Source organism: Schistocerca cancellata, chromosome 7 (assembly GCF_023864275.1).
Source record: "Schistocerca cancellata isolate TAMUIC-IGC-003103 chromosome 7, iqSchCanc2.1, whole genome shotgun sequence".
In the NCBI taxonomy this organism is placed as follows: Eukaryota; Metazoa; Arthropoda; class Insecta; order Orthoptera; family Acrididae; genus Schistocerca; species Schistocerca cancellata.
Window position 1 is genome coordinate 498,520,050 of NC_064632.1, and position 72,089 is coordinate 498,592,138.

At 43.2% G+C, this 72,089-nt stretch overlaps 1 protein-coding gene across 1 annotated transcript; it reads left to right on the plus strand.

The window, feature by feature from the left end:
- Positions 1 to 18,792: 18,792 nt before the first annotated feature.
- LOC126092845 (facilitated trehalose transporter Tret1-like) lies at positions 18,793 to 29,971 on the plus strand. The gene is made up of 3 exons (XM_049908574.1): positions 18,793 to 19,079; positions 19,122 to 19,205; positions 29,131 to 29,971. Exons 1-3 carry the CDS (start codon positions 18,793 to 18,795, stop codon positions 29,969 to 29,971), a joined length of 1,212 nt encoding a protein of 403 aa, XP_049764531.1.
- The last annotated feature ends 42,118 nt before the right edge of the window (positions 29,972 to 72,089 follow it).

The following is a 72,089-nucleotide window of genomic DNA, read 5'->3' on the forward strand; positions in this document are numbered from 1 at the left end:
TCCGGGATGATGAAGGCATTGAAACAGAGGATGACACGCCTAAAGCTGAAATACTAAACACCTTTTTCCAAAGCTGTTTCACAGAGGAAGACCGCACTGCAGTTCCGTCTCTAAATCCTCGCACAAACGAAAAAATGGCTGACATCGAAATAAGTGTCCAAGGAATAGAAAAGCAACTGGAATCACTCAACAGAGGAAACTCCACTGGACCTGACGGGATACCAATTAGATTCTACACAGACTACGTGAAAGAACTTGCCCCCTTCTAACAGCCGTGTACCGCAAGTCTATAGACGAATGGAAGGTTCCAAATGATTGGAAAAGAGCACAGGTAGTCCCAGTCTTCAAGAAGGGTCGTCGAGCGGATGCGCAAAACTATAGACCTATATCTCTGACGTCGATCTGTTGTAGAATTCTAGAACATGTTTTTTGCTCGAGTATCATGTCGTTTTTGGAAACCCAGTATCTACTCTGTAGGAATCAACATGGATTCCGGAAACAGCGATCGTGTGTGACCCAACTCGCTCTATTTGTTCATGAGACCCAGAAAATATTAGATACAGGCTCCCAGGCAGATGCTGTTTTCCTTGACTTCCGGAAGGCGTTCGATACAGTTCCGCGCTGTCGCCTGGTAAACAAAGTAAGAGCCTACGGAATATCAGACCAGCTGTGTGGCTGGATTGAAGAGTTTTTAGCAAACAGAACGCAGCATGTTGTTATCAATGGAGAGACGTCTACAGACGTTAAAGTAACCTCTGGTGTGCCACAAGGGAGTGTTATGGGACCATTGATTTTCACAATATATATAAATGACCTAGTAGATAGTGTCGGAAGTTCCATGCGGCTTTTCGCGGATGATGCTGTAGTATACAGAGAAGTTGCAGCATTAGAAAATTGTAGCGAAATGCAGGAATATCTCCAGCGGATAGGCACTTGGTGCAGGGAGTGGCAACTGACCCTTAACATAGACAAATGTAATGTATTGCGAATACATAGAAAGAAGGATCCTTTATTGTATGATTATATGATAGCGGCACAAACACTGGTAGCAGTTACTTCTGTAAAATATCTGGGAGTATGCGTGCGGAACGATTTGAAGTGGAATGATCATATAAAATTAATTGTTGGTAAGGCGGGTACCAGGTTGAGATTCATTGGGAGAGTCCTTAGAAAATGTAGTCCATCAACAAAGGAGGTAGCTTACAAAACACTCGTTCGACCTATACTTGAGTATTGCTCATCAGTGTGGGATCCGTACCAGATCGGGTTGATGGAGGAGATAGAGAAGATCCAAAGAAGAGCGGCGCGTTTCATCACAGGGTTATTTGGTAACCGTGATAGCGTTACGGAGATGTTTAGCAAACTCAAGTGGCAGACTCTGCAAGAGAGGCGCTCTGCTTCGCGGTGTAGCTTGCTCGCCAGGTTTCGAGAGGGTGCGTTTCTGGATGACGTATCGAATATATTGCTTCCCCCTACTTATACCTCCCGAGGAGATCACGAATGTAAAATTAGAGAGATTCGAGCGGGCACGGAGGCTTTATGAAACGTCCCCTTAGAAAAATTATACAAGACTATGCTTAAACTGACATACAATATTTTTAGCGCAACGCAATCTGACTTTCAAAAATCCCTACAAAAGAATGGTCCTGACTAACATTAACCTATACCTTTCACAAATGACTTATCTCACCAAAAATCTTCGATACTCGTGCTACTGCAATACAGCGAGCGCCACTACTGCCAGCTAAATAAAAGATTCAAACTACTGAAGGCACTAACTACTGATAGGCATAGTTAGCAAATGAAAGATTTTAATAGAGAACAAACAATGTATTTACCTTAATAGTGGTGAAAACTCATAATATATATAGCAGTTCATGCCATCCAGTCTTACAAATTTCAAATCTCCGCCATATCTCTCCCCACATCCACCACTGCTGGCGGCTCACCTCCAACTGCGCAACGCTACGCGCTTTTCACATCCAGCTGCCGCTGCCCAACACTACAATGGCAGACAACAATGCAAACTAGCCACAGACTGCACACAGCACAGCCAGTGATTTTCATACAGAGCGCTACGTAACGTTGCCAATAAGAAAACCTAAACAGCCTACTTACAGCTTTCAGACAGTCGTTCTTCCCGCGAACCATACGCGACTGGAACAGAAAAGGAAGGTAATGACAGTGGCACGTAAAGTGCTCTCCGCCACACACCGTTGGGTGACTTGCGGAGTATAAATGTAGATGTAGTGCGCACGTTTGGACAGCTTGGAAAAACAATTACATATATGTAATGAGAAATTCCAGACGAGAAAAGCGGAAACAGTAGTAAAAAAGCAAGTTAATTTTGAACGATTGGCACGTCATATTCAACGATAAAAGTATATAAACTGCTCCGTGAAATCAGCAGAAAGAGAGCGGGCCGTTCATTCTCTAACCTGGATTTGTATCTTGGTACAGCATGTCGCAAGCGGTCATGGGAAGTTAAGATGCCTGAACAGCTGATTTGTGTAGCAACTAATGTAACGATGTTTCTGTTCCGACTGCGCTAGAAATTGTGTATTTAATGTAACAACGACGTTAACGTACTAGATCAAAGACTGCGATCATACTTTCGGAGAAAAACAGTTCCGTTACAGCGGCAAATATGAGCAAACATGTAATGAATAATTTGATTCCATGATTTCATGTTCTACTTCTCACATCTTGTAGTTTCCGTTATTATAAACAACGCGTTACGAATTCTGTACATCAAACGTCTATGGGCGATAAATCACGTCATGTAGCTTCCCGGAAAAGCTGGACATAGTTTTGCATGGGTTATGCAGCTGTGAGGCAGTAGCACGTACGCACTCTGCGTCTTGATTATGTCGTGCGGGTTGCCTACAAAGCAGTCATCTGCTCTGCATGAAAGGGATAAGTCCGTCAAAATTAAAGTACATGATCCGTTTCTAAAGTAACTTTCTCTGCTTAGATACCCTCAGTCCTAGGATTTTCTCGTTGAAAATCACTCTATCAATTTAGTAGGGTAGATAGTATGCATTGCAAATTGTTTGTAGACTCTACTCGTCATCCAAGGGCCAGCGAATATTAACGTCGCCTGGAAATGTCAAAGAGTACTGCAGGATTCTTGTCGCAAGAAAGCAGTACTATTAGCTTACAAGCTAACGTGGACTTTGGGCTACACTATGACATGTTGCCAATATACACTGTGAGATATTAACATGGTTAGCGAGTGACGGCCGTTTGTAAAGTACAGCCGATTGCCGTCATTAAACGAACTGTAGGTCACACAAGCATAAAAGGTACTGTAACTAAAGAAGTAAGGATCGCGAAAAGAGGCTGAAGACGAATAAAACCAGTGTCTCTCCGTTGCGAGGACACGACGTCTCGTTTCAGACCGCAGGACGGAAGAACGTCCCTACCACCAATCTACAGGCGGCGAGCAGACATCGGGGAAACAACAGGGTATTATGACGATGCGCTGCAAAATACAGGGTTGCTATGATTAAACTTTCACTACTGCGCCACCACGGAAAACTCGTGATCGTAGTACAATGGAACTTTCTGGAAACGTTTTGAAGGACACGCGGAAGAGAAATAACGAATAAAACATTGAAAGAAACACATTTTGATTTCCACGTGAGGGGCAATGTTTGTTAATTGCATACCATGTTTACGTTCCAGGATACAAATGTTGCGGTCTAAGGCGCTGCAGTCATGGACTGCGCGGCTGGTCCCGGCGGAGGTTCGAGTCCTCCCTCGGGCATGGGTGTGTGTGTTTATCCTTAGGTTGGTTGGTTGGTTGGTTTGGGGAAGGAGACCAGACAGCGTGGTCATCGGTCTCATCGGATTAGGGAAGGATTGGGAAGGAAGTCGGCCGTGCCCTTTTAGAGGAACCATCCCGGCATTTGCCTGGAGTGATTTAGGGAAATCACGGAAAACCTAAATCAGGATGGCCGGGTGCGGGATTGAACCGTCGTCCTCCCGAATGCGAGTCCAGTGTTTAACCACTGCGCCACCCCGCTCGGTGTTCATCCTTAGGATAATTTAGGTTAAGTAGTGTGTAAGCTTAGGGACTGATGACCTTAGCAGTTAAGTTCCATAAGATTTCACACACATTTGAACATACAAATGTTGCTCAGTGTGATGACTATCATTATCCACGACAGCTTGAAAATTTGTACGTTCACCATTCTACAACGGTTTGCAGCACTTTTCGAACGGTGGACCATGGAATATTCAGCTGTCGTGACACAGCTTGTTCACGGGTTGAAGATCGCATAGTGCGTCTAGCTTTCTCTTCCATAACAACAGTAACTTCTTCAACGATTTGTGGCACAACTGGCCGTCGGCCACTCCCAAGAGCAGTTCTCAAATCGACAGATAATTCGAAGTTCCTAATTATACCCTTCAACCCCAGTGCTGAAAGAGGACCTCTCCGTAGCCCTTTAATGCATCGATACCCGTGAAGAGCAGAAGCATTATTGCTGTTTTATGTAAGCAGGCTTTCGTGGCTGTTATCACTGAAGTTAAAATCTTCTGGGTTATTAGGCCGCGTCATGTTTCTTCTAAAATGTTCTAGCAGTAGTGGACACCAAAAGATCCTGAGTAAGATCCCAGCAGAGGGGTCGAAACGTCGAACATTTTAGAAGAAACATGACGCGGCCTAATAACCCAGAAGATTTTAACTTCATTATTGCTATTGTTTCGATGAAACCGCGTTACGAGTAGAGCTATGCTCACCTTGTTCTGCCAGACCATGCTGACTATCTACGATTTTAATTCATATTGATGCTTGTGTTTCAACCCTTCATCACCGGATCAGTGCCGGCGCCTAACGGAATGTAATGACACTAACAGTACTAACAACACAGATCCTGCAGCGCGCAGTCTGAATATCATTCCTGCAAAATTTGGCTACCCATACGATAAATAGTTTTTCCCTCTACACTGGCTCATGTAGTGGAAGTTTTATTATAACCAAATGGCTCTGAGCACTATGGGACTTAACATCTATGGTCATCAGTCCCTACTTAAATCTAACTAACCTAAGAACATCACACAACACCCAGTCATCACGAGGCAGAGAAAATCCCTGACCCCGCCGGGAATCGAACCCGGGAACCCGGGCGTGGAAAGCGAGAACGCTACCGCACGACCACGAGCTGAGGACTTATTATAACCGTCCAGTACTTAAGGTCGCATGAATCTATGTAGTGTGGGTCGCAGGTGTGGATGGCAGGAGGCAGCGATGGTGGGGCTATTGCGAAAGTAGTTGTACACTGTCGTCCTGTTAATGGGTATGTAGCAAGGTTACACGATCAACTCATCGAAAACTTTGAAATAGGAATTAACGCGAAATTCAGACACTTCATTTCAGATGTGCTGCAGAAATCTTTTTCTATTACTATTTACACTATGTGGTCAAAAGTATTCGGACACCTGGCTCAAAATGACTTACGAGTTCGTGGCCTTCTCCATCGGTAATGCTGGAATTCAATATGGTGTTGGCCCACCCTTATCCTTGATGACAGCTTCCACTCTCGCAGGTATACGATCGATCAGGTGCTGGAATGTTGCTCGGGGAATGGCAGCCTAATCTTCAAGGAGTGCTGCACTGAGGAGAGGTATCGATGTCAGTCGCTCAGCCTTGCTCGAAGTCGGCATTCAGAAACATCTCAAAGGTATTCTATAGGATTCAAATCAGGACTCTACGCAGGCCGGTCCACTACAGGGATGTTATTGTCTTGTAACCACTCCCTCACAAGCCGTGCATTATGATGCTCGATCGTGTTCACAGATGCAATCGCCATCGCTGAGTTGCTCTTCAACAGTTGGAAGGAAGAAGGTGCTTAAAACATCAATGTAGGCCTGTGCTGTGATACTGCCATGCAAAACAAGGGGTGCAAGCCACTCCACGAAAAACACGACCACACCATAACACCACCGCCTCCGATTTCTACTGTTGGCACTACACACGCTGGCAGATGACGTTCTCCGGGTATTCGCCATATCCACACCCTGCCATCGGAAAGCCACGTTATGTACCATGATTCGTCACTCCACACAACGTTTTTCCCCTGTTCAGTCGTCAAATGTTTGCGCTCCTCACACCAAGCGACGCGTCGTTTGGCATTTACCGGCGTGATGTGTGGCTTGTGAGCAGCCGCTCGACCATGAAATCCAAGTGTTCTCACCTCCCGCCTAACTGTCATAGTACTTGCAGTGGATCCTGATGCAGGTCTGTATAGATGTCTGCCTATTACACATTACGACCGTTTTCAGCTGTCGACGGTCTCTGTCAGTCAACAGACGAGGTCGGCCTTTTAGTGCGCAAGTGCTTCAATTTCCGTGCACAACTACCTGATCGATTAATGTCAATGCTAATTAAATCATAAACGGCGCCATGTATTGAATTTTTTTCTTAATTACTATTTGTCAGCATAAACTATCCTCACTAGATTTTCAGACTGTTTCTGACACCTTGTATAAGAGAAATATACAAAGAAACAAACCATTATTAAAACGTCCAACACCGAGCGAGGTGGCGCAGTGGTTAGACACTGGACTCGCATTCGGAAGGACGACGGTTCAATCCCGCGTCCGGCCATCCTGATTTAGGATTTCCGTGATTTCCCTAAATCACTCCAGGCAAATGCCGGGATGGTTCCTCTGAAAGGGCACGGCCGACTTCCTTACCCATCCTTCCCTAATCCGATGAGACCGATGACCACGCTGTCTGGTCTCCTTCCCAAAAACCAACCAACCAAACGTCCAACGTTAGTAGACAACACTTTGCATACATCGTCGTTACAGTAGTAACTTGTCAATCATATTAATACTTTGAGTAAGTACACACGCAAGTCCATTATTAAATGGACCATTTAAAGTTGCAGGCAAACTGACAGCTGCGAGTGCTCGGGTAGGTCCACAAGGCAAGGTTTACAAGCCGTGAGAAAACACGTTTACAAGAATAGCAGTGAGCAACAGAGAAGTATAAATCACGAAATATAAAATACAAACAGAATTACAAAGAGATAAAATAATTAACATCTGACAACCAACTGTTAATAGTTGCACGAAAAAGAACATGCAATATATAATCGCATATAATAAGTGACATGTAGGTACTGGCAAATTGTAAGTAGGATAGTACACATTTACAGTCAAGTACAAAGAATAAATGTGTGAGCAGTAAAACAGATAAAAAAACAGAGAAATCGGCAAAATTGGTGAGACACCATCTCTCGACATATAACCACAAACAAGCACCTCGCTGTCCGACGTCTATGTGCATGAGGGAAAAATAACAGTGAACAACAAAGTATAAATCACTACGTATACATAAAAAAAATTAAAGAAAAGAAGCAAGAAGGTAATTAAAACCTAACTTAAAATTCTCAGTAGTTTCACCAATAAGTGCATGCAGTATATAGTTGCATATAATAAGTGACACGTAGGTACCGACAATTTGCAAATGGTATAATACACATTTGAATTCAAGTACAAAGTAAAAGAATAAATGTGTGAACTATAAAATAGACAAGAAGTAGGCAAATCTGCAAAACTGGTAAGACGTCATCTCTCGACGGGCAGGCACATCAGTGTCCAAGGCCTACACGCATGAGTGGGCCGAAGCGATAAACGTCCAGCCGAGACACAAGACAGCCACAACTCTAAAATGTAACAACGACGGCAATCGCAGAATATCATGGAAAATACTGACAAAGTATCTCCCACGAAAATCACGCTGTTCTTATCGTTAAGTAAAAGGTCTGGAACTTTTGCGAGTTTAAATTTCTACTTCTTCAAATAAATCTGTTTTTCTACCTTTTGGGATATCTAAAAATCAATCATCAACACCGGTAATAAAAAAGCATCTCTAGCTATAATTTCAAAGACATTCGTAAGTTTTTGTCACGTATTATGATTTTCCATTACAGGAAACATTATTTCTGCAAGTTTTCTTATGTGTTGCATCGTCTCAACATTTAGTTAGTTTTTAGAATCCACTAACCATCCATTCATCTGGTTCCATTTCCTGGCCATTTACATTTCATTTCCATTACCGTCGTCATTATGATTTGTATCCAATTTCTTCCCTGACCTATTTGTCTGTTTTCCTGTCTCTTAAATCTTAATAAAGTGTGTGATCAGCGCGGACAGGGCTATGCACGCTCTCCAATGTTCTCCCACGTTAGCCACAAGGTTAGTAAGGAGTTCCTGTATTAGGGTGTTTCATTCCTCCTCCAGGAGGGTTCACAATTGACTGAAATGACATACATGTGGAAGCAGTACGATTTCACAACGACGTTGACCGATAAGCGTACAATGTTGAAAGATTCGAATGTCAGTGTGCCCACGCAACATTATGTTTCCCCACATCTTAACACCTGGAAGAACAAACCGACCACGTTACACGATTTTCCTGGGTGCATTACATGCCCACACCTCTCGCCCAATGAGGTTATGTCCAGAATCACAACTCAGACTCAATCTGCTCTCATCCGAGAAGAGCATGCGATCCCATTCCTTGTTGGTCCTGTCCCTATGTTCTTGGCACGATCGAAAAAGATCTGTGCAGTGCGGATTTAGTGGTATACCTTATCACTACATCACTTATCGAAGCACATGTTCTGAAAATTCTCTCTCGTATATCGTGCAAATAGTAAATATTCAGTGAGAGCTAGAGACTCATACGCCCCTTATAAACTGTTGTTAATATTTTATGATACCTGATGATACCAATTGTTGGCGGTGAATCATGAAGTTTTCAAAATATTTACGAGCTTTGAGAGGCACCACGTTCTTAAAATGTATATACATCTCTTCATATATCGATGAATAAGCTTCAGGTTTGCTATTTATTTTGCCAAAAGAAGTGCCAAGTCGAGTCAATGTCTTCGATTGCTTCTATGACTTCATTCTTAATTTTTAGTAATTCTATTCGATATATAATGAAAGACCTTTCTTTGTACACCATCAGCTGCTGAGCAATCTCAGAATAAAGTTTATACACTAGCTACAAGTTTATACAAACATGTCTTTCACTAAACATCCGAATACTGTAAAACACGACCCTATAAAAATATTTCACCCGATATGTCAGTCTTTCAGTGTTGTTGTAACTGATTTTCCGACCTACTTGCTCTGTTAACTTTTTCGTTCGTTTTTGAGGAAAACAGTAAATATCACAGAGAAGACGTGTGCGATGAGAGACACCAAACTAAATTGATGTACGGTTAGAGCCAAGAAGAGTTCTTTCGCTGATGGCACCCTGTTTCGTTTTCTATTTGTGACACTGTCAAATGTATTTTCTTGGTGAAAGAGTTGGAAGAATTGCACTAAGCCTTGTGACATTAAGTGGCTAACTACTGAACGAGAAGCAGACGTTCCTCTCGTCTGGAGAAGCCGTCACTGAAGAGCGCGCGAAGCGTGTGAGAATCACATGGTGCTCCACATTGACTCCGAATGGCGTTTCCGGAGCAGACCGCTGAAGCGGTCGGGGCTGAGGTTAGTTTAGAAGTTTTGGAGATGCAGTGTTCATAGATGTGTAGCGTATGATCCGTTCACAGCCACCATCTGTCGTCATGCCAAAACAGACCGAAACCGGTAGCTTATAGATAAAAAATTATTGCAGTTCTTAGTGTTCATATTCATTTTTAGTTTAGAAAATCTTCGGACACCGTAAGTAGCGGCTCATATTTGTCAGTTCGCTTATGCTCTAAGATAAATGACCAAGTTAATTTGGCTCAAAAACCCCCCGTTTTTGAATAAGTTGCCCCTGAAATTCGTAACGCGCAGTCAACTCAGAACTGACAGACTCGATAGATGACTGAAAACTGAACAGTTTTTATAGACTTATATGAGGTCCGCAAACGCGAATTCTCTTAGAAATCGAGGAAAGGAACTTTTTTGACTACTCTTTTGTACCCATAAGGTAAGTGCTGTTACTCGTAAGCGCCACTGGCTCAGGAACGAAGGCATCTGGCTGCAGAACGGAGAACTTGTGTTCGGTTTCCCGTTGCATTCTGCACGTTTTTATTTATTTATATTTTTGCCGTTATTGGTAGGCATAGAAGGGTTGTATTGTATTGTATGTTAACCAGGCGCCTAGAAACGACGGAGAGGCTCCGTCCCCGCTGCAGCCGCAGTGGTCCACAACCCCACGACGACTACCGCAGTCCACCCCTCCGCCGCCCCACACCAAACCCAGGGTTATTGTGTGGTTCGGCCCCGGTGGACCCCCCCAGAGAAATCTCACACCAGACGAGTGTAACCCCTATGTTGAGTAATGTTGGTGTACGCGTACGTGAAGAACTTGTTTGCGCAGCAATCGCCGACATAGTGTAACTGAGGCCGAGTAAGGGGAACCAGCCTGCATTCGCCGAGGCAGATGGAAAACCGCCTAAAAACCATCCACAGACCTTCAGGTACCGGGGACCAGGCGCTCCTTCCCGCCCGGACAGCCGTGTATCAGACCGCACGGCCAACCGGGCGGGCCAAGCATAGAAGCGTTAGTAATATAGGTAAAGCAATAGGAAATAATAATATGATAGGTAAACGAATATCTCAAGCAGCTTGATTAGTAAAGAATTAAAAATTTAATTCGGGGCGCTTTACAATGCCTCTTTCACTTTCATAGTTTCATGCCCTTAATTTCGTTCGAATAGCTAGATGGATGGTGAGCCCTGCGTGGCTCATGTTCGGGCCATCTATTATTTAACATCTTGTTTTTACTAAACGGCCGCCTCGTCATTTTAATTTCTATTATTGGTGACACTGAATTGCTGTCTTGCCTGTCCGTGAGCAGCAGCGCGTATCGATATTAGCCCTGCCGTATTATCTTTGCTGGACGGCTAATATTTAGGTCCGGCCGACGTCTGTCGTGGCGGGAGTTCGGACCTGGCGGTCGTTGAGTTGGAACGAGGCAGAAGTGCAGTCGGGACGCAGCAGCAGTCGGGGACGGAGCGCTATGGAGGCCCGGACAGCCGGTACTCGCCGACCGCTTGCGACACAGCATGAACTGTCCGACGGATGGAGATGGCAACGGGATCGACCGTTGACGGTCGTTCAGCTGGTGGCCTCTTTGGCGACGTGTGTTTGGTCTTTGACTGTTTCTGTGCCTCGTCACTCGGTCATATTGCAGGATGTGGTTCGGTTCCTTCTTGTGCGGAGACGTCGTCGCCAATGGGCAAGAGTTACCTCAGCATGATTGGGTCCGACTCAAGCCAGTGTGCTCGGACCGCCGTGTCTCCCACTTCAGTACGGATATCGGGTTAGGTCGGGTTGGAGCTGCAGTGAGCTCCGAATAGTCTAGACTCGATCGACCGTTGCTGACACACATGGTTTGACTGGCAACGACCTTGGTTGGTTGTTGGTCAATCGTCTGGTCAGATGACATGTGTTTCGTCACCAACCGTGTTTCGGTTTGGTGTGCGTTCGCCTGTGATTTGTTCGAGTTGTTCTTCAGTGATTAGTTTCACGAGTGTTCGAGTTTCTTGTGCCAGTGTTTTGTGGAACACTGTGTACCCTGTGTCAGTTCGACTGAGCAATGCTTTAAGTGCTGTAGTGCTGTCTTCGTACTGCAGTAGCCAGTTGGTCGGTTGCGACAGAGCAGCGAGTGAGTGTTTCCTTACCGTGTCGGTGCTGTCCGCCACGGTGTGTAGTTCCACAGCCATTGCGATGTTCATGTATGTCAGTGGTTATTGTGCCTTGGCTTATTAACAAACCAATATTGGAGTTCGAGTGTTACTGGTGTTTACGCCTCGCTGGCATTTTGGTTGAACTGTTTTTGGTCTGGTGACCGAGATCAGGTAGTTGGTTGGTTCGTCGGCTGTCTGTCGGTTGGGTCGCCTTCCGATTTGGAGATTGTTGGTCAGGCTGTCTGTCTCGTCTAACGGTCGTTAGTGTTACAATTCCAGGCCGACTCTTGGAAACTTCTGAGCGGCGTTCCGTGTCTGTTACATAGTAACTTGTTATTCCTTTTATGGGGCTTTCAGCCGATTTTTACATCAAATCTTTTAAGTCCTTAAGCCGTTAAATTATTGTGTTGGTGTGCGGCCTTAAGCCGAGTATTAATGTCTCTTAAATTAATGTCCTTGTCTTGCGCCTAAGGCATGAGATTGTTATTCTTCATTTTATATGAAATATTTTAAGATAAGGCCTTCTGCCTTTTGATTGAAACTCCTCTCATTGCTTAATATGCGACCTCCAGCCTAGTTCCATTAAAATTAAATTGCTAAGGCCTTCACCCATTAGATTGAAGATTTAGAAAATATTCTTGGGCGAAACCTCCGGAAGAACGTTATATTTAAAATTTTTTTGCTTAGGCCTTGCATCTTGCATTTTGAGTGTGGCCTTCAGCCGGTCTAAAGTTAGCTAAAGGAGGTTGATTAAAGTTTTGAGTGTTGTGCATTCTTGTGTAATGTGGGGTGTGGACAAATAAAGTTTGTATGTTGAGTGCAACTGACAGCAACCTATTTTGGCCCCTTTCCACAACCTAACCCGCTCTGTCCTGCTAGCCCAGGCATTTCAAATGGTACTTATCGTATAAACATTTGAAGCAAGTATATTCGCAGCACCATGAACATCTAAAGAATGCAGTCCTCACGCAACTACTGTACATTGTCGCGTTCCAAGATTCGAAGGGAAAAAAAACTTGATGTATATTTAAAAATGTAACTTTCTCGGAACTTAGTTTTAATCCATAACATGCATACGATAACGTTGGCTGAAAAAGCGGTGATGGAAGCTGATCGTGAATTATGGCGTGATCTATTGCTGCATCCGCTCTCTTGTGGAATTCCGATGGGTTCAAGGTATCAAACTGTAATTTTTGAACCTCGAAATAAGGTTTTTAACATAGCGATAAATCACATGGCTAGCACACAGATACGCAGTTTGGTAGTATTGCGAGTACTTCTACCGTGCAACTCGGCTGACTGTAATCATTTATAAACATGCTACCATACAATACGGTGTTAGTTTACCTATCCCATAATGCAATATGAGACAAAAATTATTATCAGCAACGTATGGTTTTAAAATTTTCTCAAGATATGTCTTGTAAATTGAATCCTTCTATTTTCCCTGATTTGGATCAAGTGAAGTAAACATTTTTTAACGAATCGGTTAAATCATTGACGTCTTCTATACCCCGAGGACCAAATTAATCACTAGTTTCTTATGAGCGTGGGTAAAATTTAGGTAACAACTTTTCAGAGGCTGTGATGGAATATTTGCGCCGTTTACGAATGCGTTAATTTAAGTATACTAAAGGCAGCGACACAGGTTGGTTTTTATCCCTTATGCAATAACTTACGCCGTTGTTCGTCTTCACACAAATTTTAATTTCATTGCAAAAGTCGTTGGAGATATCTATTTGCCTACTTCGTTATTATATACTACTGGTCTTTCAACCATAGAAATTTTACCTGGAATTGTTTTCGTACAACGAGGCCTAAAATTTCATTTCATTACAAAAGTCGTTTGAGAAATTTATTTGCCTATTTCGTTATTATCTATAACTGATTTTTCAACCATAAAACCTTTCAATTACTACCATATTTGTAACACCCCACCCGTCACTTAGCTGGTTTTGGCGTGTGCTCACCCCAACTAATTGACTAACAGATCAATAGAGAATGCAAAACTGCCGCAATATCGGATAACGCAAGAAAGTAATATGGCCCTGTGACTCCTGATTAAACTGCGGTGGCAGTGTTGACATTAATTTATTCAGAATTGATCACTTTTAATTAAAAAGGGGTGCACATTGATGTTACATTCAGCTATTGAACACCAGATGCAAATGTTGAACATAAAATTAAGAAAGTGACTTGGGGTTTCAACTACTTGATTGAAAACAGATGCAGTTGATTAGCACAAATTTATTTTAACTCACGACCTTCAATCATCACATTACAAGACTCTCCTATCAGGCAGTGGTAATAAATTGCGTTTGCATGGAGTAAAGCGCGACAACTCAAAAGTAATTCCTATCGACTGACCCAGGCGTAATGCGAAGTGCGAGAAGAAAAAAGCTGCATGATGTTTTCTGTATGTAGGACTTGTGAAGTGTGCCTCTACTGGATCAGAAAACAGTAGACTCGGTGTATCACGTGGTTTTGTTGACGTGTCTTCATAGCGGAAGTGAGTTACAAAGAATGTTCTGAAAATAATAGGTCAGGAAGTAGTTAACAAGTCAGGAGCAATAAATGTAATTTTATAGGAGAGCTCGCAGCTATAGATACTGTCACCACTCGACGGAGAACATCAGAGCTGGAAATAAAGCTAAGACAGTTTCACTGAACTAGGGAAATAATTTGCTACGTATAACATATCATTTTGTTTCGAGCCATTTTTTTCCTGAAGTTCCAGAGACGCTTGTGCGCGTAGTTCAAACATCGCTGTAGTCATTTTCGTTCTGCTCGGTATTAGAAAATATAAAAGACACAACTGCCATGTTAAGACCATCACTTCTGCGATTTTTATTAAGCGCTACTTCGTGATTAGAGCGTATTGAGCCGATTACTTAAAATATGCCTTGAAACACATTTCAAGCAAAAGTTGAATTTATCACTATAAATGTAGCTATGCTGTATGCATGCTAAGGTAGTGTGAGTTTCTAGTGAATGAAAGAAATAGATATTGTGATATTAACCAATACGTGTCAATCATTTACGTATCTTAATCACTGAATTATTTAAGAACATTATTATAATCTAAAACAGTGATTAAAATATAAAGTTCAGGTTTTCGTAATCTTATCTGAGTGGCTAGAATTTCAGAGAGGATATTCAGACTATTTTATTTCGTTGTTCAATGAGATTGCCACACGTGTAAACTTTAAAGGTTCAGATTATCTAGTTGAAAGCTTAGAATAAATGTAAACGTTATGTATTGCCGAACACCACCAGGTAAGGTGGGCGTCGTTATCGTACTGAACATTAGCACTCGAAACCGAGGTACAACTACCGCTAGTGTCTTACGAGTCTTATCTTTATAGTAGTGCCCGGTAAGTGCTGTTATGCCGGCCACTGTGACCGAGCGGTTCTAGGCGCTTCAGTCGAAGCGGGCGATCGCTATGGTCGCAGGTTCGAATCCTGTCTGGGGCATGGATGTATGTGACGTTTAAGTAGTTGTAAGTTTTAAGGGACTGGTGACCTCAGATATTAAGCCCCATAGTGCTCAGAGCCATTTGAACAATTTTAAGTGATGTTATAACATCACTGGTTACGGACGCTACTGACAAATTTGTGTCGGGCTGAGCCAAGGATGCACCTTGGCGTGGGATTGGGACACCAGAAGAGACTCCACATGACGTAAATCTCTTCATGAGGTACTGTTTGAGTGTCCGTTGTAAGCTGCCTCTGTACAGAAACAATTGTAAAATAGCAAAGTAAAAGACTTGAAAAACAGGACTTTAATGAACTATACTGTTGGGCTGTAGTTATTTGTTACCGATAGGGACAACCACTAGTAAATCTAGCAATATTTTTAATCAGTGACAAAAACGGTTTTTCATCACGTAATTATAATTACTGCACTAATACAGTTCTGAAAGCGTGTTTCAGTCTCTTCGTTAGGGGCATATTTTGCACTCTTTCTTTGATTAGGTTTCAGGCGGGGAGCAAGTTCATTACTCCGTGGGTGCGATGCCGGGATGGATTGTCTGTTGCAATAAGCCTACGCGCAATAACGGGATCCAAAACGCACTGTATTATAATTTTCAACACTTCCGTCACCCGCAATTTCATTATCAATTCATTTGCAACGGATTTCGCGATACACTTCGTCATCATCAGGTCCTAAGAGTAATATAAGATCAACTACATTATCAATAGCATGACATGAAAGGCAAAACTGACATAGAATTAAAATATGTAATATATATTTATTCCGTAGTTTAAAAAGATCTATACATTAGCTTAATAAGTGTATTGTAAGGTTGCCATTGAAATGGTAGCCGCGCGGGGTAGTCGCGCGGTCTAGCCGCGACACTTCCTCACAGCTTCATTCTGCCAGTACCTCGTCTCCTACCTTCCAAACTTCACAGAATCTCTTCTGCGAACCTTGCAGAACTAGCACTCCTGTAAGAAAGGATACTGCGGAGACATGGCTTAGCCACAGCCTGGTGGATGTTTCCAGAATGAGATTTTCACTCTGCAGCGCAGTTGGGCGCTGATATGAAACTTTCTGGCAGATTAGAACTGTGTGCAAGGTTCGCAGAAGAGCTTCTGTGAAGTTTGGAAGGTAGGAGACGAGGTACTGGCAGAATTGACGCTGTTAGGACGGGTTGTGAGTGGTGCTTATGTAGCTCAGACGGTAGAGCACGTGCTCGAGAAGGGCATAGGTCCCGAGTTCGAGTCTGGTCCGGCACACAGTTTTAATCTGCCAGGAAGTTTCATATCAGGCCATACTCCGCTGCAGAGGGAAAATCTCATTCTGGATATGGACGTAATATCTGTCTCCTATCGATATGTCGAGCCTTGTTAAGTAGGATGAAAGGACCACAGCCGAAAGGAATATTACAATTTTCAACACTACCTTCAGCTGTAATTTCGTTACCATTTTATTGGAAATAGGAAATTTGGGATACGTTTTTATGGGACCAAACCGCTTACACACTACTTAATGTGACTTAGACTAACTTACGCTAAGGACAACACAAACGCCCATGCCCGAGGGAGGACTCGTAACTCCGACGGGGGGAGCCGCGCGGAACGTGACAAGACGCCTCGGATCGCGCCGCTACTGTACCTGATATTAATACAGGGCTATTACAAATGATTGAAGCGATTTCATAAATTCACTGTAGCTCCATTCATTGACATATGGTCACGACACACTACAGATACGTAGAAAAACTCATAAAGTTTTGTTCGGCTCAAGCCGCACTTCAGGTTTCTGCTGCCAGAGCGCTCGAGAGCGCAGTGAGACAAAATGACGACAGGAGCCGAGAAAGCGTATGTCGTGCTTGAAATGCACTCACATCAGTCAGTCATAACAGTGCAACGACACTTCAGGACGAAGTTCAACAAAGATCCACCAACTGCTAACTCCATTCGGCGATGGTATGCGCAGTTTAAAGCTTCTGGATGCCTCTGTAAGGGGAAATCAACGGGTCGGCCTGCAGTGAGCGAAGAAACGGTTGAACGCGTGCGGGCAAGTTTCACGCGCAGCCCGCGGAAGTCGACGAATAAAGCAAGCAGGGAGCTAAACGTACCACTGCCGACGGTTTGGAAAATCTTACGGAAAAGGGTAAGCAGAAGCCTTACCGTTTACAATTGCTACAAGCCCTGACACCCGATGACAAAGTCAAACGCTTTGAATTTTCGGCGCGGTTGCAACAGCTCATGGAAGAGGATGCGTTCAGTGCGAAACTTGTTTTCAGTGATGAAGCAACATTTTTTCTTAATGGTGAAGTGAACAGACACAATGTGCGAATCTGGGCGGTAGAGAATCCTCGCGCATTCGTGCAGCAAATTCGCAATTCACCAAAAGTTAACGTGTTTTGTGCAATCTCACGGTTTAAAGTTTACGGCCCCTTTTTCTTCTGCGAAAAAAACGTTACAGGTCACGTGTATCTGGACATGCTGCAAAATTGGCTCATGCCACAACTGGAGACCGACAGCGCCGAGCCCGCATCTCATGGTCGTGCGGTAGCGTTCTCGCTTCCGATGCCCGGGTTCCCGGGTTCGATTCCCGGCGGGGTCAGGGATTTTCTCTGCCTCGTGATGGCTGGGTGTTGTGTGCTGCCCTTAGGTTAGTTAGGTTTAAGTAGTTCTAAGGTCTAGGGGACTGATGACCATAGATGTTAAGTCTCAAAGTGCTCAGAGCCATTTGAACCATTTTTGAGCAGCGCCGACTTCATCTTTCAACAGGTTGGTGCTCCACCGCACTTCCATCATGATGTTCGGCATTTCTTAACCAGGAGATTGGAAAACCGATGGATCGGTCGTGGTGGAGATCATGATCACCAATTCATGTCATGGCCTCCACGCTCTCCCGACTTAACCCCATGCGATTTCTTTCTGTGGGGTTATGTGAAAGTTTCAGTGTTTATACCTCCTCTACCAAGAAACGTGCCAGAACTGCGAGCTCACATCAACGATCCTTTCGAACTCATTGATGCGGACATGCTGCGCCTAGTGTGGGAGGAACTTGATTATCGGCTTGATGTCTGCCGAATCACTAAAGGGGCACATATCGAACATTTGTAAATGCCTAAGAAAACTTTTTGAGTTTTTGTATGTGTGTGCAAAGCATTGTGAAAATATCTCAAATAATAAAGTTATTGTAGAGCTGTGAAATCGCTTCAATCATTTGTAATAGCCCTGTATTTCATGCAGTAATCCCAGTATGTCAAGAGTTGCAGCTGGGGTTACGTAACAGTTCGTATATTCCTTAAGTCTTGTACTTATATTTCTCTTTTTTGTTGCAGTTTCTAGTTTCTGTTATATACGGAAGCTTTCTGCATGTTTAAGTTAATTTGTTTATGTGTATCTAATGGAAGATTCATCAAGTCACATTTTTCGCTAGTGATAAAGTAAAATCTTCCCATAATGTGGACAATATTTAAAATTTATTTATTGAAAGATGCAGATTCAGATGGTGTATCATCCTCTTATTTCAGCAAATATTATTTCGCTACACATCGGATTCACTGTGGGATGGACAGCAGTGGCCATACCAGTGCTAGAGAGCAACAGCACGATCGATGGCACGAATCCACTCGACAAGCCCCTGACGAAGTATGACGCTTCATGGCTCGCGTCCCTGTCGATGGCGTTATCGATTTTCGGGCCTACGGCGTGCAGCCTGTCGATCCATCGTTGGGGCTTCAAAGCGACCGGGTACATCGTGGGTATCTTCTCCGCCCTGTCGGGCGTTATCGTGCTGGTGGCGCGTTCTTTCGCCGTGCTGTTGGCAGGTCGCATCCTGATTGGTCTAGCCACCGGTGGTGGCGCCGTCGTCTCCACCAATTACGTGGCGGGGGCCGCGCAGGCGCACGTGCGCGGCGCGCTGGGCACCTTCTTCGCGCTCATGTTCAACGGCGGCGTCCTCCTGGCGTACCTCGTCGGCGCCGCGTCTTCCTACTTCACCGTCTGCGTCGTCGGCGTCGCCGTCCCGACGGTGTACACCGTCTGCTTCTTCTTCCTTCCGGAGTCGCCACTGCACTTGCTGTCCAAGGGCAGGTCAGTTAGTTACTTTCATGTCGCGTTGATCATTTGAACGATACTGTAACTAACCTGTTTCAACGGGTTATTACGTTAAGATTAGGGTCGCCACCGACTCTAACCATACAACTAATCAAAGGTTTGGCCGAGTCGGAAAATAAATTAGTTTGATCACAGACCAAAAACTCATAAAAATGAATACGTTGTGATATCGCTCATAGGGGATGCGATGTAATTAATAGTATTGCCCGGGCACTGTTCACGAGAATCAAACATTTAAAATAAAATAGAAAATGCATGAACACTGCGTATAAGATCAGCTCCCAGCAACACACTTTAATGAAATTAAATTAAATTAAAAAAATTAAATAGTTACCTTTTTTAAATGTTTTTTTAATTGTTATTATTTTTTCCTTCTTTCTTTCTTTCAGTACGAACTTTGTTGTAGAACCCCTTATTTACGTGTGGTAATAAAAATTCATTTAGACAGAATTAAGTTCAAAAATTCAAATGGCTCTGAGCACTATGGGACTCAACTGCTGTGGTCATAAGTCCCCTAGAACTTAGAACTACTTAAACCTAACTAACCTAAGGACAGCACACAACACCCAGCCATCACGAGGCAGAGAAAATCCCTGACCCCGCCGGGAATCGAACCCGGGAACCCGGGCGTGGGAAGCGAGAACGCTACCGCACGACCACGAGATAAGTACATTTAAAATTACGTGAACTTAGTCAACTCTCTCATGCTGATAAATTCATATTAACTGATTAAGAATATTTAGTTGAGAATTAAATCCTTTACATAATTCGGCCTTGGCACACATTTTCTAAATGCTGTGGTTTTTTTTTTTTTTTTTAAATATTTACTGAATTCTTTCCTGGCGTTAGCTATGGAACACAAGACTGTCTCCATTAGCAGAAAATTGTTAAATATTGCCAAGTCAACGTTTAATTATCATTGATAAAACACACTTCACTATACACTTAAGTTATTTGAAAGAACCAACAAATTGTTAAATTTCAACGTTAACTATCCGCCTATGAATGCACAAATGTGAAACCAGTAATAAATTCCGTCAGTCTCAGGATCGCTGTAAAAGAAAAACATTTTCTTAATTCACTGCTAATTGTGGTTAATTTTTCTTAGCGGAACAATTTTTTAAATGTGCCGCCGCTGCAAATCGTTCGGTCGCGGCACAGCCCAGCAACTCCAGCGATAATTACTAAAAATGCTGAAAATTCTTTAAAGAAATGTTATAGACGACATGGGCAAGCTAATTTACATTAGTAATACAAACTTTTGATAAATTATAATGTATTTAGACCACAACAATAATTCAACTTACATTAGTTTGTAATTTCTCCTCTAATGGCGGCTAAATCTAGATACAGACAAATGAAGTCTACCCATTCATAAAATGCTACGTCACAGGTTCCTCTCTCTCTCAGCTCTCGAGGAAGACGACAAAGAACGCACACCATGCAGTGTTATTTATATTATTGCTGACCATTAACATCTCTTTGTAATCTTACAACATTATTTTCCTCTGTGGCTGAATTTTACATTTTTGTTATCGCAGATATTGACACATTTCGCAATTACATTATGAGTATAGAAATATTACAATCATAAATACATCGAGAATATTATTACAGAAAATATTACAATAATAACGATACAAAATTAAATAATATTTTTTGTTAAATAATTACAGTATATACAAATTGCTTCATAGCGGCGTATATAGTACAATTAAATTTTAGTTTATTAATAGTGTGAGTGTTGCCAGGGAACGTTACAACACCTGAAAATAAGACTTAATCTAAAACATTTGTTTCAAAATAAAAGGGGAAACTAATCACTGGACCTATGCGTAAGGAAACGCGTGGGATGTGCTAACGGGAAAGCTACGAGGTGTGTTGCTTGGGTGCATAAACGTAACCTCGGAATACAAGAGTAAACTGTGGATAAAATCATTTCTTCCTAAGATATGGATGTAAGGCATGTACATAATTCCTGATAACATTAATTCCTAAAACATTAAAGAAAAGCATCGATACATTCACCGTTATAATCTACACGTAAAATCATTGGTGTGAATCATTCATACAACTGCTGTTGCCTGATAGCTGATTGCAATAACTTGTGAAATGGTACACGTTTCGCAGTACACCCGCGTGCCCACGTGGTTTGTGGAGACGCAGTTTCTAGGTATCGTGGTCAAGTTGCAATAATATCACATCACACAATCATGAACAGTTAACATTCTTTAAAACAAACATAAGATGGGACAGTTAGTGATAACGGTAGCCGAACAAACTCTAATGTTCAACCACGTGGTTGGCTCCCCACGGACGAAAGATACATAAAACAAGGAAAATTTACGTGAGGGCTAAGCTATTAATATTTAGAAAAATGAGAACTTATACAGGCACAGCTGAAGGCAAACAGACATTCATACAGAAGCGAGTGCTCTCTTCTTATCGACCCACGCCCGGGTTCCCGGGTTCGATTCCCGGCGGGGTCAGGGATTTTCTCTGCCTCGTGATGGCTGGGTGTTGTGTGTTGTCCTTAGGTTAGTTAGGTTTAAGTAGTTCTAAGTTCTAGGGGACTGATGACCATAGATGTTAAGTCCCATAGTGCTCAGAGCCATTTGAGCCATTTGAACTTCTTATCGACACCTTTGTGTGGTGCTCTTCAGGCCGATCCAAGTCTGCTATAGAAATTTACTAAAAGAAAATTCTGACAAAGTTTGCATTCCTTGCTGCGACAAGGCAAAGAAATCTGTCAAAGTAGAAAAGCGAGGCCTAAAACTAACAGCTCTCCTCTCGCCAAGTAACAACGCGCCACGCGGTCAGCCTAACTCACCGTTCTTCGACTGGAGCACAGCTGTGGACGCTTCCCGTACCGGCGGCAGACTGCCTCCTTTTTTCTTCTCCAGCCTCTTCCACGCTCCGTGTTGCCCGGAAAACCCAAAGATGCTATTTCCGCCACCAACCTAACGCAGGTGTATTTCTCACAAGTAGCACAAACCTCTTTGCCTACTTGACCACTACGAGAGTTGGCTATTCTATACAACTGCTGCTGAATCTGTATGACTATCGCAGACTTTCTGCAGCAGACTACGCCACCGTCTAGCAACGTGACACACAACCACATTCATTCAATCACACCACTATGAGAGTTATGAGAAAAGAAAAACGAGGAAAAGAAAGAGAAATGCTAGTGAAAATGGGCTACCGGACTAATGAAAGATGGCTACAGCACCCTTTCAATACTTTCGTCGAAATGGTGTGGAACAGGTAAGTTTACTGAATATGTTCGAGGGCCGTACCGAAAGTAAGCTTTGTCATTGTTTCTCACACGGAAACTCTATTGCGAAAACAAATACACCATGACATCACGAACTATGTACCTTGCAGTATTTTCCACTATAGTTGTCACTGACACTAAGACATTTGACGTAGAGTGCAAGCAGTTTGAAGCAACCACTCTGCTAAAGTCGGCACCCTGCAATGTAAGGAGTTGTCACACAGTCTGCTCCACCTCGTCATAGGTTTGGAAGTGGCGTCCCGAGAGTAGAAGGACGCACAGATTGACCTTCATCCTCCATACTCTGCCTTCCTTCCCTGAACATGCAACACCAGCGACCAACCGTTTGACGAGATATAACGTCGTCAACATACATGGGCTGCAGGTGTTCATGGATGACGGACAATCTAGTCTCACGTGCCCATTCATCTGGATAAATGCAAGCACATACATTGGCGACCACGTTGACAGCACACGTCAGTCTGTCATCGTGACGTGTGCTCGAATAACCTCCGGCACATCGGTCTGCTGCTACTCTACTCTCCGGCGCTCTGCGCAGGCGTCATTCCTTCTTCACTGACGCCCCTTCCTTCGTTGAACCAGCAGCGGGAGGGGCTTCGTATAGTTTTGGTTTTGTCACCTGATGCACCATCTTCACTTTCAAAAACAGTGACGAAACATGCTTTCGGAAAGTCCCTCGCGAAAGTCATTACTGTTATCATTAATAAACGTATTATACTTTAGTCCCACCCATGCAAAAATACTTAAAAACTAGGTGGTATTTTTTACAGGCTGCCAGTATTTGAACAATAATTAGTCCATGGAACGGAAGGAGTTGCCCAGGAGAAATCATTTTAGTTTCGATTCAAATTTTGTTTTGTCTGTCAGAAGTTTTGTGTTACTGGTCAAACGCTCAAAGACTTGTGTTGCCCCATATTGAACTTCGTTCTGAGCCACTGACAACTCCAGTACTGGGAAATAGAGGTCTTTTTCTCTTGTAGTGTTTCAGATATGGAGATCACTTGTTCTTCTGAAATTCCGATCGATTATTAGCGACAAATTTCGTTAGTCAATATATGTACTGTGGCGGTGCATCTGAAGTCCCTAACTAGTTGGAGAGGTACCTGCATGACGATTATTCTTACTGCACGGTTTTGTGCGATCAGTACTGTCTTTCTAAGCAATGAGTTACCCCAAACAGTCATTCCATAAGACATTACTGAGTGGAAATATGCAGTATGTCAGGAGACTAGTTCCTTTTTAAGACATGCAATTCCACGAAGAGCAAAAGTAACTGAACTTAATGGTTTGTGGAGCTCCATAGTTAGCTCCTTCCAGTTCAAGTTTTAGTCAGCATGTACACCCAAAAATTTGGAGCATTCTGCCCTGTATACTTCCTCCATTTGCTGTTGATATGACCATTTGTTGTATAGAACTGAATATAGTGTGTTTCCTTAAAAATTGGGGGTGTGCATTTTCAGAGAACCACTTAATAATTCTTTCAGAAACATCATTCACAGTCACTTCTGTTTCTTTTTCTCTAATGTGATTTATTATAACGCTACTATCATTTGCCGAATGTGTCCATTCGAGTTGACAGATGTTAAGTTGTGCAAGATTCACACACACAGGATGAACCAGAGCTCCATCTACAAACTTCCAAAGGTCGTTCAGGTATACCTTCTGAGTATATTGGTATCAGGACCCACGGCCTCCAAATGCTCGTTACATAGTTCCTGCATGCTTTGGTTTCTTAGAAAATTGTACTTGTTTCTATACTTCACTGAAAATTGCTCACAACAGTGCCAGTGGGTATGGTATGCTCTTTGTGTCTTTTTTGGAAACAAAATTTTTCCATTCACTTAGGGCACTTGCTGTCTACAACAGTAGTGTCCAAGTTCACATTCATTACTGCTCGGTTCTGTCTCGGATTGGTTTTCCCAGCAGTGTTAGTTGTACATTATCATTTATTCACGACCGTGCAGGTACATTTGTGATGAAAAGTGGGTCAGTAATGAATGGAATCACTGCATGGAAGGGAAGAACGTAACCGTGATGCTATACCAAGTTCTACCGCAGCGCCACACTTTTCAGTAGGCACTTTTACACCTGCGGGTTATTACAGTACTGTATGTTTTGTGTCGTACGTTTTGATGATTACACATCACACGCTTTTTTACATTAGGAAGGCATTTTCACAGAGAAAAGTAATTGCAGTAACAAAACGAATCAGTTATGATCACATTATTACTCTGAACCAAGCCACCAGAAACGGTGGGTTCCCTATACGAAAATACAAAGTATCCCTGAAAAACCTCTGACAGTTTGTCGCTGGAGCTATGGTTCACCCTATGCTGGGTGTCCCAGGAGAAAAGCTCAATATCAGGATCACTCGAAGCAAAAAAGTCTAGTAAACATACAACATAAAACGCGTACCTTAGGGCTATGAGCACTTCATCATCTTCGATGCAGTGAGGAAAATCTCTTCTTCTTCAAACTCTCTGCTTTTGAAACCAAAACAAGAAAAAATGTCCACTGAACGTGGCTTGTAACATACCTCTTCTTTTAAACCAGTGCTTATAGTTCTTATAGTATGCATTTTGGAGCCTACGTTTCTTTCTTTTTTTTTTGAGTCATCAGCCTTCTGACTGGTTTACGTTCGTTCCGCCACGAATTCCTCTCCTGCACTAACCTCTTCATCTCAGAGTAGAACTTGCTCCTTACGGCTTCAATTATTTGTTTTATGTATTCCAATCTCTGTATTCGTCTACTGCTCCCTATAGTACCACAAATGTTACTCCCTGATTTCTTAACACATGTAATATCATCCTGTACTTTCTTCTTGTCAGCGTTTCCCAACTGTTCCTGTCTTCTCTGATTCTGTGGAGAAATTCATTATCTTATCAGATCGCCTAATTTTCAACATTCTTCTGTAGCATTACATTACAACTGCTTCGATTCCCTTTGGTTCCGGTTTCACCACTGTCGTTTTCTCATTGTCAGTGATTCACTACTATACAATGCTGTTCTCCAAGGGTACATTCTCGGAAGTTTCTTCCTCAAATTAAGGTCTGTGTTTGAAACCAGCAGAGTTCTTCGTCTGTGCTAGTCTGCTTCTTATGTCCTTCTTGTGCTCCGTCTGTCACTGGTTATTTTGTTCCCAAGGAAGGAGAATTCCTTATCTTGGTCCACTTCCCAACCACCAATACCGATGGCAAGTTTCTTGTTGTTCTCACTTATTCCCACTTAAACTGCATCTCATTAGCCTCGTGTGTTTCCTGTTTACTTTCAATCCACATTCTGTGCTGATTAGATTGTTGATTCTTTCCAACAGATCCTGTGCTTCTTTTTGTCACTTTCAGTGAGGATAGCAATTCTGTAAGCGAATCTTATCATTCCTGTTCTTTCATCCTGAATTTTAATCCCACTTTTGACCCTTCCTTTTATTCCTTCGCTGTATAGATTGAGCGATAGAGGCGAAAGAGTGCATCCTTGTGTTATACCCTTTGTAATCCAAGCACTTCCTTTTTCATATTCTTCTCTTATAGTTCTCTCTTGATAGTCCCATATCTTGTATACACTATGTGATCAAAAGTATCCGGACGTGTGGCTGATAATGACTTACAAGTTCGTCACGCCCTCCATCAGTAATGCTGGAATTCAGCATGGTGGTGGCCCACCCTTAGGCTTGATGACAACTTCCACTCTCTCAGGCATACGTTCAATCAGGTACTGGAAGGTTTCTTGGGGAATTGTAGTCCATTCTTCACGGAGTGCTGCACTGACGAGAGATATTGATGTCGGTCTGTGAAGGCTGCCACAAGTCTGCTTCACATTCTGTGCAGGCCAGTCCATTACAGGGATGTTACCGTCGAGTAACCACTCCGCCACAGGCCGTGCATTATGAACAGGTGCTCGATCGTGTTGAAAGATGCAGTCGCCATCCCTGAGTTGCTCTTCAACAGTGGAAAGGAAGAAGGTGCTTAAAACATAAATGTACGCATCCGAATTCTACTTTTGGTACTACACACGCTGGCAGATTGACGTTCACCGGCCATTCGCCATGCCCACACCCTGACATCGGATCGCCACGTTGTGTACCGTGATTCGTCGCTCCACACAACGTTTTTCCACTGTTCAGTCGTGCAATGTTTCGCTCCTTACACCAAGCGAGGCGTCGTTTGGCCTTTATCGGCGTGACGTGTGGCTATGAGCAGCCGCTCGACCATGAAATCAAAGTTTTTCACCTCCCGCCTAACTATCATAGTAGTTGCAGCGGATCCTGCTGTTAGGAATTCCTGTGTGATGGTCTAGATAGACGTCTGCCTATTACACATTACGACCCTCTGCAACTTTCGACGGTCTTTGTCAGTCAACAGACAAGGTCTGCGTGTACGCTTTTGTGCTGTACGTGTCCCTTCACGTTTCCACTTCACTATCACATCGGACTTAGTGGACCAAGGGATGTTTAGGAGTGTGGAAATCTCGCTTACATACGTATGACACAAGTGACACCCACTCACCTGACCACGTTCAAAGTCCGTGAGTTCCGCAGACGCCCCATTCTGCTCTCTCACAATGTCTAATGACTTCTGAGGTCGCTGATATGGAGTACCTGGCAGTAGGTGGCAGCACAATGCATCTAATACGAAAAACGTATGTTTTGGGGGTGTCCGGATACTTTTGATCACATAGTGTATTACCCGTCTTTCCCTGTAATTTACTCCCATTCATCTGAGATTTTCGAACATCTTGCACATCTTAGATTAAACATTTTACACATTACATGCCTTTCCTAGTTCGGTCAATCCTATGAGCGTGTATTGATATTTATTCAGTCTTGCTTCCACTATCAAGCGCAGCGCGAGAATTGATTATTTGGTGCCTGTACCTTTTATAAATCCAACTTAATCGTCATCTAACAAATCCATTATTTCCTTTTCCATTCTACTGCGTATTACACTACTGGCCATTACAACTTGTACACCACGAAGATTACGTGCTATAGACGCGAAATTTAACCGGCAGGAAGAAGATGCTGTGATATGCAAATGATTAGCTTTTCAGAGCATTTACACAAGGTTGGCGTCCGGTGGCGACTCCTACTACGTGCTGACATGAGGAAAGTTTCCAACCGATTTCTCATACACAAACAGCAGTTGACCGGCGTTGCCTGGTGAAACGTTGTTGTGATGTGTCGTGTAAGGAGGAGAAATGCGTACCATCACGTTTCCGATTTTGATAAAGGTCGGATTGTAGTCTGTCGCGATTACGGTTTATCGTATCGCGACATTGCTGCTCGCGTTGGTCGAGATCCAGTGACTATTAGCAAAATATGGAATCGGTGGGTTCAGGAGGGTAATACGGTACGCCGGGCTGCATCCCAACGGCCTCGTATCACTAGCGGTCGAGATTACAGGTATCTTATACGCATGGCTGTAACGGATCGTGCAACCACGTCTCGATCCCTGAGTCAACACATGGGGACGTTTGCAAGACAACAACCATCTGCTCGACAGTTCGACGACGTTTGCAGCAGCACGTACTATCAGCTCGGAGACCATGACTGGGGTTACCCTTGACGCTGCATCACAGACAGGAGCGCCTGCGATGGTGTACTCAACGACGAACCTAGATGCACGAATGGCAAAAGGTCATTTTTTTCGGATGAATCCAGGTTCAGTTTACAGCATCATGATAGTCACATCAGTGTTTGGCGACATCGCGGTGAACGCACATTGGAAGCGTATATTCGTCATCGCCATACTCGCGTATAACCCGGCGTGATGATATGGGATGCCACTGGTTACACGTCTCGGTCACCTTGCAGTGATGGCACTTTGAACAGTGGCCGTTACATTTCAGAAGTGTTACGACCCGTGGCTCTAACCTTCATTCGATCCCTGCGAAACCCTACATTTCAGCAGGATAATGCACGACAGCATGTTGCAGGTCCTGTACGGGCCTTTCTGGATACAGAAAATGTTCGACTGCTGCCCTGGCCAGCACATTCTCCAGATCTCTCACCAATTGAAAACGTCTGGTCAATGGTGGCCGAGCAACTGGCTTGTCACAATACGCCAGTTACTACTCTTGATGAATTGTGGTAACGTGTTGAAGCTGCATGGGCAGCTGTACCTGTAGACGCCATCCAAGCTCTGTTTGACTCAATGCCAAGGCGTATCCAGGCCATTATTACGGCCAGAGGTGGTTGTTCTGGGTACTAATTTCTCAGGATCTATGCACCCAATTTACGTGAAAATGTAATCACATGTTAGTTCTAGTATAATATATTTGTCTAATGAATACCCGTTTATCATCTGCATTTCTTCTTCGTGTAGCAATTTTAATGGGCAGTAGTGTATTTTTGTCAGAAGCTTGTATGCATCAGTATTGCTCTTAGTGTGATATGTTTCGTACTTCTCTGTCCTCGCTATCCTCAGAATTCTGTGGATGGCTTAGCCTTATGGTACGTCGGCAGTGTCATAAATTACACACACCAACTTGAATAACTATTTGGTTGCCACGTCCCTCAATGATTTTGGAAATTACGACGTTGCATCGGAAATTCTAGCGAATAGAAGTGGACCCAAAACTGAACCTTGCGGAAATCTCGTGATTTCTCAGGGAAGAGGAAGCAGCCAGGTCGCTGCGCTGGTTCCGCGCCACCGGCCACGACGTCGCCGGGGAGCTGAAAGAGATGCGGCTGACCATCGAGGCCGGGCAAGGCGGCGACCGGAAGCGGATGACGGTGGCGCAGTTCTTCAAGGAGCGCGCGTCGCGGTACGCGTTCGCAGCCATCGTGGTGCTGATCCTGAACCAGCAGCTGAACGGCAGCCTGGTCGCGCTCAACTACGTGGTCGAGATGCTGGCCGCCGCCGGAGACAGCGTGTCGGCCGGGTGGTCGGCGGTGGCGGTGGCGGCGCTGCAGTTCGCCGCGACCTTCCTGTCTTCGGCGCTGGTGGACCGCGCCGGGCGCCGCCCCCTGCTGCTCGGTTCCAACGCGGGCATCGCCGCCTGCCACGCCGCCCTCGGCGGCTACTTCTACGCGCAGGCCGCGGGTCTCGACGTGGCGGCCGCCTGGTGGCTGCCCGTGTGCGCCACCTCGCTCTTCCTCGTGCTCAACGCCGTCGGCGTCGGCGCACTGCTCATGGTCGTCGTCAACGAGTTCTTCTCGCCTGAGGCCATGCCTATAGCCATGTCGATCAGCATCGGCGTGCAGACCGTTACCGCTGCGGCCGTCATCAAGATGTACGTCGTCCTGCTCGGCTGGCTGCAGATGCACGGCTGCTACTGGTTCTTCGCCGCGTGTTGCATCCTCAGCAACGTTTACATCTTCTTCTTCCTACCGGAGTCCAAAAATAGGCCCATTAATGATATTCTAGCTGAACTGAGGGGGGAGTCGAAGAAACAAAAGAAGCTTAACACTCATTACGACCCAGTTGACGTAACAGAGAGCCAAAAATAAATTCGACTAAACATTCTTCCTCACAGTTCGAAACGAAGCATGTAATATTAAACCTAGCTTACACGACGACAATGGGCACCCTCACCTACCTTGGCCTCACCATTGACCGTCACTTCACCTGGATCCCTCATCTCCGCTCCATCCAATCCAAAGCCCACAACTGCCACCGACTCCTCAAACTCCTCTCTGGCCGGATGTGGGTGTTGCACCCCTCTACCATCTTCCACACTTACAAATCCTTCATCTGTCCCCATCCTCTGTTACGCCAGTCCCGCCTGGATATCTGCCCCCCGCCCCACCATAAATTCTATACGTCCCTCCAGATCCTCGAGCATCATGCACTCTGCCTCGCCTTCCATATACGCCTCCCGTCTCCCACGCGGATCCTCTATGATCTCATTCCTTTCCCCCATCTGCTCCTATTCCTCGAACATATCTGCATACTCTACATCTCCCGCCGCCTTGATCCCCCTCACCCCCTGGTTGCTCCTCTCCTCTCCCATCCCCACCCTCTGCCACGTCTTCACTGTTGTGTCCCCCCTACCCTCCATCTCTGCACCATCTCCTTTCCCAAGGTGGCTTCCATCAACTCCCCCTCCCAGATGATGCCCTCTCTCCCTCCATTTATCCCTCCAATCAACTCTGATCCTCAGCCCCCCTCCTTTCCTCCATCCTTTTCCTGGGCTCCCTCTCCCCCCCTTCCATCCTCTTTTTTCCCCACCTACCCTATCTCTCCCCTGAGTCCTTTTGCATTTCTCCCCTCTGCCTTTTCCCATTCCCTCTCGCGTCTGCCCCTCCCCTCCCCCCCCTAATGAGTCCTCTCCCTCCTTTGGTTCCCCTCCTTTCGTTTCTCCTCTCCTCCCTCCTTGTTTCCCCCCTCATCTGTCCAGGTCACCCCCCCCCCCCCCATCTGCCCTTGGCTATGGTGTGTCATCTTTGTGCCAACATTTTAGTGCAGTGTTTACAGTGAGCGTTCAGTGTTGTGTGTCTTTTCCGAAGTGTTGCAAACGGACATCATCGTGTCGCCTGGTGTGATTTTTATATCTCTTGCTAACAGAAACCAGACTGCTGCCAGGTTTTTTTTTAATTGTCTGTCTACTATGTTACCTGTCTGCTTCCTGTGTATTTTATTAGCATTGCGAACCCTTTGCTTTATGTTTTAACTTTCCACAATTTTCCGCCGTTTTACAATTTAAGTCGCCGTTTTATCGCCAGCTTTCATTGTTTCTTATCTTCTTCCTTACGTTTTAAAAAGTCTGTAGGCTGCAGAGCAGCGTAATAAGCTGCTGCCAGCCCGCCCGCTTCGGGGGGGAATCGAAATTTAATAAAGGAAAAAAAAGATGACATTGGGTTGCGCCACTCGTTGCGTGGAGTTAGTTGCACGCAAGTGGTTACATATATCACTGTAGAAACGGCAAAACCAGTATACACTTCAGTTTCGTCGTTTTGTGGGTCCCTGAGTCGCGTCTGAAATGAAAGTTTTGGCAGCTGCACGTCGCACGAGTTGTGATTGAGTTAAAGCTTCAAATGTTTTTTATTTCAGTCTTTGATCACAGTATGAATTCTTTAGACGATGACCGATTTCAGTCCGTAATGACCATCCTCAGATCTTTTTTACACCATGTCCTAAAGTGATAAGGCCATAATAGCTTCGTCAAAACATATAAATATAATCAGCATAACCAGCGTCATATAGATCTAAAATAAGGTGTAGAATAAATCTATATGACGATGCTGTGCTGATTATATTATATATGTTTTGATGATGCTATTTTTTGTGTTAGCAGACGACCCAACACCGTGTTACGAGTGGAGGCCGAAATGCACGCGTTTTAGCTCACGCAGGCTGGCGTGAGGAGGGAAGAACTATACTGACGTGAGGTCTGGAACATGACAAGGAATGAGAATTCAGAAAGCGGACGTAATTAGTTTGATACTTAACTTTAATTCATTAATGATGAACGTCGCTCTTGACGGTACATGAGTCACAATATTATCTGTTCAGAAGACATTCTTGAAGATAGTAATTATAGTAACTGAATATGGCGCCTTGCTAGGTCGTAGCAAATGACGTAGCTGAAGGCTATGCTAAACTGTAAACTGTCGTCTCTGCAAATGAGAGCGTATGTAGACAGTGAACCATCGCTAGCAAAGTTGGCTGTACAACTGGGGCGAGTGCTAGGGAGTCTCTCTATACTAGACCTGCCGTGTGGCGGCGCTCGGTCTGCAATCACTAATAGTGGTGACACGCGGGTCCGACGTATACTAACGGACCTCGGCCGATTTAAAGGCTACCACCTAGCAAGTGTGGTGTCTGGCGGTGACACCACACTATTATAGCCTAATCACTTTAGAACATGGTGTAAAAAAGATCTGAGGATGGTCATTACTACCTGAAACTGGTCATCGTCTAAAGAATTCATATTGTGATCAAAGACTGAAATAAAAAACATTTGACAGTATTGGATCACTGTTTGTATACGCGACCGTGTCGAAGTTGGTGAGTTAAAGACTGCTGCGTGGAGTCGCTGCATAAGAAAAAAATAAGAAACGTGTTTTGATTCGTGACTGGATGAAGAAAAGACGTCAGCTCGATTGCTCAGTATTTTTGCTGAAATAATTTGTAACGGAAGATCCAAGAAGTTCTTTTAATTATCTTAGAATGTCACGAGAACAGTTCACGTTTCTTCTAAATAGAGTTAATTATGCGATAAGGCATAAAGGTACTGTAACGCATGAAGCACTGTCGCCTGAACTGATATTACATATCGTATTTCGTGCATTATAATCGAGAACACACGGCATGCTATAAGATACGGTTTTAGTTGGTGATGACGCTGTTTCATTAACACCAATAATTATTAACATTATCAGTAATAATTATTAACATTACCAACAATAATTACTCGAAGCAGGCCGCTTTAAGAAGAGAATGGTATGCAAACTACTCTCTTGAAGATAGATCTTTACAGTGGCAATATTTCAAAATTCTAACATATGCGATTGGGGAGCACTGCAACGACATTTTAAATAGTTGAATATTGAATAAAGAGTGCAGCTTCTTGAATTAGTATAGCCTTCCCTCATGTCAACAATACTTCTTTACGAAAAGTTGGCCAACCACAACGATGTGATTTTAGTCTCGTAGACGAGAGCATTCATCTACATCTACATCCACACTCCGCAAGCCAACCAACGGTGTGTGGCGGAGGGCCCTTTACGTGCCACTGTCGTCACCTCCCTTTCCTGTTCCAGTCGCGTATGGTTCGCGGGCAGAACGACTGCCGGAAAGCCTCCTTGCGCGCTCGAATCTCTCTAATTTTACATTCGTGATCTCCTCGGGAGGTATAAGTAGAGGGAAGCAATATATTTGATACCTCATCCAAAAACGCACCCTCTCGAATCCTGGACAGCAAGCTACACCGCGATGCAGAGCGCCTCTCTTGCAGAATCTGCCACTCGAGTTTGCTAAGCATCTCCGTAACGCTATCACGCTTACCAAATAACCCTGTGACGAAACGCGCCGCTCTTCTTTGGATCTTCTCTATCTCCTCTGTCAACCCGACCTGATACGGATCCCACAGTGATTAGCAATACTCAAGTATAGGTCGAACTAGTGTTCTGTAAGCCACCTCCTTTGTTGATGGACTGCATTTTCTAGGGACTCTTCCAATGAATCTTAACCTGGCACCCGCCTTACCAACAATTAATTTTACATGATCATTCCACTTCAAATCGTTCCGTACGCATACTCCCAGATATGTTACAGAAGTAACTGCTACCAGTGTTTGTTCCGCTATCATATAATCATACAATAAAGGATGCTTCTTTCTATGTATTCGCAGTACATTACATTTGTCTACGTTAAGGGTCAGTTGCCACTCCCTACACCAAGTGCCTATCAGCTGCAGATCTTCCTGCATTTAGCTGCAATTTTCTAATGCTGCAACTTCTCTGTATACTACAGCATCATCCGCGAAAAGCCGCATGGAACTTCCGACACTATCTACTAGGTCATTTATATATGTGTCCCGTTTGCTAAAAACTCTTCAATCCAGCCACACAACTGCTCTGATATTCCTTAGGCTCTTACTTTGTTTATCAGACGACAGTGCGGGACTGTATCGAACGTCTTCCGGAAGACAAGGAAAATGACATCTACCTTGGAGCCACAGCTAGAATTACACTTGCTTGTATGTCTCTTAATTGTGTTGTGTATGTGGTGTTAACTCAATAAATTTTGCCCTGCAGCTCAGATACTGTCAAACCATGTATGTTATGGTCGCACAAGACGGTCTCAGCGGCAGCAATATATTGCGTATTTTTGTAATCAGCATCACTGAAATCCCTATGCAAAGCATAGATATCCGAAAAGCGAACATTATTCTCCGTTCCCAACGTCATATTTCAGTTTGTCTACACTCTACGAACACACATAACCTCAAAATTCATGCAACTAGTGTCGCTTAAGTTGGAACACGCCGAAAGTGTTTAGTTTCACCAACGAGTTGCGCAAACGAGCATCGTGCATGCGCAGTGGCCGGTAGCGCAGTTGCTTGCAATCTAGTGTCGTCGTGTAAACTAGGCTTTAATGTCATTTGAAGCATGCAGACTCACTGCTGTTGGCTGCGGCACGACTATGCCTCCTTTAATAAGAGTTATGACTTCGTTGTGTTAAAATGACAAACTGCTGCTTACTGTAAGCCATCTAATACTCAAAGTTTTCTGATTAGAAGATAGAAGCTGGTCTATATCATCAGTGCAGTAGAAATATCTCCTGTATCACACTGAAAAAAATCTTTCTCCGTCGGACTGAAACGAATTCAGTGCTGGTATGTCATGTTATTTAATATTAAAGAGAAAATGCTGTTTCTGGTGTTCTGCAGAGTATCATTTATTTGGTCACGAACTAGCTTTCTGTGTCTTAGGTCACTAGTATGGTGGCCTGCATTTACCTGGATATCACAGATACAGAAGAAACATAAAATCGTGAGACAGTGTTCGCAAACGGAAGTATTACTTTTTTGAGGTACTCGTAAATCGTTACATTTAACAACAGATGGTATATAAAATTGAATTTAATATTGTAATGCCGCATTTGCACAACTGAAACTCAACTTGACAGAGGAGAGGAAAGAAATTGTGTTTAATTTGTTAAAACTTAACCAACGTATACTGATTTGCAACATTTTACAGACGACGATGTTGGTAATACCAGAAACCATTGGTTGGTTGGTTGGTTCGTGGGAGGGGACCAAACAGCGAGGTCGTCAGTCTCATCGGATTAGGTCAGGATGTGGAAGGGAGTCGGACGTGCCCTTTCAAAAGGAACAACCTCGGCATTTGGCTGACGCGATTTAGGAAAATCACGGAAAACCTAAACGCCGGACGCGGGTTTGAACTATCGTCCTCCTGAATGCGAGTCCAGTGTGGTAACAACTACGCCACCTCGCTTGGTACGAGAAATCGATCAATATCAAATAGGGAGTACAACATTACTTCCAAAAGACAACAAATACTACACCCCTTTCTTCCTAAATGAATTTTGGTTTATGCAAATGTTAAACTCCAATAGTAAATTCTTTTTTTACTTTTCAGCTATTGAATGAAATGTCTTACTCACAAAACTTTACCATTCACTTACGTTAAACGTAACAATTTCTTCTTAGCGTAAGAAACAATTACTTTCCTTTGTAAGCACTCTGTACCTTATCATTTTATGTATCATCTACAACTGTAATATCTTCGAAAGTCGGTTGTCACTTGATCTGTAATTGAGACGTCCTACTGTTGCCTGAGAATGTCCTCAGAAGTAGAAAATCTGTTCGTGACCATATAAATAGTATTTTGCAGAACATTAGGAAACTGCAGTCTGTTGTTAACACTTTTGTCATAGAAAATTCCCTCTCTCCAATAGCAGGCACATGAATAGCCAGATGCTGTCTGCAGGAATATGTAAACCTGTATTCATTCGAATACCATTTAAACAATGTCACTGAATTTGTAATTAAATGAAACACAAAATATTCGTCGGTGGGAGTGGAAAGTGTGCTATGTAGCATTCAGTTTCTTGTGATTTTGTTACATAATTGTTTTGGCTGTGTTTTTTGTATATGTAAGAAAAAGATATTTTTTACTGTACTTGTGCTTTTTTAATATAAACTATGCAGTAAATTTATAACTACAAGTTTTTTCCACCAAATGTTGCAAAAAACATAGATTTCAGAGCACTGTGACACTGATAGTTTCTGTGCTGTTAAACTTGATATGTTGACATACTGTATGTTCTGCCAATTTTTTTGTCTGTTGTCACTAGGATACACTAATTACTTAATGGAAATCGACAACCGAGAAACAAAGTCTATTGGTTTCACCATCGCTACTTAACACCAACATCACATGACAGAAACGCACTAGCTTGCAACTACTTTATACAAATTATCACACAAATTAAATGAAAACGCTAGGGTGCATATCTTTTTGCTGCGTTCATTTACATTCTATCGAAAAATCGCACTGCAGTATCTGTGCACAAAATGAATTCACAACAAGCTAAATAATTGAGGGATTTTACGTCGGCTTTGGAAACATGTCGACACCTGGTTGTTTACCTTTCTCGGACTGTTAAATGACGTAATGAATAATTTGACAGACCTCATGGTCCAACACCCAGATTAAGTCTGACAGTAATTCTGCCATACTTTACTACGTATAGTTCTCACATTACTAAATACTCTACAAAGGCTTCTGCTATTACGCTGGGTTAAGACGCCTGGTCTACGGATAGCGTCTTCGACTTGTAATCAAAACATACGTGAACGCGGGTTCGATCACAGCCACTGCTCAAATTTTGAATAAATGTCATCATTAGTGGCGAGTGAAGACTTCCGGTAGCATAAGTAGTTACCCTCGCTCTGCCAAGCTCATTCTCAGAGAGCGTGGAGGAGCGGGCAGAGGTTGGAGGCACGTTCTTGCTGTCGGTGTGAAAAACTGTCCCTAAAATACGGAAGAATCAGCAATGATCAATGGCATAAGAATGTAAAAGGCAATGGAAATCACAGCATTGAAGATACCTAACCTGTGTCCACACAGTATGTATAACTGAGAAAGTTTCATGATGATCTCTCGATTGGCAAAAGATTGCGGATTAATCCCTCATTCGGATCTCCGGGCGAGGATAGCAAGGGAGAGGTGATCATGAGAAAACGATGGACGAACTAGCTAAGGGATAGCATTCTAGAGTGGCAGCATAGAATGTCAGAAGTTTGAACGTTGCAGGGAAGCTAGAACACGTGAAAAGGGAAATGCAAAGGCTTAGTCTAGATACAGTGGGGGTCCCTGAAGTGAAATTGTGAAATGATTTCTAGTCACACTTACATGAATAGCAGCAGAAAATGGTATGACGGGAACTGGATTCCTAATCAATACGAAAGTAGGGCAGAAAGTGAGCTACTACAAACAGTTAAGTGATAGGGTTATTCTCATCAGATGCAACACCAAACGAAAGCCGACAACAATAGCTCAGGTACACATGGCGACGTCGCGATCAGAAGATAGATGGAGAACGTATGCGAGTATATGTCGGTATGCGAAGAGAAATGAACATCTAATAATGATTGGGAATTGGAACGCAGTTTTAGGGAAAGGAATAGAAGGAAGGACAGCGGGAAAATATGGACTGGACAGTAGAAATAAGGGTGAAGAAAGACTAATTGAGTTCTGCAATAGATTTCAAATGTTAATCGCGAATAGCCTGTTCATCACTAGAGGAGGAAGTGTACTTTGAAAAGATTCGGACACACACGCAGATTTCAGCGGCATACACGAAACGTGATGTATGTCACATTTAAAAAAACAGAAGAGAGAAAGAAAAAGAAATTTACTTGAACAGAATCCAAAGATAAAATACAGCTTTTGTGACATTGGTCACCCCAACATTTAGATAAAACAACACATCTAATTAAAGCAATTCCAAATATACACTAGTCGGACGTGAGGTGCAGCAGCCTTAAATGTAGCAATTGTTCTTTTTCTTACCCAATTTACACCCAAGTGTTAGGGTGAAAAATCGATCACACCTCAGTAGGTTCAAATGGCTCAGAGCAATATGGGACTCAACTGCTGCGGTCATTAGTCCTCTAGAACTTAGAACTACTTAAACCTAACTAACCTAAGGAAATCACATACACCCATGCCCGAGGTAGGATTCGAACCTGCGACCGTAGCAACAGCGCGGCTCCGGACTGGAGCGCCTAGAACCGCACGGCCACCGCGGCCGGCACACCTCAGTAGGACGTGAAAAGAAATTTTTAACAGCCAAGGTTCACTAAGAAACGCGATTCCAAGCCGGGCCAAGAGTAACTGTGCAACACAAGGCAAACATAAAAAAACGCATTAAAATTTTACTGTAACCGTTGGTCCACACTGGAGCATTATTAATAGAGCCTTAATAAACATATCACAGGTAATATGTGATAATTAAAGTTCTTCTGGGTGTTGTACGGCATCATTGTATAAAATACTTTAAAAAATTAAATTTATGGATGTCCATCTTACTGCATGGACGAGAGACTTCAGCTGATGATGTTAATGAGAAAAAATGTACTACCATAGCTGTAACTCCAGAATGACTTTATTCTATCACACGACTAGTTTCGGCGGCACATTACCGCCATCCTCAGACCCCACCACTGCCAAAAGAGTATATCATTTGCTTGGCGCTTCGAGGAAATCAAATAGTCTTTTGGCAGTGGTGGGGGTCCGAGGATGGTGGTAAAGTGCGGCCAAAACTAGTCGTGTGACAGAATAAAGACACTCTCAAAATACAACTGTGGTGGTACTTTCTCACATACTTTCAAAATTGTTTCTGTAACAACTTGAAACCAACGTTCGACTGGGTCACAACGGCCTTCCTCAGGGCAAGACTGGTTTTGGTGCTGACAGTCGGTTTCAACAAGTCATATCTTTGACACTTTTCATTGGTCCTAGAATGTAATGGGCCAGTCAAGTAGGAAAGGGGGAGGGTAGGAAGGAAGCTATTGGTAGGCTAGCCGGTTTGTCACCGATTGGCGACAGTGTGCAAATCAGCGCACGGTTTCTGGTGGGCCCGTTTTCTTCTAAGTGTGCGAGGAATTGCGCTGCCAGTCTCAAGCATCTGTTTGTTTAGGCTGTCGCGGTCGTGCCCGGCGAGGCTTTCGCCCCGCGATCGCTCGCCAGTACACGAGCTTCCTGGAACAAGATGCGTTGTCCACAGTCGCTGTGCTGTTCCACTATCGCCGACTTATTATGCTGTGCCAACATCACATAGCTTTCACATTCTGCTACTCGTGTGCTAACTCGTTCCTCTGTCTCCCCTCTGTAGACAACTCCTCACTCATAACGCAGTTAATACGCTGAGGTCAAGGGACAGCGATATACACATACGAAATTAAATGTTGTTTGGCGAGGGCCTCCCGTTGGGTGGACCGGTGGCCTGGTGCAAGTCTTTTTAGGTGATGCCCCTTCAGTGACTTGCTTGTCGATGAGGATGATATGACGACGAATACAACACAATACCCAGTCCTGGGCGGAGGAAACCTAGCCGGTAATGGAAGAAGAGCCTTATTCATGGCATTCTGCCGCGCTGGGTACTCAGTTATCGAGACAGACGTATTAACTTATACAAATGGTGGTACTACCGTGCACGCAAGGTATAAAAGGGCAGTGCATTGGTAGATCTGTCCTGTGTACTCACTCGATTCATGTAAAAGACTTCCGAATGATTATGGCCGCATAATGGGAATTAACAGACCCTGCACCCGGAATGGTAGTTGGCGCTCGATCCATGGGACCTGCCATTTCGGAAACCGTTAGTGAGTTCAACATTTCAAGATCCACAGTGACAATACTGTGCCAAGAATGCCAAGTTTCAGGCTTTACCTCTCACCACGGACAAACCTATGGCCGACAGCCTTCACTTAACGACCGAGAGCAGTGGCAGTTGCGTAGAGTTGTGAGTGCTAACAGACAAGCAACAATTCGTGATGTAACTTGAAACGTCCCCTTTGAACAACTTATACAAGACTGTGCTTAACCTGACACACAATGGTTTTAGCGCAACGCAATCTGACTTTCAATAATCCCTACAAAACAATGGCCCTGACTAACTTTAACCTATACCTTTAACAAATCACTTACCTCACAAAAATCTTCGTTACTGGAACTACTGCAATACAGCGAGCGCCACTACTGCCAGCTAAATAGAAGATTCAAACTACTGAAGGCACTAACTACTGATAGGGATAGTTATCAAATGAAAGATTTAAAAAAAAAAACAATGTATTTACCTTAATAGTCATAATATATGTAGCAGTTCATGACAAATTACAAAACTTCGCCATCTCTCTCCCCACATCCACCACTGCTGGCGGCTCACCTCCAACTGTGCAACGCTACGCGCTGTTCACATCCAGCTGCCGCTGCCTAACACTACAATGGCAGACAACAATGCAAACTAGCCACAGGCTGCACACAGCACAGCCAGTGATTTTCATACAGAGCGCTACGTGGCATTACCAATATAAAAATCTAAACAGCCTACTTACATAGCCCCCATGCTCCCCACAAAAAATTTTACAAATTTTTTTGGCCAGTGGCCAATAATGATTTGATAAAATTCTTCATAATTACAATAACAAAGAAATCAAATGCACACACTTATTTATTCAATGTTGGTCAAAAGCTAAAATTTTCTCACAGTCCATAAAGATAGTCCTGATCATTCATCATAATAGTAATTACAGTTTTGTTTTCACAAAGTCTCATTAGTAAAAAAAATTGCACAAAGAAGTAGTGGATTTCCATGCAGTCTTGAAGAAGTAGTATTGTCCTTCCAACGGTAAAACAGTGCTGACTCTTGACATGCTGACAGGTAATGGGCCACAACAGAGCGAACCCACAGCAGAGTCATTCGACGTTTTGAAGAAGATTGGTAGGTAGGTCATCACAGAGCAGACCCACTGTAGTCCTGGTAGAGAGTATGGTATTGGTGAGTCAGCAAAGGTGTAGACCCACTGTAGTCCTTGTAGAAATAATGGTATTGGTGAGTCAGCAAAGGTGTAGACCCACTGTAGTCCTTGTAGAGATGGCCAGCAGCCATCTGCTGCGACTGTGCAGGTGCACAATCACCATCGAAGAGTCTTGCAGAGAACATAGCAAGTCCATAAACCACCACTTGTGCACACACAAAGTTTTAGGAATTGTCTTTAGAACCAGCAATGTTGTTATCCAGTCCCTTGCTGAATTATTAACACACGTGCAAACACTAACAGTCCCTACTTCTCACAAATGGTCCATATACTATGACCAACAGAAACGTGTGCAGTGAAAATACCTGGAAGAATCCTGGAGATAATAAACGGTATCAGATAGATTATATAGTGGTAAGACAGAGATTTAGGAACCAGGTTTTAAATTGTAAGACATTTCCAGGGTCAGATGTGGACTCTCACCAATGGTAAGACAGAGATTTAGGAACCAGGTTTTAAATTGTAAGACATTTCCAGGGTCAGATGTGGACTCTGACCACAATCTGTTGGTTATGAACTGTAGATTAAAACTGAAGAAACTGCAAAAAGGTGGGAATTTAAGGAGATGGGACCTGGATAAACTGAAAGAACCAGAGGTTGTAGAGAGTTTCAGGGAGAGCATAAGGGAACAATTGACAGGAATGGGGGAAAGAAATACAGTAGAAGAAGAATGGGTAGCTCTGAGGGATGAAGTAGTGAAGGCAGCAGAGGATCAAGTAGGTAAAAAGACGAGGGCTAGTAGAAATCCTTGGGTAACAGAAGAAATATTGAATTTAATTGATGAAAGGAGAAAATATAAAAATGCAGTAAATGAAGCAGGCAAAAAGGAATTCAAACGTCTCAAAAATGATATCGACAGGAAGTGCAAAATGGCTAAGCAGGGATGGCTAGAGGACAAATGTAACGATGTAGAGGCTTGTCTCACTAGGGGTAAGATAGATACTGCCTACAGGAAAATTAAAGAGACCTTTGGAGAGAAGAGAACCACTTGTATGAATATCAAGAGCTCAGATGGCAACCCAGTTCTAAGCAAAGAAGGGAAGGCAGAAAGGTGGAAGGAGTATATAGAGGGTCTATACAAGGGCGATGTACTTGAGGACAATATTATGGAAATGGAAGAGGATGTAGATGAAGACAAAATGGGAGATAAGATACTGCGTGAAGAGTTTGACAGAGCACTGAAAGACCTGAGTCGAAACAAGGCCCCGGGAGTAGACAACATTCCATTTTAACTACTGATGGCCTCGGGAGAGCCAGTCATGACAAAACTCTACCATCTGGTGATTACGATGCATGAGACAGGCGAAATACCCTCAGACTTCAAGAAGAATATAATAATTCCAATCCCAAAGAAAGCAGGTGTTGACAGATGTGAAAATTACCGAACTGTCAGTTTAATAAGTCACAGCTGCAAAATACTAACGCGAATTCTGTACAGACGAATGGAAAAACTGGTAGAAGCCGACCTCGGGGAAGATCAGTTTGGATTCCGTAGAAATGTTGGAACACGTGAGGCAATACTGACCTTACGACTTATCTTAGAAGAAAGATTAAGAAAAGGCAAACCTACGTTTCTAGCATTTGTAGACTTAGAGAAAGCTTTTGACAATGTTAACTGGAATTCTCTCTTTCAAATTCTGAAGGTGGCAGGGGTAAAATACAGGGAGCGAAAGGCTATTTACAGTTTGTACAGAAACCAGATGGCAGTTATAAGAGTCGAGGGGCATGAAAGGGAAGCAGTGGTTGGGAAAGGAGTAAGACAGGGTTGTAGCCTCTCCCCGATGTTATTCAATCTGTATCTTGAGCAAGCAGTAAAGGAAACAAAAGAAAAATTCGGAGTAGGTATTAAAATTCATGGAGAAGAAATAAAAACTTTGAGGTTCGCAGATGACATTGTAAAGGTGTCAGAGACAGCAAAGGACTTGGAAGAGCAGTTGAATGGAATGGACAGTGTCTTGAAAGGAGGATATAAGATGAACATCAACAAAAGCAAAACGAGGATAATGGAATGTAGTCAAATTAAGTCGGGTGATGCTGAGGGAATTAGATTAGGAAATGAGACACTTAAAGTAGTAAAGGAGTTTTGCTATTTAGGGAGCAAAATAACCGCTGATGGTCGAAGTAGAGAGGATATAAAATGTAGACTGGCAATGGCAAGGAAAGCGTTTCTCAAGAAGAGGAATTTGTTAACATCGAGTATACATTTAAGTGTCAGGAAGTCGTTTCTGAAAGTATTTGTATGGAGTGTAGCCATGTATGGAAGTGAAACATGGACGATAACTAGTTTGGACAAGAAGAGAATAGAAGCTTTCGAAATGTGGTGCTACAGAAGAATACTGAAGATAAGGTGGGTAGATGACGTAACTAATGAGGAGGTATTGAATAGGATTGGGGAGAAGAGAAGTTTGTGGCACAACTTGACTAGAAGGAGGGATCGGTTGGTAGGACATGTTTTGAGGCATCAAGGGATCACAAATTTAGCATTGGAGGGCAGTGTGGAGGGTAAAAATCGTAGAGGGAGACCAAGAGATGAATACACTAAGCAGATTCAGAAGGATGTAGGTTGCAGTAGATACTGGGAGATGAAGAAGCTTGCACAGGATAGAGTAGCATGGAGAGCTGCATCAAACCAGTCTCAGGACTGAAGACCACAACAACAACAACATGAGAATACAATTACAAAGGTACAAAATACATCATTAAAGAACATAACAATGTATTTACCTTAATAGTCACAATATATGTAGCAGTTCATGACAAATTACAAAACTTCGCCATCTCTCTCCCCACATCCACCACTGCTGGCGGCTCACCTCCAACTGTGCAACGCTACGCGCTGTTCACATCCAGCTGCCGCTGCCTAACACTACAATGGCAGACAACAATGCAAACTAGCCACAGGCTGCACACAGCACAGCCAGTGATTTTCATACAGAGCGCTACGTGGCATTACCAATATAAAAATCGAAACAGCCTACTTACTAACTGCAGAAATCAGTGTGAAATTACGTCGACCTTATGCGTTAGGACAGTGTGGAGAAATGTGGCGTTAATGGTTTATGGCAGCGGACGAATGACGTGACTGCATTTGCTTACAGCATGACATCAGAGTGAGATTTTCACTCTGCACAGGTGTGTGCGCTGATGTGAAACTTCCTGGCAGTTTAAAACTGTGTGCCGGACCGAGACTCGAAATCGGGACTTTTGCCTTCCGCGAGCAAGTGCTCTACCATCTGAGCTACCCAAGCACGACTCATGCCCCATCCTCACAGCACGACATCACTTGCAGCGCCTCTTCTTTGCTCGTCATCATATCGGTTGGATCCCAGCCAACCGGAAAACAGTAGCCTGGCAAGATGAGCCCCGATTTCACAGCTGATGATAGTGTTTGGGTGTGGCGCAGACCCCAAAGGGAAGCCATGGACCCAGGTTGGCAACAGGGCACTGTGCAAGCTACTGGTGTCTCCATAATATGGGCTGTGTCTACACGAAATCGAGTAGGTCCCATGGTCCAACTGCACCGGATATGAAACTTTCTGGCAGATTAAAACTGTGTGCCTGACCGAGACTCGAACTCGGGACCTTTGCCTTTCGCGGGCAAGTGCTCTACCAACCTACCTAGGCTGTGGCTTAGCCATGTCTCCGCAATATCCTTTCTTTCGGGAGTGCTAGTTCTGCAAGTTTCGCAGGAGAGCTTCTGTAAAGTTTGGAAGGTAGGAGACGAGGTACTGGCAGAAGTAAAGCTGTGAGTACCGGGCTTGAGTCATGCTTCGCTAGCTCAGTTGGCAGAGCACTTGCCCGCGAAAGGCAAAGGTCCCGAGTTCGAGTCTCGGTCGGGCACACAGTTTTAATCTGCCAAGAAGTTTCATATCAGCGCACACTCCGCTTCAGAGTGAAAATCTCATTCTGCACCGGATATGGTCGGCTATTTCATTTTCGACCATTCAGCGATGGAATTTTAACGAATGGCAATGCGCCGTGTCACAGGACCACAATTGTTTACATTTGGTTTGTGGAACATTCTGGACAATTCGAGCGATTGGTTTGGCTACCCACATCGCCTGACACGAATCCTCTTTTATGCGTCAGAATCGATAGGTCAGTTCGTGCTGGCAACACTTTCGCCAATTATAGATTGCTGTAGGGACAGCATGTCTCAATATTTCTGAAGGGTAATTCCAAGGACTTGTTGACTCCATGCCACGCAGAGTTGCTGCACTACCCTGGGTAAAAAGAGGTCCGACACGTTAGCAGGTATCCCACAATTTTTGCCACCTCATATACACTTGCAATATTTAGTCTGAGCACTACATCCTTGGTGGAACCTATCATGTTGTGGATCCTGTGGCTGTTGTAGGAAATCTGTTTGTCCCATGGCGGCGGCCGAGAAGCAATTCCGAAGGCGATGGTCCATCTCGTGGGTGGGAACGATAGGAGGCTAGAAAAAGTTGCAATGCTTGATCCCTGGTGAGTGCGGAGCGAAGTTTGGCCATCTGCTGCTTGACGGTTCTGACAAATCGTTCCGCTTCACCACTCGCCGCTGAACGCTGCACTAGTTAGATGCTGTACGCCATTGCGTTCACAGAATGTTTCAAATTCATTTAACGTGAACTGAGGGCCGTTGTCTGACGCTGTGATATCAGGTAAACCTTCGAAACAAAAAATAAACGACAACACCTGAATGGTGCTAGGTGACATTGAAACATCCCTTTAGGAAAATTTAAAAATGACAGTGCTGGTAAACCTCTTACGTTATTTGATTTTCAAACAGCTGAGGAAAACTGAACGTACTCAGACATTTCTCTCTTTACTTATTCTGATCATCACTAAACTGACATACAATATTTTTAGCGCAACGTAATCTGACTTTCAATAATCCCTACAAAAGAATGGCCCTGACTAACAATAACCTATACCTTTCATGAATCACTTACCTCACAAAGATCTTCGTTACTCGATCTACTGCAATACAGCGAGCGCCAATACTGACAGCTAAACAAAAGATTCTAACTACTGAAGGCACTAATTACTGAGAGGCATAGTTAGCAAATGAAACATTTTGATAGCGAACAAACAATGTATTTACCTTAATCATGTTCAAAAGTCATCATACAGGGTGTTTCAAAAATGACCGGTATATTTGAAACGGCAATAAAAACTAAACGAGCAGCGATAGAAATACACCGTTTGTTGCAATATGCTTGGGACAACAGTACATTTTCAGGCAGACAAACTTTCGAAATTACAGTAGTTACAATTTTCAACAACAGTTGGCGCTGCGGTCTGGGAAACTCTATAGTACGATATTTTCCACATATCCACCATGCGTAGCAATAATATGGCGTAGTCTCTGAATGAAATTACCCGAAACCTTTGACAACGTGTCTGGCGGAATGGCTTCACATGCAGATGAGATGTACTGCTTCAGCTGTTCAATTGTTTCGGGATTCTGGCGGTACACCTGGTCTTTCAAGTGTCCCCACAGAAAGAAGTCACAGGGGTTCATGTCTGGTGAATAGGGAGGCCAATCCACGCCGCCTCCTGTATGTTTCGGATAGCCCAAAGCAATCACACGATCATCGAAATATTCATTCAGGAAATTAATGACGTCGGCCGTGCGATGTGGCCGGGCACCATCTTGCATAAACCACGAGGTGTTCGCAGTGTCGTCTAAGGCAGTTTGTACCGCCACAAATTCACGAAGAATGTCCAGATAGCGTGATGCAGTAATCGTTTCGGATCTGAAAAATGGGCCAATGATTCCTATCGAAGAAATGGCGGCCCAGACCAGTACTTTTTGAGGATGCAGGGACGATGGGACTGCAACATGGGGCTTTTCGGTTCCCCATATGCGCCAGTTCTGTTTATTGACGAAGCCGTCCAGGTAAAAATAAGCTTCGTCAGTAAACCAAATGCTTCCCACATGCATATCGCCGTCATCAATTCTGTGCACTATATCGTTAGCGAATGTCTCTCGTGCAGCAATGGTAGCGGCGCTGAGGGGTTGCCGCGTTTGAATTTTGTATGGATAGAGGTGTAAACTCTGGCGCATGAGACGATACGTGGACGTTGGCGTCATTTGGACCGCAGCTGCAACACGGCGAACGGAAACCCGAGGCCGCTGTTGGATCACCTGCTGCACTAGCTGCTCGTTGCCCTCTGTGGTTGCCGTACGCGGTCGCCCTACCTTTCCAGCACGTTCATCCGTCACGTTCCCAGTCCGTTGAAATTTTTCAAACAGATCCTTTATTGTATCGCTTTTCGGTCCTTTGGTTACATTAAACCTCCGTTGAAAACTTCGTCTTGTTGCAACAACACTATGTTCTAGGCGGTGGAATTCCAACACCAGAAAAATCCTCTGTTCTAAGGAATAAACCATGTTGTCTGCAGCACACTTGTACGTTGTGAACAGCACACGCTTACAGCAGAAAGACGACATACAGAATGGCGCACCCACAGACTGCGTTGTCTTCTATATCTTTCACATCACTTGCAGCGCCATCTGTTGTTGAAAATTGTAACTACTGTAATTTCGAAAGTTTGTCCGCCTGAAAATGTACTGTTGTCCCAAGCATATTGCAACAAACGATGTATTTCTATCGCTGCTCGTTTAGTTTTTATTGCCGTTTCAAATATACTAGTCATTTTTGAAACACCCTATATATATATATATATATATAAATATCAGTTCATGATATCCAGTATTACAAATTTACTCTTTCTGATGGACACACGTCCAGATCGTCCGCTCTCAGAATTCTGCAATCTCTCTTCCCACATCCACCACTGCTGGCGGCTCACCTCCAACTGCGCAACGCTACGCGCTGTTCACATCCAACTGCCCAACACTACGATAGCGAATATTCCAACAATGCAAACCAGCCACAGACTGCACACAGCACAGTCAGTGATTTTCATACAGAGCGCTACGTGGTGTTACCAACATTAAAACCTAAACAGCCTACTTAGAACATTGTCGAGTTCATTGGTACAGCAAAAGGAAACTTGCTATACGAGTCAACCAAAATCAACTAACTGTGTTCCAAAAAGGTCCCGCAATGTCTATGTGCACACATTGCCATGATGATTGCGACTCAAGCCAAGCAAAGATTTTTGGGGTGGAGCAGATTGATTTTCTACATCTACATCTACGTCCGTACTCCGCTAGCCACCTGAAGGTGTGTGGCGGAGGGTACTTTGAGTACCTCTATCGGTTCTCCCTTCTATTCCAGTCTCGTATTGTTCATGGAAAGAAAGATTATCGGTATGCCTCTATGTGGGCTCTAATCTCTCTGATTTTATCCTTATGGTCTCTTCGCGAGATATACGTAGGAGGGAGCAATATACTGCTTGACTCCTCGGTGAAGGTATGTTATCGAAACTTCAACAAAAGCCCGTATCGAGCTACTGAGCGTCTATCCTGCAGAGTCTTCCACTGGAGTTTATCTATCATCTCCGTAACGCTTTCGCGATTACTAAATGATTCTGCAACGAAGCGCTCTGCTTCTCTGTTGGATCTTCTGTATCTCTTCTATCAACCCCATCTGATACGGATCCCACATTGGTGAACAATATTCAAGCAGTGGGCGAACAAGTGTACTGTAACCTACTTCCTTTGTTTTCGGATTGCATTTCCTTAGGATTCTTCCAATAAATCTCAGTCTGCCATCTGCTTTACCGACCATCAACTTTATAAGATCATTCCATTTTAAATCACTCCTAATGCCTACTCCCAGGTAATTTATGGAATTAACTGCTTCCAGTTGCTGACCTGCTATATTGTAGCTAAATGATAAAGGATCTTTCTTTCTATGTATTCGCAGCTCATTACACTTGTCTAAATTGAGATTCAATTGCCAATCCATGCACCATGCGTCAATTCGGTGCAGATCCACCTGCATTATTGTGAATAGCAACGGTCCTACGACACTCCCCTGCGGCACACTTGAAATCACTCTTACTTCGGCAGACTTCTCTCCATTGAGAATGACATGCTGCGATCTGTTATCTAGGAACTCTTCAATCCAATCACACAATTGGTCTGATAGTCCATATGCTCTTACTTTGTTCATTAAACGATTGTGGGGAACTGTATCGAACGCCTTGCAGAAGTCAAGAAACACGGCATCTACCTGGAAACCCGTGTCTGTGGCCTTCTTAGTCTCGTGGACGAATAGCGCGAGCTGGGTTTCACACGACCGTCTTTTTCGAAACCCATGCTGATTCCTACAGAGTAGATTTCTAGTCTCCAGAAAAGTCATTATACTCGAACATAATACGTGTTCCAAAATTCTACAACTGATCAACGTTAAAGGTATAGATCTATAGTTCTGCACATGCGTGACACTGTGACATCAACTGTTCTATTTTGGTGTCCATACTGTGCCAAGTACAGTGTCGTCGCACTAACTGTTCCGTACGAACAGTCCCCCAGTGTCCTTGGTGATGTAACGGCAACACTTCTTTTTGCAAAGGTTTAGGGATCAACACACGTGACTGTCGACTGACATTTTGGACAAGAATCACACCTTTCTGCATAGCGACGCTATGCCGACGTGCAAAGTATCGGCGCACGACAGAGTTCTGTGTGTTATGCAAGGAACGAGGCTCAGATGTGCGAATGTTTGGTAGCAAAATGTTGAAATCTGAATCCGTTTCCATGGCCAGTGCAGTTTTCCTACGGTTCAGTGGAAAAGTTGGAGCAATTCAGAATATTATGCATCGATGTGAAAACAAGATGCAGCATAAGCGTCAAAGTCTGTATCAGGGCTAATCGGAAGCTGTGACAGGGCGTCTGCATTACCATGTTGATCTGTCGGACAGCACGCTATCTCGTACTGATATTGAGACATCAACAAAGCCCATGTTTGAAATTTTTGTTCATTTCGTGCAGGTATCGGTTTCAACGGATGAAACAAGGACTGCTATGGCTTGTGATCCGTTACTAAGTAGAATTTTCTGCCACACAAATAGTGATGAAATTTGCTGACGCGATATGCACCATATAGCTCTTTCTCAAAAAATGGTTCAAATGGCTCTGAGCACTATGGGACTTAAAATCTGAGGTCATCAGTTCCCTAGACATAGAACTACTTAAATCTAACTAACCTAAGGACATTACACACATCCATGCCCGAGGCAGGATTCGAACCTGCGACCGTAGCGGTCGGGCGTTTCCAAACTGAAGCGCCTAGAACCGCTCGGCGACAACGGCCAGCTAGTTCTTTCTCAATTTGTAAGTAGTTACACTGAGAATTGGACAACACTTTTGATGCGAAGGCAATATGCCTGTCTTTATCACCAATTCTAATCGAAAACACTGCATCGACTCTGTAAGAGGAAGCGTCAACTTGCAACACAACTGGTTTATCAGGATCAAAGTGAACTAAACATCGATCACTGAGCAATGCATCTTTAAGTTTGTGAAGAGCCATTCGACACTCATCTGTCCAAACAAAGGGGACGTTCTTGCGACGCAAGCGATGCCATGGAGCCGTCATTTGTGCACCATTCGGTATGAACGGAAAATAGTTCATTTTCCCTAAGACTAACTGCAGTTCTGTGACATTGCGAAGAACTGACAAATCTCCTATGACTAACAAATGCGAATGAAGAGGATGGAAACCTTGACTGTTTGTGGCATTGTAAGTAGGCTGTTTAGGTTTTTATGTTGGCAACGCCACGTAGCGCTCTGTATGAAAATCACTGACTGTGCTGTGTGCAGTCTGTGGCTGATTTGCATTGTTGGAATATTTGCTATTGTAGTGTTGGGCAGTTGGATGTGAACAGCGCGTAGAAGAGTAAATTTGTAATACTGGATATCATGAACTGATATATATATATGACTTTTGAACATGATTAAGGTAAATACATTGTTTGTTCCCTATCAAAATGTTTCATTTGCTAACTATGCCTCTCAGTAGTTAGTGCCTTCAGTAGTTAGAATCTTTTGTTTAGCTGGCAGTATTGGCGCTCGCTGTATTGCAGTAGATCGAGTAACGAAGATTTTTGTGAGGTAAGTGATTCATGAAAGGTATAGGTTATTGTTAGTCAGGGCCATTCTTTTGTAGGGATTATTGAAAGCCAGATAGCGTTGCGCTAAAAATATTGTATGTCAGTTTAGTGATGATCAGAATAGGTAAAGAGAGAAATGTCTGAGTACGTTCAGTTTTCCTCAGCTGTTTGAAAATCAAATAACGTAAGAGGTTTACCAGCACAGTAATTCATCAATTTTTTTAAGGGGATGTTTCAACATGAACAAGATACTGCAAATCTGGTTTTAAAAAGCTCACTTGTCCAGTCTACACTTCAGTCCTGCATCAGATAACACACGAAACAAAGCACGCAAATTTGCAATGTGTTCTTAAGATATACGACCTGCTTCGACAGTATCGTCCACATCGTTTGAACAGCTTGGTAATTGCCTACTCAACTGTTACAAATACCATTGGAAAATGGCGGGTGCGGAAGCACTGCCAAAAGGCAAACGCAAATAGTTAAAAAACCCCAAACAATTATTCACGACACACATTTTTTGAGATTCTTCATCGAACGGTATTTGAAGACCGCGCAGATCAATTTTTTAAAAGTAGTGACCAGCGCCTAATCTGTCCATGTGATCCTCTAGGCGTGGCAATGCGTAAGTATCAATCACAATTTGTGGATTGACCGGAGACTCAAAGTCAACACAGAGGCGAATGTGACCTGAAGGTTTGGGGAGCAAAACCAGTGGACTTGTCCATTGACTAGCTTGTATGGGCTCCGCCTTGCAATTCTTTAAGTTAAGCAGTGACTATGTCCCGTAACGCAATGGGAATAATTCTGGCCCGGAAAAATTTCGGCTGAGCATTGTCTTTCAGAGTAATATGTGCCACAAAACTTTAGCCTTGCCTAAACCCTCAGAAATGAGTTCTGGGAATTTTTTCAGCAAGCGAGCTGCACTCTTTTGCGTGGAAAGGAGACACTGACAATACATTGTCCTGAATGTTAAAGCCAAACAGATCAGATGAATCAAGGCTAATATGTTCTTAAAATCGTGTGATTGTTGTTTGTTGTTGTGGTCTTCAGCCCTGAGGCTGGTTTGATGCAGCTCTCCATGCTATCCTATCCTGTGCAAGCTTCTTCATCTCCCAGTACTTACTGCAACCCACATCCTTTTGAATCTGCTTAGTGTACTCATCTCTTGGTCTCCCTCTACGATTTTTACCCTCCACGCTGCCCTCCAATGCTAAATTTGTGATCCCTTGATGCCTCAGAACATGTCCTACTAACCGGTCCCTTCATTTTGTCAAGTTGTGCCACATACTTCTCATCTCCCCAATTATATTCAATACTTCACCATTGGTTATGTGATCTACCCATCTAATCTTCAGCATTCTTCTGTACCACCACATTTCGAAAGCTTCTATTCTCTTCTTGTCCAAACTATTTATCGTCCACGTTTCACTTCCATACATGGCTACACTCCATACAAATACTTTCAGAAACGACCTCCTGATACTTAAATCTATACTTGATGTTAACAAACTTCTCTTCTTCAGAAACGCTTTCCTTGCCGTTCCCAGTCTACATTTAATACCTTCTCTACTTCGACCATCATCAGTTATTTTTCTCCACAAATAGCAAAACTCCTTTACCACTTTAAGTGTCCCATTTCCTAATCTAATTCCCTCAGCATCACCCGACTTAATTCGACCACATTCCATTATCCTCGTTTTGCTTTTGTTGATGTTCGTCTTATATCCTCCTTTCAAGACACTGTCCATTCTGTTCAACTGCTCTTCCAGGTCCTTTGCTGTCTCTGATAGCATTACAATGTCATCGGCGAACATCAAAGTTTTTATTTCTTCTACATGGATTTTAAAACCTACTCCGAATTTTTATTTTGTTTCCTTTACTGCTTGCTCAATAGACAGATTGAATAACATCAGGGAGAGGCTACAATCCTGTCTCACTCCCTTCCCAACCATTGCTTCCCTTTCATGCCCCTCGACTCTTATAACTGCCATCTGGTTTCTGTACAAATTGTAAATAGCCTTTCGCTCTCTGTATCTTACCCCTGCCACCTTTAGAATTTGAAAGAGCGTATTCCAGTCAACATTGTCAAAAGCTTTCTCTAAGTCTACAAATGCTAGAAACGCAGGTTTGCCTTTCCTTAATCTTTCTTCTAAGGTAAGTCGTAAGATCAGTACTGCCTCACGTGTTCCAACATTTCTACGGAATCCAAACTGATCTTCCCCGAGGTCGGCTTCTTCCAGTTTTTCCATTCGTCTGTAAAGAATTCGCGTTAGTATTTTGCAGCTCTGACTTATTAAACTGACAGTTCGGTAATTTTCACATCTGTGAACACCTACTTTACATATACATCTACATCTACATCTACATCTACATTTATACTCCGCAAGGCACCCAACGGTGTGTGGCGGAGGGCACTTTACGTGCCACTGTCATTACCTCCCTTTCCTGTTCCAGTCGCGTATGGTTCGCGGGAAGAACGACTGCCGGAAAGCCTCTGTGCGCGCTAGAATCTCTCTAATTTTACATTCGTGATCTCCTCGGGAGGTATAAGTAGGGGGAAGCAATATATTCGATACCTCATCCAGAAACCCACCCTCTCGAAACCTGGCGAGCCAGCTACACCGCGATACAGAGCGCCTCTCTTGCAGAATCTGCCACTTGAGTTTGTTAAACATCTCCGTAACGCTATCACGGTTACCAAATAACCCTGTGACGAAACGCGCCGCTCTTCTTTGGATCTTCTCTATCTCCTCTGTCAACCCGATCTGGTACGGACCCCACACTGATGAGCAATACTCAAGTATAGGTCGAAAGAGTGTTTTGTAAGCCACCTCCTTTGTTGATAGACTATATTTTCTAAGGACTCTCCCAATGAATCTCAACATGGTACCCGCCTTACCAACAATTAATTTTATATGATCATTCCACTTCAAATCGTTCCGCACGCATACTCCCAGATATTTTACAGAAGTAACTGCTACCAGTGTTTGTTCCGCTATCATATAATCATACAATAAAGGATCCTTCTTTCTATGTATTCGCAATAAATTACATTTGTCTATGTTAAGGGTCAGTTGCCACTCCCTGCACCAAGTGCCTATCCGCTACAGATCTTCCTGCATTTCGCTACAATTTTCTAATGCTGCAACTTCTCTGTATACTACAGCATCATCCGCGAAAAGCCGCATGGAACTTCCGACGCTATCTACTAGGTCATTTATATATATTGTGAAAAGCAATGGTCCCATAACATTCCCCTGTGGCACGCCAGAGGTTACTTTAACGTCTGTAGACATCTCTCCGTTGATAACAACAAGCTGTGTTCTGTTTGCTAAAAACTCTTCAATCCATCCACACAGCTGGTCTGATATTCCGTAGGCTCTTACTTTGTTTATCAGGCGACAGTGCGGAACTGTATCGAACGCCTTCCGGAAGTCAAGAAAAATAGCATCTACCTGGGAGCCTGTATCTAAGATTTTCTGGGTCTCATGAAGAAATAAAGCGAGTTGGATCTCACACGATCGCTGTTTCCGGAATCCATGTTGATTCCTACATAGTAGATTCTGAGTTTCCAAAAACGACATGATACTCGAGCAAAAAACATGTTCTAAAATTCTACAACAGATCGACGTCAGAGATATAGGTCTATAGTTTTGGGCATCTGCTCGACGACCCTTCTTGAAGACTGGGACTACCTGTGCTCTTTTCCAATCATTTGGAACCTTCCGTCCCTATAGAGACTTGCGGTACACGGCTGTTAGAAAGGGCGGCAAGTTCTTTCGCGTACTCTGTGTAGAATCGAATTGGTATCCCGTCAGGTCCAGTGGACTTTCCTCTGTTGAGTAATTCCAGTTGCTTTTCTATTCCTTGGACACTTATTTCGATGCCAGCCATTTTTTCGTTTGTGCGAGGATTTAGGGAAGGAACTGCAGTGCGGTCTTCCTCTGTGAAACTGCTTTGGAAAAAGGTGTTTAGTATTTCAGCTTTACGCTTGTCATCCTCTGTTTCAATGCCATCATCATCCCGGAGTGTCTGGACATGCTGTTTCGAGCCACTTACTGATTTAACGTAAGACCAGAACTTCCTAGAATTTTCTGTCAAGTCGGTACCTAGTATTTTACTTTCGAATTCACTGAACGCTTCACGTATAGCCCTCCTTACGCTGACTTTGACATCGTTTAGCTTCTGTTTGTCTGAGAGGTTTTGGCTGCGTTTAAACTTGGAGTGAAACTCTCTTTGCTTTCGCAGTAGTTTCCTAACTTTGTTGTTGTACCACGGTGGGTTTTTCCCGTCCCTCACAGTTTTACTCGGCACGTACCTGTCTAAAACGCATTTTACGATTGCCTTGAACTTTTTTTATTGGGATTGGAATTATTATATTCTTCTTGAAGTCTGAGGGTATTTCGCCTATCTCATACATATTGCTCACCAGATGGTAGAGTTTTGTCAGGACTGGCTCTCCCAAGGCCGTCAGTAGTTCTAATGGAATGTTGTCTACTCCCGGGGCCTTGTTTCGACTTAGGTCTTTCAGTGCTCTGTCAAACTCTTCATGCAGTATCATATCTCCTATTTCATCTTCATCTACATCCTCTTCCATTTCCATAATATTGTCCTCAAGTACATCGCCCTTGTATAGACCCTCTATATACTCCTTCCACCTTTCCGCTTTCCCTTCTTTGCTTAGAACTGGGTTTCCATCTGAGCTCTTGATATTCATACAAGTGTTTCTCTTTTCTCCAAAGGACTCTTTAATTTTCCTGTAGGCAGTATCTATCTTACCCCTAGTGAAATAACGCTCTACATCCTTACATTTGTCCTCTAGCCATCCCTGCTTAGCCATATAACACTTCCTGTCGATCTCATTTTTGAGACATCTGTATTCCTTTTTGCCTGCTTCATTTACTGCATTTTTATATTTTCTCTTTTCATCAATTAAGTTCAATATTTCTTCTGTTACCCAAGGAGTTCTACTAGCCCTCGTCTTTTTACCTATTTGATCCTCTGCTGCCTTCACTTCTTCATCCCTCAGAGCTACCCATTCTTCTTCTACTGTACTTCTTTCCCCCATTCCTGTCAATTGTTCCCTTATGCTCTCTCTGAAACTCTCTACAACCTCTGGTTCTTTCAGTTTATCCAGGTACCGTCTCCTTAAATTCCCACCTTTTTGGAGTTTCTTCAGTTTTAATCTACAGTTCATAACCAACAGATTGTGGTCAGAGTCCACATCTGCCCCTGGAAATGTCTTACAATTTAAAACCTGGTTCCTAAATCTCTTTCTTACCATTATATAATCTATCTGATACCTTCTAGTATCTCCAGGATTCTTCCATGTATACAACCTTCCTTTATGATTCTTGAACCAAGTGTTAGCTATGATTAAGTTATGCTCTGTGCAAAACTCTACCAGGCAGCTTCCTCTTTCATTTCTTAGCCCCAATCCATGTTCACCTACTATGTTTCCTTCTCTCCCTTTTCCTACTCTCGAATTTCAGTCACACATGACTATTAAATTTTCGTCTCCCTTCACTACCTGAATAATTTCTTTTATCTCATCATACATTTCTTCAATTTCTTCATCATCTGCAGAGCTAGTTGGCATATAAACTTGTACTACTGTAGTACAAGTAGTACTGTAGTACTGTAGTACAAGACAACGACGAGCCTTTCTATCATGTTTTGAAAAGCGCTGAGGATAACGCTTCCTCACTTTATTCTATTGTGCACGGAAAGTTTTTATCTTTATGTTTGCTGTGAATGCGAACTGTGTTTTTATTCACTGTAACATTAGTGTGAACCTTACACTGACGATCTTGTTCAGCTTCAGTAATAGACATCGGCGGGGCCTCAAAATCGACTTCAGTTTTTTTCCACATTTCTTTGAGATACCATGACGGACAACTTTTTCCATATCAGAATCTAGTAATATGAGAATAGCAGTGCGAGTGATAGCGTCTGACACATTTTGCCTGATTGCATTATGTAACATGACATCATAATGGTTCAAATGGCTCTGAGCACTATGCGATTTAACATCTGTGGTCATCAGTCCCCTAGAACTTAGAACTACTTAAACCTAACTAACATAAGGACATCACACACATCCATGCCCGAGGCAGGATTCGAAACTGCGACCGCAGCGGTCACGCGGTTCCAGACTGAAGTGCCTAGAACCGCACGGCCACACAGGCCGGCTCACTTGATACAGTTTCAGATAACAGTCTCTTCTCTCAAAGTACAGTTGTCATGTACTGTGCTGCAATTCCGTCTAATAAAGCTCTCCCGCTGCTGGCTGTAAAGACACGATGCTGTTGTCTTCGCCGATGATTACAGACTGGGCTGAGCATCATTCCGCTCAGATGTAAGTAAGAGTGCTGCAGCGGTGGCATATGGAACACATGAGGGCGTGTCTACGCCGACATCTCTCATTCTTCGTTGCGTCTAGCAGCGACTATGCTTACTTGTGGTTCCGTCGCGAGGTACCAATCTTGCCACGGGACCTCGTTCTTCGGACGAAGTCGCAGTCACTATGTTCCAGGGTGTTGCTTGAGTACTTTTTCTGAACGTCACGTACACACATGTCCGCATTTAGAGGCTAATATAGGATGGTCAGAATTCATTTCATATATAGCAGCACCATAAGAAAATAAACATAATAGGCAGCTGCCAGTACATAACCTATGCAAAATTTCTAGAGAACGCAATCTTAAAATTTCATCAAACAAGACGGTAGATGCTGCTTTCCAAGGTAAATATTCACTGCAGTCGAAGATATTAATTAATAATAAAATAAATTCAACCGTGTTGTATTTTAAGTACCTAAATAACGACACAGCTCATAGTTACAAGCCTCAGAGATAAGATTCTGGAGGGCAAGGCATTTAATTAGAAATCAAAACGTTCGTAGGACTGTTAATAAGATCATTATTGAATACATTGGTAGGTGAAAACATAGTAAAAGAATGAGAGATACAAGACTATGTAAGAAAATCCTGAGCTATAGTCGGAAAGGTGAAACGTCCCCTTAGAAAAATTAATTAATTACTGTGCTGGTATGCCCCTACGTTATTTGATTTTCAAACAGCTGAGCAGAACTGAACGTACTCAGACATTTCGCATTTCGCTCTTTACCAATTCTGATCAACACTAAAATGACACACAATATTTTTAGCGCAACACAATCTGATTTTCACTAATCCCTACAAAAGAATGGCCCTGACTAACATTAAACTAAATAAAAGCTAAATAAAAGATTCAGACTAATGAAGGCACTAACTATTGATAGGCATAGTTATCAAATGAAAGATTTTGATAGAGAAAAAACAATGTATTTACCTTAGTATTGTTCAAAAGTCATACCATATATATATCAGTTCATGACATCCAGTCTTACAAATTTACTGTCTCTCTCCAGATCATCCACTCTCAAAAGCTTCAATGTCGTCTTTGCAACGTCCAGCCAAAATAATGTGTCGTAAATGTTCAGGCAATTTGATTAAGCAAATGCAGATGAGTTCTGAGGGGCTGATTCTTATGTAACATGTCTTTAAAATATATGACAAGACTAGAAAATTCCGGTTGTTCGAAATGTTTCACCATTATGACACTATGTTTTACTCGGTCTTGTGTAGCTTGAGACCAATATGCTGAGAGGAAGGCATGATAAAATTCTCCTTCACTGTGACAATCGTGAATGACCGATCGCATTCTTACAGCTGGTTCATTCTCTAAGCAGCCACACATAAATTCTAATCTGTGTTCTAATGACCAGTTGGGAGGAAAACAATGAGAGAATTGATGAAGCCATGCTTGTGGATGACTGTCGTTGCCAGAATTCTTAAATGTTTTGAATTTATGTGTAGTAATGAACAACTTATAGTCAAAATCATCATGTCGGCGAGTCGCATATCGGTCATTGTTACTTCGTTTCGGCGGTTCAATCTCAAAATTCAGTGCGCCTTGCCAACTACTTTCACAACTTTCGAAATGCCCTGTGTTATTATTTTGTGACTTTTCCATATTTCTAAGTCCCTCTTCCCGTGTTGGAGCGCGAGTCTCCTCTGAAATATGTATATCTTGTATTACCTGTGTCAACTCATCTTGTACTTCCCGGATTTCTCTTTTGTACTGTGTATTGATTTGATTTTGATTTTGTTTGAACTTTCTAATTTGTTCATACTCTTCAGTGTCAGTGAAGGCTACGGGTCTTGTGTCATTCAGATCATCATCTACCTTTGTATATACGTTAGTGAACTGACCCGAAGGTTTGGCTACTTTCTCCAATAGTGCACTGATTTCCTCAGTGTGTTTTCTGAACCAAGTGTCAGAGTGTCCATTTGTGTTGAAATAATATCTACTGTGTCCTTTAAGTTTTCCTGAGTTTTTGCAAGTTGCGTAACCGAATCGGTAGATGCAACTGATTCAGTTTTAGCTTGCAAGGTGTCGTGATTTTCATGAACAACAGTTTGCAGTTCTTTTATGGCTGCTTCGTGATTCTGTAATGCATTTTCATGACGCGAAAAAATAGGTTGGAAATGCTCACAAATTATTGTTTTTACGTAATTACAGACTTTTTGACATTTCGATTCGATGTTATTTAACTCAGCAGTTAAATCTTCACGTGTTTGTCCAAGCGTGGTGTCTAACTATTGAAGCTGTTGCTGTGTTTGTCTCTGATTTTGTTTCATTTGTTGGATTAATTGCAATAATAATGTATTAGTTTCTGGAATCTGTTCCTCTATGCTTTTCGGCAGTGCATTTGCACCAGTAACATTCACATTTTGACGAGCAGAAAATGTGTCTTGACTTATTTGAGAAAACAGTGAGGACGCAAAACCGGACAGTATTTGCAAGTTTGTGTCTTGTCATTTCGGATTCCTGAGGCGAACTGTTTCCGACCAATCGATCGATAATGCTTCCCTGTTCACTAATTGTTTTACTGTCCACACCATTATTTCCCTATGCACAATTACCAAATTACTACTTTGAACATGAGTTAATTTGTTACTCGGTGGCGCTAACACACTGCTTTCGTCTTCACTGTCATTTCTCAATTTTCTTTTGAGTTTAGTATTTAGTTTTTAACATGCCATAATTGTCACAATGTTTCACACAATAACACAGAAAAGCACAATTGGAAGAGTAAAATAAGAAAACACATTAACATAGCACTAAAAATGATATCTAGTTAATTGCAAGCGCAGCTGCGAAATACTTGGTGCAAATCTACATGCATGCCACAACTGTTTTACTGTACAACAATGAAAAACTACAACTACAAAGGACATTCTCTCTATAATTACGCAACAGCAATAAACAATAGCTACACCAATTACACAAACTACAAGAAAAAATCAGAAGATTCCAGTGAGGTATCCTCTGCTAAGGGTCGACATATGAAACGTCCCCACAGAAAAATTAATTCATTACTGTGCTGGTATGCCCCTACGTTATTTGATTTTCAAACCGCTGAGCAGAACTGAACATACTCAGACATTTCGCATTTCGCGCTTTACCTAATCTGATCAACACTAAAATGACACACAATATTTTTAGCGCAACACAATCTGATTTTCAATAATCCCTACAAAAGAATGGCCCTGACTAACATTACTATACCTTTCACAAATCACTTACCTCACAAAAATCTCCGTTACTCAAGCTACTGCAATACAGCGAGCGCCACTACTGCCAGCTAAATAAAAGATTGAGACTACTGAAGGCACTAACTACTGATAGGCATAGTTAGCAAATGAAAGATTTTGATAGAGAAAAAACAACGTATTTACCTTAATATTGTTCAAAAGTCATATTATGTATATCAGTTCATGACATCCAGTCTTACAAATTTACTGTCTGTCCAGATCATCCGCTCTCAAAACTCCGCCATCTCACTCCCCACATCCACCACTGCTGGCGGCTCACCTCCAACTGCGCAACGCTACGCGCTGTTAGCAGCCAACTGCCGAACACTACAATAGCAAATTCCAACAATGCCACCCAGCCACAGACTGCACACAGCACAGCCAGTGATTTTCATACAGAGCGCTACGTGACGGTGGCGTTACCAATATAAGAACCTAAACAGCCTACTTACATGAAAACATAGTAAAAGAATGAGAGATACAAGACTATGTAAGAAAATCCTAAGCTATAGTCGGAAAGGGTAGAGCTACGTCGTTGTATCAATAAAACGGAGGGGAGAAACTTCGAGAAGACTTAGACGTGTAATTTTCGTTCCCAAGACAGATATTCGGTACATAAAAAAGTAAAGTTCACTAAGTTGAGCAGTAACACTTTATAAAAGAGATGTTTTACATTAAAATTTTCGGCAGGAATGTAGTTCCCCCCCCCCCTCCTGTTCTTTCTCTACATCGAAGAAGCAGTGATGGAAATAAAAAGAAGCTTCAGGAATGGAATTAAAATTCAAGTTAAAACAATAGCAATCATACGATTCGTTGACGACATTGGTATCCTGAGTGAATGTGACGAAGAATTACATGAAACGCTGAGTGGAATAAACAGGCTAATGAGGACAGAATATGGATTTAGAGTAAATCGAAGAAAGGAGAAAGTAATGAGAAGTACCAGGAATGAGAACAGCGAGAAACTTAGCATCAGGATTGATGGGCACGAAGTAGATGAAGTTAAGGATTTCTGCTACCTCGGCAGCAAAGTAACCAATGACGGACGGAAATAGGAGTTCATCAAATGCAGAATGCCAAGAAACGTCTACTGCTATGAAACATAGACCTTAAGTTGAGGAACAATTTTCTGAGAATTGGCATTGTATAGTAGTGAAACACGGACTACGGGAAAACCGGAAGAGAAAAGAATCGAAGCATTTGAGATGTGGTGCTGCAGACGAATGTTGAAAATTAGGTGGACTTATAAGGTAAGGAAAGAGGAGATTGTGTGCAGAATCGGAGAGGAAAGAATGTGGGAAAACACTGACAAGGAGAAGGGACAGGATGATCAGACATCTGTTAAGACATGAGGGAATGACTTCCATGGCACTAGAGAGAGCTGTAAAGGGCAAAAACTAGAGGAAGAGAGAGACTGGAATACATACAGCAAATAATTGAGGACGTAGGTTGCAAATGCTACTCTGAGAAGAAGAGGTTGGTCCAAGAGGGGAATTCGTGGTGGATCGCATCAAACCAGTCAGAAGATTGATGATTCCAAAAAGAAAGAAAAAAAGACAGTTATTTTTCACTTTGTTAATGTTGAAACATTTCTCTCGTCAAATCGGCTACTCGTTGTCAAATGCTTCTAACACTTTTGAATCAGCTTATGATATTATCTCCTGCTACAGTATATGTAACAGTTTTGTCTTTTAGTATCGAAATAGATAACCTTTTTCCGAACTTTTTAGTTAGTTCTTTTACATTTTCATTCAGTTATATTAGTTAAGGCAGGGCTTCCCAAACGTTTCAGCAGGTGGACCCCTTCTTCAGTCGAAAATCCATGGCGGATCCCTAGTCAGTCAAGAGCACAGTTACTTTAAATTTCAGAGCGAAACCCATGGGAACTGAAAGCTTCTTAATGCAAGTTCCATGTTCCCAACGATCCCTCCCCCCCTTCCCCGAAGTATCAATAGTCTTTGGTTTAGAGATGAACGAAAACAACTTGAAGGTCAAAAATTGACTTATGAAATAGGTAGTGCACTGACAAAGCAAGTTTAACATTTAATGACGCCTGGGGCCGCATACGTACCAGCGAGCGCTGTGATTGGCCGACAAACCTCACTCTGCGCATGCGTAAAGGGTTTCCGCGCATCTACTGCCGTGAGCGGGCGCACAAACGACCCCCGTATTGTTGCGAAACAATCAGAGAAGCCGCATTCTGCGGCACTAAGCTGTCTATACGTTCTCACTTAGGAACCGCAAAGGCTGCTTGGGGAAAAGAAGCGATAAATTTGATTTTCACATTTTTATTCAATAATTTTACTCATTATTTTGCACGATTTGGTGAAGGGTGGCCGCGGACCTCTAAGAAAGGGCTAGCAGGGGTCCGCGGGCCACGCGTTGGGAAGCCCTGAGTTAGGGTATACTTTAACGAAAGAAAAACAGCTGCAAGAAACGAAACCTGCTACTAGAATGCATCACACAGATATCTGCTCTTTATTCTTTTACAGGTTACATTTAAAGTTGCGAGACTGAAAGAAAGCACTACTTTGAACACAGCCACTGATTTTTTTTTCACCTTCAATAATTGCTATGTGACTCCTTATAGCTTCACATTTTCATTTTTTTATTTTTATTTTATGTCATTAGTCTTCTGACGGGTTTGATGCGGGCTGCCACGAATTCCTCTCCTGTGCCAACGATTTCATCTCAGAAAATCACTTGCAGTCTACGTCCTCAATTATTTGCTGTATTCACATGTCCCGTCATCCTGTCCCTTCTTCTTGTCCGTGTTTCCAATATATTCCTTTCCTCAGCGATTCTGTGGAGAATCTCCTTATTCCTTACCTTGTCAGTCCACCTAATTTTTAACATTCTTCTGTAGTACTGCACATCAAATGCTTCGATTCTCTCCTTTTCCAGTTTTGCCACAGTACATGTTTCACTTTCATGGAATGCTGTGCTCCAGACGTATATTCTCAAAAATTTCTTCCTCAAATTAAGGCCTATGTCCGATATTAGCAGGCTTCTCTTGGCCAGCAGTGACCTTTTTGCCAGCGGTAGTTCTTGCTCCGTCCATCACACTTACATACATCATAAAAATAATTAATTGCATTTGTATAAGGGGCAGCCAAATAAGAAGGAGGCAGAAGGGGGAAAAAAGCAAGTAAACTGTTTATTATTTCAAAAGAAATTGGCATAACTGTTAATACATTAATCCCACTGTGAGAAAATACGGTCAAAGCCTTCATGGATAAATATCAGGATAATGATTGTACCCAGGCCTGCACCACATCGTCCGAAGCCAATTGATGGGTACGAACGCCTTTCTTCAGGGCTCCAAATGTACGGAAATTGCCTGGAGAGAGATCGGGACTGTACGGAGAATGAGAAAGTGCTCTCCAGAGCAACTTCTGCTGCGTAGCCGAAACAAACTCGCGAACATGGTGGGAGAGCATTATCCTGCAACAGAATTTGTTGGAATGTCCTCTTGATTGCCGGCCGTGGTGGCCGAGCGGTTCCAGGCGCTTCAGTCTGGAACCGCACGACCGCTACGCTCGCAGATTCGAATCCTGCCTCGGGCATGGATGTGTGTATGTCCTTAGGTTAGTTAGGTTTAAGTAGTTCTAAGTTCTAGGGGACTGATGACCTCAGAAGTTAAGACGCATAGTGCTCAGAGCCATTTGAACTATTTGTCCTGTTGATTGCTTTTTGTCTAATGGGAGATCGTTGGAGCCTTTTGAATCATACTACACAACTCGGCATGTTAGCAGGCCTTGCCTGAATTTAAAAACAGTTTGCTTAGCTGAAATACACGTCGTGGAGCCCATCTTTACGAAATATATGTTTAAATATTTGTTCGCGGGTGGTGGTAGAAGCGTTAGAAAGCTTGTAGCTGTTTGCCCGCTGTTATTGCAGTGCAATATTGTCCTGTTAACTGAAGTCGGACGTGTATGTCAGGCGTGATGTTCTTGTCCTCTCGCGCGAGAAGCTGTAGTATAGCGCTCGTGTCCTGGCAGACCAAACGAGACTGTAACGTCGATGTGGCGGAATGAAGAGTCACTGTACTGTTTGTCCGCTATCGTGGCGCGCTGTCAACAAACGGTGTTATTCGCTACCTGTGTTTGGTTCAAGTCCGTCGCGTTCAGTTCGGGAAGTTAGTTGATGCGCGACCGTACACTTTGCCAGTCAATGCACCACAACACAGTGAAAGGACACTGCAAGATAATCACGACTTATGCGATTGTAAACACTAGCAAATCTTGCTAATGTGTACCACTGTGTGTCAGCTAGAGTTGGATTCAAACAACCAGAACAAGTATTGAGTAGAATACTCGGCGCAAAAACAACAATTTTTAGAATAACAAGGCATTACTTCAAAGCAGATCAAACAAGAAACGAAACTTATGTTTCTAGAATTTAAACTAGAAACAAGTGAATTGGATTTCATCGCAGCAAGTAGGATGAGTAGCTACGAATAATACACAAAGCAGTATTACCGAAATCAGTATTATAAATAAATGAAATGAAAAAGATGTACTTCTTCCTTTCTTCCCAGGCTAAAGTCCATTTCCTTCAATACTCTTCAAACTACCCTAAGGTTGTCAATCCATCTTCACCTTCGACAATCAATATTTCTTATACCAGCTGGTGATTTCTTTCTTACCATTTTCACGATCTTCCGTTCATCCATCTTGTCTATGTGATCCTACCATTCATGTCTTCTATTACGTACACACTCAATAATGGAATCCACTTTACGTCTTTTTCTGATGGTTTCACTTCTCTCTCTATCTGTCAGCGTCTTCTCTGTAATCCTCCATAAAATTTTCATTTCCGTGGTTTCCAAAAGTCTTTTGCTGTTGATGTTTCGATTTTGTCTCAGCAGTGCATGTCATGGTGGGTATCACTATTGCTTTTTTATATACATGAGAACTGTAATACTAGATCTCGATTCATTTGTAATTTTATAACCAGCTGTGACGTTGTCAACAAACTTGGTTAGTTGTTCAGTTAGTGGATATCCTCCATACTTCAGCAATTAATTGAGAATGCTATCCTTCCCTCGAGACTTCCCATTCTTTAACAGACTTACACCTTCTTCTACCATTGGATAGGAAACAATTACATCATCATTTACCTGCATACTGATCTCTGATCTCTCTTCGTTTTCTGCTGATTTTTATACTATTATACAATTCCGTTAAATATTTAAGCCATGTTCCTCATTTATGTAGCTCACTTTCATACTTCCATTTAATTCTTTCCTCTGCTGTCGTATCATTCTCGAAAATTGTTTCTGCAAACCATACATGTAATGTTTTTAATTTTCAGCAAAAATTTCCCAGTGTTTCTGTTCAAAACTATTTTGTCTCGTTATGAGTTATTTTGCAATTCTTGTGTTTTTAGAGTTTTATATTTCAAATAGGCGCACCTCTTTTCCGTTACACATTTCATTAACCCCTTTGTTCTGTTTGTTTTCCTGTCTTGCTCTATAACTCGTGCACCTAGTACTTCTTGAGTGGAGTTATTCCATAATGGTTCTATATTAAAGTTTTCTTCTTTTAAGGTTGATTCTTTAGCAATTTTGCGCCTTCCTGTATGCACTTCTTGTAATTGCTCGTAGGAGGCATTATTTTCTCTTCTAGGTTTACAATCCTCTAGGAGATAACATACAATTTGTGATGAGCGAGTTTCAGTTTTAGCAAAACTATTCTCTCAGAGATGTAATGGCAATCCTCAATAAAAAGAGGAGATGCAGATGCAAAAATGTACTGCCACCCTGTGAATCGCTGACTCGCTGTTACGACAGAATATCGTGAGGACGGGGGAGACTGCGTACCTGATGGCAATACCTTGTTATCGACAAAAACAAACTGCATGGCTGAAGCTCTCTACCTTCCAGTCACACGCAGGGAACAAAGTCTCACTGATCGGTCTCCAAACAGGGCATTCAGCTCTGACTCTGGGTTAACTACCATACAGGATAGCCACCCGTACTTGGCTCCTACGACAACATATTTTAATGTAAGAGGCGAGTAGAATGTTCCCCTTAAAAGACCGTACTGTCCAGTACGCATTGCCTGCGGCACATCCTCGTCCCACAAGAATGGTCGACACTTCAAAGCCTTTTTTAAAGGGCCAAAGGCGGGATAATCGCACGGGGAGAGATCAGGACCACTTGAGTTGGCGTTACTTCTAGATGAGGCTTGTCTCTCAGGTCGGTCCGCATTTTGTGTCGAGTCGTGACCAGCAGAGAACCTGGAGCACCATTTCACAATGATGGCTTTCGACAGATGTACTGCCCCTTACATATTCTGCATTCTCCGATGGATGTCAACCGGTATTTTTCCTTCGGCAGCCAAGAAAAAAGTAACAGCACGTTGGTCCTGTTTAGACATATTTGGTAAAAATGTCGTCATAGTTCACTTTTTCGCATTTGCCAAACACACACCGAAAAGGCATGATTGCCACACCGATTTCCTTTCGTATACGTTGGTGCTTATACAGGACATCCACATCGGAGCGGCGCTACGTTGCGGCAACGACCTACGAGGTGCATTCAAGTTCTAAGGCCTCCGATATTTTTTTTCTAATTAACTACTCACCCGAAATCGATGAAATTGGCGTTACTTCTCGACGTAATCGCCCTGCAGACGTACACATTTTTCACAACGCTGACGCCATGATTCCATGGCAGCGGTGAAGACTTCTTTAGGATTCTGTTTTGACCACTGGAAAATCGCTGAGGCAATAACAGCACGGCTGGTGAATGTGAGGCCACGGAGAGTGTCTTTCATTGTTGGAAAAAGCCAAAAGTCACTAGGAGCCATGTCAGGTGAGTAGGGAGCATGAGGAATCACTTCAGAGTTGTTATCACGAAGAAACTGTTGCGTAACGTTAGCTCGATGTGCGGGTGCGTTGTCTCGGTGAAACAGCACACGCGCAGCCCTTCCCGGACGTTTTTGTTACAGTGCAGGAAGGAATTTGTTCTTCAAAACAGTTTCGTATGATGCACCTGTTACCGTAGTGCCCTTTGGAACGCAATGGGTAAGGATTACGCCCTCGCTGTCCCAGAACATGGACACCATCATTTTTTCAGAACTGTCGGTTACCCGAAATTTTTTTGGTGGCGGTGAATCTGTGTGCTTCTATTGAGATGATTGGCGCTTTGTGTCTGGATTGAAAAATGGCATCCACGTCTCACCCATTGTCACAACCGATGAAAAGAAAGTCCCATTCATGCTGTCGCTGCGCGTCAACATTGCTTGGAAACATGCCACACGGGCAGCCATGTGGTCGTCCTTCAGCATTCGTGGCACCCACCTGGATGACACTTTTCGTATTTTCAGGTCGTCATGCAGTATTGTGTGCACAGAACCCACAGAAATGCCAACTCTGGAGGCGATCTGTTCAACAGTCATTCGGCGATCCCCCAAAACAATTCTCTCCACTTTCTCGATCACGTCGTCAGATCGGCTTGTGCGAGCCCGAGGTAGTTTCGGTTTGTTGTTACACGATGTTCTGCCTTCATTAAACTGTCGCACCCACGATCGCACTTTCGACACGTCCATAACTCCATCACCACATGTCTCCTTCAACTGTCGAAGAATTTCAATTGGTTTCACACCACGCAAATTCAGAAAACGAATGATTGCACGCTGTTCAAGTAAGGAAAACGTCGCCATTTTAAGTATTTGAAACAGTTCTCATTCTCGCCGCTGGCGATAAAATTCCATCTGCCGTACGGTGCTGCCATCTCTGGGATGTATTGACAATGAACGCGGCCTCATTTAAAAACAATGCGCATGTTTCTATCTCTTTCCAGTCCGGAGAAAAATATCGGAGGCCTTAGAACTTAAATGCACCTCGTAAAACGGAAACTTTTTGATCGCCCCTCATATACCACATTTCATTTTACAGTAAAAAAAAAATTGTGGGAAGATGGCCCCTATTTTACGTGGGATGGGAGTAGTCTGTGTTTTAGGATTTTGTGAATTCTGTATATTCCAAAGTCACGCAGAAACATCTAACTAAAATTTTCTGCTGCACTCATGAAACAGCACAGCCAGCTAGTTACTTCGCTCCACTGGGTAGTTTCTGGTCTCTTTCTATTGACTATGCACAACCTCGTTAAATGCAAAACCTGCCTAGAAAACTCTAGATGACACAACGTGCACGTGAACGGACTTTCAGGTTCTATCTATCTCTCTCTCTCTCTTTTAACTCCAAGAAATAACTTGATCATATTCATTTCCTCTCGATACAGAAATACCTCACGAAAATAGCACAGCCAGCTCTGAGTGTACCCCACGAGGACTGTCGATCGACTCCCCATATTTCGTCAACTCCAAACCGCTGCATGAAAATTTTGCCGCATAGAGACAATTTGATTAGCCATTTTCCGCTCGCACTAATACAGCTCCACTGTTACGTCCTGAGAGGATTTTTCGTACGCTTCTTCCAAAAAGGCGCTGGAAACCATCTTCCGTCCTGGAAAGATCACTCGCACTTGTGCTAGCCTCAATGACTTCCATCGCAATCCATTTAGAAGGATTAAGTCCTACATCCTCACACGTGAATAATCGGTTATATTTTGGCATTTCTCACTAACATTCCCGGACCGCATGTATCGAGATGTATCACAAACAGCCGCGTTCGCCCCGATAGCTGAATGGTGAGCGTGACGGATTGCCGTCCTATGGGCACGGGTTCGATTACCGGCTGGGTCGAGGATTTTCTCCGCTCAGGGACTCAGTGTTGTCTTGTCTTCAACATCATTTCATCCCCATCCGGCGTGCAGGTCGCCCAATGTGGCGTCGAATGTAATAAGACCTGCACCAAGGCGGTCGGTCCTACCTCGCAAGGGGCCTCCCGGCCAATGACGCCAAACGCTCATTTCATTTCCACCAGCAGCCGCGCGGAGTGGCCGCTCGGTTTGAGGCGCCATGTCACGGACTGCGTGGCCCCTCCCGCCGGAGGTTCAAGTCCTCCCTCGGGCATGGGTGTGTGTGTTGTTCTTAGTTTAAGTTAGTTTAAGTAGTGTGTAAGTCTATGGACTGATGACCTAAGCAGATTGGTCTCTTAGGAATGCACACACATTTGCACATTTGTAACAAGTCCTGCAGTACAACTGGTTAAGTCAATCTCAGCGGCAGAATATGTTCTTTGGCAACAAAAATCTTGGCAGTTTTACCGTTAAGTTGCAGTCGCATGCGACTTGTTTGTAGCCGGTTAAAATGTGGGCGCGCCGACATGTGCTTTGTTAACTTTTGTTTCAGTCAGTTTAACCCTGATTTGAGCTACCGAAAAGTCTGCAGACTGAATTCCTATGAGACACGAGATTTCACACATTGGAAGTAGCTCACTTGGCTTCTCGTTTTCGCTACCGTATAACTTTGGTGTATCTTAAGTATGCCAATATTATTTACACTAGTCAGTTGGACTTCATGAATTTAATAACAAGCAGCTTCTAAGTAATTACTGCAGTTCGTAGTTACCTCGGGGTGATGGCCGCAATGTTGGCTAAGCAGATATCGGTCAAGCCGATCATTCCATTGATACAATACTTTCCCGCACTTCCGCTGTAAACCGGATCAATAACAAACAGAGGTTATTAGTGGTACAAAATAAAACAAAATGACACAGTGTTTGAACCAAAATGAGTGTTTATTCTTACTTACAGTAACTTACGTCAGTACATGCGCCTTAACCGATGTGGGTGAGTGGAGGAAAGGTTCTAGGCGCTACAGCCTGGAACCGCGAAAACCGCTGCGGTCGCAGGTTCGAATCCTGCCTCGGGCATGGATGTGTGTGATGTTCTTAGGCTAGTTAGGTTTAAGTAGTTCTAAGTTCTAGCGGACTGATGACCTCAGAAGTTAAGTCCCATAGTGCTCAGAGCCATTTGAACCATTTTTGGAGAAAAGGTAAAGAAGGAAATGACAAGTGAAGTATATCAGACAAAAAGACAGATTTTGCTTTACAAAGATAACTTAGTTACTAAAGGTATTCCTTCAGATTTTAACCCTTGTGACTTTATGAATCATGTACATGAGTCTCTCCTTCCTCGCAATAAAACGCATCACAGTAATTATATATGACGGTAGTATCTGTTCCCGAAAGAACAGTTACCGTGGATGACCATGCAGCTTTGCTAGAATGAAATGATAATTAAATGGACACCCTAGCTGCAAACAGGCGTTGATGTACTTCATTGGGGACATGTTGAAAATGTGTGCCCCGACCGGGACTCGAACCCGGGATCTCCTGCTTACATGTTGGGAATGTGGATCTCACGGGGAGCTTGCAAGGGACAAGTCCCTGCAGACGCTCTATCCTCTGTCCCCGCGGAGAGCGTCTGCCATGTACGCAGGAGATCCCGGGTTCGAGTCCCGGTGGGGGCACACATTTTCAACATGTCCCCAATGAAGTACATCAACGCCTGTTTGCAGCTAGGGTGTCCATTTAATTATCATTGCATCACAGTAAGACCATTATATGTGCTCTTAGGAAAAAAAACAGTATGTTGTTATAACAAGAAGTTCAGTTACATTTCTGTAACACTCCGTCAGTAATTGGAGAAATAATCATATTACAAACTGACGTACACAGTAATAGTGCTCCACAGTAATATTTCTACCATGTTTTATTGTGTATCAGATTTCAGCTTTCTAGACCATCGTCAGTCAACTTAAGACCGTTCACAGAGCCTACACGATATCAGTGAGAACTTCTAGCTGTAGAAACGCTGCTGGTTCTGAAGATACGTAACACTGACGTTACAGAAGTCATGGGATGCCTGCTAATATCGCGTCGGACTTCAACAAGTCGTTCTAAATCCCCTATAGAAATACCGACCCATGCTGCCTCTATAACCATTCACAATTACGAAACTATTGCCGATGCAGGATACTATGCACCAACTGACCTCGCGGTTAAGTACGATGGAATTTACGGCAGGCGATCTGGGCGACCAAATCATTCGCTCGAATTATCCGTTATGATCTTCAAATCTGTTGCCAAAAATTGTATCCTGGTGGCATGGCGCATTGTTGTTTGCATCGTTGTTTGAGAACATTCAACTTATGAATGGCTGAAAATGGACTCCAAGTAGCCGAACATAACCATTTACAGTTAATGATCGGCTCAGTTGAACCCACACCACTATGGAGCCACCACCAGGTTTTACTGTGTCTTGTTGACAACGAGGGTCTATGGCGTCGTGGGGTCTTCTCCAAACTTGAACCATACCACCAGCTCTTAACAACTGAAATTGAGACTCATCTGATCAGACCACGGTTTTCCAATCGTCTGACGTCCAACTGACGAGGTCAAGAACCCAAGAGGTGCTGCAGGCAATGTCGTGCTGTTAGCAGAGGCACTCGTCTTCTTTCATAGCCCCTTAACGCCAAA

Excerpts from the sequence above, each read along its gene's own strand:
- LOC126092845 (XM_049908574.1), top strand. The coding sequence starts at position 18,793 with ATGGCGTTATCGATTTTCGGGCCTACGGCGTGCAGCCTGTCGATCCAT. Across the intron at positions 19,080-19,121 it reads AACGGCGGCGTCCTCCTGGC|CGTCGGCGTCGCCGTCCCGA; the intron begins GTACCTCGTCGG and ends CACCGTCTGCGT. Across the intron at positions 19,206-29,130 it reads CACTTGCTGTCCAAGGGCAG|GGAAGAGGAAGCAGCCAGGT; the intron begins GTCAGTTAGTTA and ends GTGATTTCTCAG.